This window comes from Meles meles, chromosome 7 (assembly GCF_922984935.1).
Source record: "Meles meles chromosome 7, mMelMel3.1 paternal haplotype, whole genome shotgun sequence".
Taxonomy (NCBI): domain Eukaryota; kingdom Metazoa; phylum Chordata; class Mammalia; order Carnivora; family Mustelidae; genus Meles; species Meles meles.
In genome coordinates, this window is record NC_060072.1 from 28,180,374 (window position 1) to 28,252,462 (window position 72,089).

A 72,089-nucleotide genomic window follows, 5' to 3' on the forward strand; every position below is an offset into this window, starting at 1 on the left:
GACATGCATGGAGTGGTGCGAAGGCTGGGGACACAAGCCCGGCCGTGCCAATCAGCCTGATTGTCTTTCCGGAGCCATGAGCATTCGTGTTCTGGCCAGACTGTTTCCAGCTTTTGACAGAAGGTGGTCAATGACCGGGATCTCTATTATATCATGTACTTTATTAGGAAGACTTAGATGGTAGAAGAACACTAGCTTCCGAATCATAGAGAACTGGCACACAGTAACTGCTCAACAAATATGTATTGAATCAATAGATGAATCAGCTCATAAATGTGGAAGTTTAGTTTAGGACCTATGTTGTGTTCTGGAATGGGTAGCTAGCTTATAGAAAAAAAAAAAAAGAGTGGGCTTGTGAGCTTGTTTGCAAGGGTCTATTTTGGAGGCCTCCAGATTCCTTCTGAACAATATCAGTTAGCATTTTGATAAGCCTACGCTTTCTTTGCCACAGAAGGAATCCCATATGAGCGCACCTGTGGCAAGCATTTATAATGCTTTTGACACACAAAAGCTTCAGGGGCTCTGCCTTAGAAAAGCTTGCCTAACAAAAGCAACGGCACCACCTCCCTCCCATTGCCTGGTTTTGGGATTGCTTTTCCTTCTCCTCTCAACCATACTGCCTCTACCACTACTCCGGGCCAGTCCCTGCCTCTTTAATATCCCCACAGATCAGATATTCCTTAACATCACACTTGGGCCTTTATACCAGCAAAAAGAAGGGATATGACAGTGTTTTCAGTGATCCTCTTCAACAAAGGGAGAAAGGAAAGAGTCTGTGATAATACCCGGTGCTTTGCTAGGTGTTTCTCATTCATATAATCCTTGTGAGGTAAATGGATTTGCGTATTTTTTGTGATGGTAATTTTAAAACAAGGATACTAAGATACAAAGAGGTTTGGGAATGTGTCCGAAGTCACATCTCCTGTAAGGGCCGGTGCTGGAACTCTAATGCACATCTAATTCCCACTCCTCTACGTCACTGGCTGTTCACTACCTCAGCGCATGATGCCACAAAGAAGTTGACAGCTTGGCAGGTCTGGAGAACCTTTGGAGTCAAGGGTCCTGGTTCTCCCACTGACCATGTCATTTACAAATTACGTGGACCTGGGCAGATTACTTATCATCTCTGAATCTCAAGTGCTTCATTACTAACAAGAAATACATTGCCCCTTTCAGGCAGTGACGGCGAGAAAACTAGAGATGGTTCCAACAGAATGAATGCCTGGCATAGAGGAGACGCTCAGTCGGTAAAAGTACTCACATTATTATTATTACCCTCAATAAACAGTCCCTGAATAGGATGATTAACTCCACAGAGCTGCACTGGGTAAGTGTCAGATGGATAATACAGACAGCACACAGACTTGGAAGGAGGCGCCGGGAGGACTGTTTCTTGAATAACTGGGACAAAATGGAAGCCCACACAGACGGTCACTGCAGAGTCCATGATGGTGGGGACTGGGCTCGTTTCTCTTTCTCTCAGCCTTATCTTTCTAAGACTGAGGACAGCGGGCTTGAGCACAAATCAGTGCTCAAGAAAGTGTGCTAAATGAACGCAAGTTGGTCTGTCAGGGGTGGGTTTGAAGAGGCATGACACACACCAGAGGGACTATGGAAGGTGACTGAAAAAGGTGGGATGGCCAGAGAACTTACGGGACTTGCTGGAGTGGAAGGAGTTGGACTGAACCGGAAGGAACTAACATGATAGGGCTGGAGAAGAAGTGGTTGGATACGTAACTTGGCAGGTCCCCACAAATGGGAGTTCCTAAGAAGGCACAGCACACGGTCTCTACCGCCTCAGAGTTTGGAGAAAGGGTGAAGGCAACAACCAGGCAATAAAGAGATCACTGGTTGTCCTTAGAAGACAATCCTGTGCTAACACCTCACATCTCATATCTGAGATACTATATGCAAAGAGCTTGGCACTCAGTCCATTAGGAATTGTTAGTGTCAAATTATTATTTATCGCTTTGTGGCATTTCGGTGACTGATGAAAGCAGAAGTCATGATGTAGAGGCAGGAACAGCAGACCAGAGAGACAGCGGACGCAAGATTCAGGGCGGACCTGTAAGGTCAGAGCACTGCCCAGTTCCTCCAGCAACAGAGATGACACTTCTTTCAGCTGCTCCCGGAACACTGATAAGTCCCTCAAGGACCTTATTACCAGGTGTGGAGTCAGCATTCACATCACAGTATAACATCACTGACCAATTTTTACAAACTGATCTTGGGGACCCTTTCCTGGCACGTCTCCCAAACCTAGTCAGTTCCCAAATGCCGTCCTGGGGAATCAAGGGGGAGCCCAGGTCTGGGCCCAGCTTCTGTCCAAACAGGACCAAGTTACCTACAGCGTCTATTTAAATTCTATGATCAATCTGAGATGGTAAGATTGGACTCAGATTTACTTTGGTTTTCTTCCTGCTCCCAGCAGCGTGGGGTCTTGTGAGGAGGAACAGAGAAGTTGGAGACTAAATAAAGAGCAGTTTTAGAACAAATGTTCTCTGCATAGCTGAGTATTGCGTTAGCAATTTTATGACCCACTATGCGAGCACTTAAATAACTGTAACACAAGGTAGATAGTGATAAACACCGAGTACATAAGTGCTGTGGGAATTTGGAGGAATTATTTCAGCTAGTTTGGGAAAGGCTTTATGAAAGAGATAGCTTTTTGTAAAAGAGCTGATTTTCTCTCCAACATCTGACTTTAAAAAGCTTCAAGCATACAGAAAAATGGAAAGAATCATAGAACGAACACCCATATACCCTTCAATGAGAGTCAACATTTAGCAATATCTTGGTGGATTTGTTTTCCCTCTACATAGGAGACTATATGCCTACATGTATATGCGTACACATAATATACATAGTATATGATTTTGAGAACCACTTGAGGCTAAGTTACAAATATCATGGGACTCCCTTCCTAAGTACTTCAGGGTGTGTCTCTTAGGAATAAAGACTTCCATAGACATAACCTCCTACCACTGAAGAAAATGAGGACTAGTGAGAGAGCTGGGGATTGGAGGAAAGGTGGGGTTTGGGTTTTTGACCACCCGTGCGTGACATGGCCTCTTAGAGGTCACCGGTGAGTCCAAGGCCAGATGCAGCGACATATTTTAATCCCTCCATTGGCGGGGGAAACTGCTTCTAGATCAGAGAGCTGCCACAAAGGCAGACTGGAAAGCGCTGGGGCCAGAAGCCACATTTTCTGATCCTTTTTGTACGGCTCCCCACCACACTCCTCTTCCTCGAAGGGCGCGAACCTGAGAACACGACACCCTTGGTTTCTGCACAGGGGTACCTTTAAATCAGTCTCAGGAAAGCTTCTTGGATGGCACCCTTCTGTGTGGGTTTCCAAGGTGTTGCCAATCTGAATCCTGCCAATTCTCCTGGAAGAGCGAGGTTTTAACAGGTGGAGAAACAGAAATAGGGATGACTAGCTACGCAGTAAGTCAGGGAAGGAGCAGGCGGGGTGGCGGGGGCGGTTCACATCCCGGATTCCCGGGGACCCCACCTTTATGGCCTGAGTGCTCATCCTTCCCCCTCCCTCCTAACCCCCCCCCCCCCAAGAGGAGCAGCAGCTACAGGAAGTTGCTGGGCTGTGGATCAGGACCCTGAGTACTATCTTGCTTCCCTTTCTGATTATCAGTGGGACTTTAGACGGGGGTTCTCAGTCTGGGCTGATTTTTGTCTCCCCAGGGAATGTTTGGCTATGTCTGGAGACATTTTTGGTTGTCACAGCTGTGAGGATGTTGGTGGAGTCTAGATCCAAGAGGCCAGGGATGCCCTTTAACATCCTTGATGCACAGGGGGTATTACTCAGTCCCAGACGTTGGTAGTGCTGAAGTCAAGACCCTCTGTTTTTGGTAATCACTCATTTTTTTTCAGGCCTTAATATCTTCACTTTGAAAAGGGGGCATTTGAGCTAGTTCAGTGGCTCTCCATCTTGAAAGTGCCTTTTTTTTTTTTTTAAAAGATTTTATTTATTTGATGCACAGCAGAAGAGAGAGAGCACAAGCAGGCAGAGAGGCAGAGGGGGCAGAGGGAGAGAGAGGGCAGACTCCTCTCTGAGCAGGGAGACAGATGTGGGGCTCAATCCCAGGACCACAAGATCATGACCTGAGCCAAAGTCAAACGCTCAAGCAACCGAGCCACCCAGGTGTCCCACGATCTTAAAAGTGTTTAAGAATTCCCTAAGATGCGGGGCACCTGGGTGGCTCAGTGGGTTAAAGCCTCTGCCTTCAGCTCAGGTCATGATTCCAGCGTCCTGGGATCGAGCCCCGCATCGGGCTCTCTGCTCAGCGGGGAGCCTGCTTCCTCCTTCCTCTCTGCCAACTTGTGATCTCTCTCTCTCTCTCTCTCTCTCTCTGTCAAATAACTAAATAAAATCTTAAAAAAAAAAAAAAAAAAAAAAGAATTCCCTAAGATGCTTATTCAATAAGGCAGTTGTCTGGCCCCATCTTTAGGGACACCATACTTGGTCCACAGGCCTTGTGGTCCACGTCTTGAGAAATGTTGCACTGGCCAGTTTCTAAGATCTTTCTCGGCCATCCCATTTTCCAGTTCTAAAAATGTGGGTGAGTGACAAATGTACTTAGCATTCCTGCCTGAGCATAGGATAAATATGGGAATGGGAAATGGGAATCTTCAAGATCTCCTCACACACACATATACCTCCACGCCCACAGGCCACATGGAATGGTCAGTGTGGCCGTGGAGAGACCTGAGGCCTTCTCCTTTCGTTCTGTCTCAGAAGACCGTGAGCCTGCCCATACCTGGTGTGGATAATATTGTAGACCTGTGGAGGGATGAGCTGTTCTGGAACAAGTGATGTGAAGGAACAACACAGACAACACACACACTTCTTCAAATATGAGCACTGGCTCTCCAAGCATCTTCGCTTCAACAGAGGCTCTTTGTAGCTTAGGCTACCCCTGGCATTTTCGGGTTCGTAGAAACCAGTTTAGAGGACCATGAGGAAAGACGTAGATGTGTTTGTTTGTTTATTGTGGGGTTTGAATCATAGGTTATTCTAGGGAAAGGGCAGGGTTGGGTGTGTTGCTACTGTTGGCAAAGCATGACTCCAAACAAACTCACAGCTGCCGATTACTGCCCTTCTATGTGTCAGAGGCTTCTGTGATGTCATTTCGTTCTCTTATTGCAAGGAAGAAATTACTGTTGTCCTTTCTCAGATGAGGAGACTAAGGTTCACTGGCATTTGGTAACTTGCCCCCCATCCCACCGTGAGTAAGTGGCAGAGTCCATTGATCAACCTAGGAGGGTTTGATTCCAAAGCTCACCCTCTGCCTCTATTGCTTACTACTTCCTGCGAGGACTAGAGGTGACCTGGAAGGGCAGAGATAGGGGAGGTAGGATGCTGGCAGAGGCAAACACCTGGCACTCGGCCTGTCCCCAGAGACCTCCATCTACATGTTCCTGGGATGGATTTTGCTTGGAATTCATGTCCTTACGCTGGAGTAAGATGTGGTGCTTGTTTATATCATCATTCCTTGACCCAGACTTCTCCCTCAACATTAGTATCTTCAAGGAAGATTTAAAAAAAATTTTTTATATAGATGCACTTATTTTTTAAGGCCTCACATCAAAACTACTGATATAGAACACCTGGGAGTAGGGTTTGGGTGTTTTGGTTTGGTCTACCACTATCAAGAATTTCACGAGTGGGATTACTATTCGTTGTGTTACTAAGTGCTTTCTCCAGAAGGCCTCCATTCCAGGGCAGCCATGGTAGCTGGATGCAGGGCCCCACTGAGCCATTATGGCTGCCGACACACTGATAGGGGTAGGTATCAGGTTAGGTCTTGGAAGAAGAGACCCACAATAGATAAGAATGGATGTGAAGATATGTTTGGGAGGAATCTCTCCATCCTACCCAAAGCATAGTGTTGAGACAGGGTCTGGGTAGGTTCTTCAGTGAGGGGTGCAAGATAATTCTTTTCGTGCCCCTGGGACTGAGAAAATAGGAAATGAATTTTGGAAAAATGAAGGTAAATTATTAAAGGGGTTCGTTAGAGGGAGGTGTCAAAGGTGAATTTCTGTTACCTGTTTTTCAAGATTTTATTTATTTATTTCAGAGAGAGAGGGAGGGAGACCACACAAGCAAGGGCAGAGAGAGAGGGAGAAGCAGACTCCCCTGCTGAGCAGGGCTCGATCCCAGGACCCCAGGATCATGACCTGAGCTGAAGGCAGACATTTAACCGGCTTAGCCACCCAGGTGCCCCAATTTCTGTTATTTTTATTAAGGCAAGTTGATGGTAAAGACACTACAATGTGTTTTCAAGGGATTTAAAGCGAAAATTATAATCATTATATTGACAGCTTATTAGATGCACTTAAAAAAAAGAATGGAAATTACAACCTGTAACATGGTTTTGCCACTAACAGGATAATGGCACGCTTTCCATGTTTTCTCATTGGAATGATGATCTTCTTTGCAAAGTCGCTGTAGCCCACTTTTCAGCTAAAATAGTAAGTGCTGGAGATTTGTTATTGGCCTTCTAATCATCTGGAATCTTTTCAGTGATAGTTTACCTCTGTCCTGAGAGATGGCACTTTGTTCCCATCTCTAGAATAGCATTTACCATGTTTTGTTGCAATTTATCTGCTATGCACTTGCCTCATTCTGCAGGAGGAAGTACCTAAGAAGCCAAAGCCAGGCACCATTCATTTTTGTAGACCAACTTGCAGGCATGAAGGAAGCATTCACTACATGTATCAAATGAAAAAAGAAAAAAAAAAAAAAGAATGTATTTTCTTTCCAGTACAATCCAAGTCTTGCTTTGGTAGGCTCTCGTTGACTTTAAACTTATTAGAAATAGAAATAAAAATGTTTTCTGTTTGCATAGGAAGGAGATACTATTGATCTGCTGTCACTTTGAAATCACAGCATGAAGTGGGTGATTTACTAGGATCAGTGATGGATCAGGAGAGGTCAAATCTCACATTTCACCCAGGTTTATTACAGTCAAACACATTTCAGACTGGTAACTTGGACTGTTTTTACTGTTGCTAGATCTTTAACTTTCATTTCCTCTTTATTCTTGAGTATAAAGACAAAATGTATTTATTATAGAAAACATACAGATATGTGTCAGTTAGGGTTCTTTGGTCATAAGTATCAGAGACCACCAAGAGCTAATTTAGCCAAGAAAAGGTAATTTATTGAAAGGATGTGAGGAAGCTTCCAGAATGGACAAGAGGCTGGAGAATCAGTTTAGAAATAGAACAAGAAGGGCAGCTCTAGGAATTAATGGAGGTAGAAATTGATTGCTTAGTTCTGGTGCCACTATAGGATTGAATGGGTTCTGACATTTTTCTCTCCCAATGTAACTCAGCTAAAATGTCTTATTGGCTCATCTTGGCCAATCTACAAGGCTTTGGGCTTATACTGGCTAGGTGAGCAAAAGGATCTGACTAAGGAAACTTCATTATTTTCCCATCAAAATATACACATCAAAAAAAAATAAATAAAAGCCCAACAAAAACAAATGACACACATGAAGAAGAGGTAATTTTCTAAAAAGAAATCAGAGGCACTAGTGCGGGGCCAGAATGAACGGGGATAGAGAAAAAAAGACAGTTATTTAAACCATAATCATGCCACCACATGAAGATCGCAGTGGACATTTTATGTTTCTTTTCCAGACTTTATTCTAATCATAATGATGAGATTAGGATCTTACTATACATAGTTTCATGTTTCACTTTCCCCCCTGCTATTAATCATATTTCTAAAGAATCTTTTTTAATCGTGGCATCAAATTTCATTCTTTTGGCCATTCCACAGTATACTGAACTACTCTCTCAAAAGACATTTTGGCTGTTTCCTGCTTTCTGCTGTTGTAACACAATGACAAAGTGATATGTAGGAATAATATGGGCTTTGATGTCTGGGAGAATTGAATTTAGATTCCAGTTTTACCCTTCCTTAGTCAGGTGCTTTTAGGCAAATGGCCAAATCTCTGAGTCCCCGTTTCCTTCTTACAGTACCTTACAAATCTGGACATGCTGAGTTTGAAAGAACTGTGGGCTACCCAAGTATACATAGTGGGTGGAAGAGCTGTAGACTGGAGGTGTAGATTTTTAAAAAATCTATTTTGGGGAAGTATTTGAAGTCTGAGGAGGATATGAAATCAGCCAGAAGGAGAGGGTAGAGAGTGAGAAAGGCGGGGAGCCAAGGATCCCAAGTGACCGGGCACACTCCAATTTAGTGGGAGGGGGAGGGAAAGGGCAAAAATCACGTGATAAAGAGCAGATGGTGGACGGATGAAAGAAGGAGTGTGAAAAGAGTGTAGAGGAGCCCAAGGAATTGTTTTAAGAAGAGAACAGAAAGGGAATGGTCAGAGAGCCCCACAGAAAGAAGAGATGTTTGGGGTCAAGAATAGAAGAAGGGGGAGCACTGGAGGTGGCAGCGAGGGTCACTAAGGCAAGGGCTGGTTTGGGACCAGGAGCTGGACCCATTTCCCCAGAGCAGAGAGTCAGAAGCTAGAGAATGTTATGCAATAACTGTAGAGTGTTTGTATAAAAAACAAACAAACAAAAAACCCCCATTCCTAGCAACAAAGAAGAGGAAAAGCTACAAGAGATCAAGGGAGGACTTTTCTTTTTCAATTGTCTAAGAGACTTCTAGGTTCTAGGCTGTTGGAAAGAAGACAGTCAAGAAGGAGAGGTTTCAGGCACAGGAAAGAAGGAGAAATCGCTCATTTATGTATTTCTCCATTCATGTATTTATTCACCAAATTAGAATAGAGTGCCTACTACGCACCATTCCATGCACTTGGAAACAGCGAGTATCAAGGCAGTAGAGGCCGCTGCTTTCAGTGGGGGTGGACACTTCTTGGAGAAAACATAGTTAACCCTATGACAGCATGACAGCAATACCACAGAAGTAACTCAGAAAGAAAATACTAGAGAGTCAATGTATGCAGAACATCAAAATAGATTTACTGTTTTGTAATAAGTGGCTGCTTTAGATCAGATATTCAGATGTGAGGCTAAGGAGGTGGTATTTAATCTAATAATTAATTTAAATGAATATTTAAAGAAGAGCTTTGCAGTCTAGGTAGCAAGGGCAATAGAAGGAAGAGATGGAAATGTGATCAGAAAGGAAGGCACAGCCTAAATATTGAAGGATGTTGTCGGCCATAGTTTTATTCCTTTTTTTTTTTTTTAATAGATTTACTTATTTGAGAGAGAGAAATTGAGCACTTGCACTTGTGGGTCAGGGGCAAAGGAAGAGGGAGTGGGAGATAATTCCAAGCAGACTCGCAGCTGAGCACAGAGCCTGACTCTGGGCTTGATCTCATGACCCTGAGATCACAATCTGAACTGAAACGTTGAAACCAAGAATCGGACACTTAAACTGACAGGGCCACTTGGGCACCCTGGCCACGGTTTTATTCTAAGTGGGACTAGAAGCCACTGGAAGGGACTAATATGACTATATTCATGTCTCAAAATGATCATTCTGTCTGTGGTGAGAATATAATTTAAGAGGAAAGAGCAGAGGATAGGAGCCTCTAAAGAAGTTATTGTTACAGTCAAAATTAAGAGATGGTGTGGCTTGGACTATGGTGGAGATGACAGGAAATGGTTGGAATCAGGCCATATATCAATGTAGAGTCAAGGGACATGCTGATGGATCAGACATGGAGAAGTAGTGTAACATGAAATAGAGGATTCGAGAGGGCTTATGGCTGGAGCACTTGAGGGGAGAGTGGATGATTTTATTGAGCTGGGGAAGACGGGAGCTACGTGAAAATCCTATCAGTTATATGTCAATAAAGCTGAAATTTAAAAAAAATGAGTTCCAGACTTGATAAGAAGATGATTGATAGGGGAATTACTTGGAGGACCATTTCTTGACTGCCTTCCCTCTGGCTCAGTGATTGTGGTTGTAGCTCCAATCTCCGGGTTACTGAAAGCATCTAAGAACAACTTGGATGATCCGCCTTTTGGTGGCACTCACTGTTCTCTGTGTTCCTTGGTCCAACCTTCTGCTCGCTGGCTCCATACTCTGACTTCTGACCCACCTGCCTGGTTCTGGAAAGTCATATATCCCTTTTCTGACTTATTATTCATCTCCCTGTCTGAATCTCTGCTCTGCATACTTCCATGGTCTTAGCATTAGTCTCAGCTTCAGGATACTCTGTCGGATATTATCACAATTTCCTCACTATGTTTTACCATTCCACAGAACTAGAGCAAAAGAACCTTTGCTCTCCTGCATCTCCTGCTCCCCAACCTGTGGGAAGAGAATTCAGCTATTTGTAATCTGTTAAACTACTAGGTAAATAAAGCCAGTAGTTTACATATTCTCCTCCTCCTCCTCTTCTTCTTCTTCCTTTTTGAGAGAGAGAGAGAGAGAGCAGGTGAGCACATGGGGAGAAGGGCAGAGGGACAGAGAGAATCTTAAGCAGGCTCCATGTCCAGCATGTGAACCATAGGCAGGGCTCAATCTCACACCCCTGAGATCATGACCTAAGCTGAAATCAAGAGTTGGAAGCTTAGGGGCACCTGGGTGGCTCAGTGGCTTAAAGCCTCTGCCTTTGGCTCAGGTCATGATCTCAGGGTCCTGGGATTGAGCCCCGCATTGGGCTCTCTGCTCAGCGGGGAGCCTGCTTCCTTCCTATCTCTCTCTCTCTGCCTGCCTCTCTGCCTACTTGTGATCTCTGTCTGTCAAATAAATAAATAAAATCTTTAAAAGAAAAAAAAGAGTTGGAAGCTTAATCGACTGAGTCCCCCAGGTACCCCTGTTATTATTACTCTTAAGAAAATTATTCTCTGTTACAAGTACCAGTTTAAATCAATTTCTTGTTAGGATTCTTACAAAAATGTCTGAATGTAGGTCTTTACTAAACAGGGAGGCTGACACCACTGTATTCTCACCCACCATCTTCTGTTACTTGAACTTCTGAAAAATCTCCTAACTGATCTTCCTTTGTCCATCTGTTTCATTCTCCACAGTATTGCTGGGGTCATTTCTACAATATAAACTTGATCCTAGCAGTCCCCCGCTTGCAAGGCTCTAGTGGTTCTCCATTATCTTTAGGATTAAGCCTGCTAATCCTTGACAGAGATACTGGGGGGGTGGGTCACCAAATGACCCATGTGTGTCCTACATTTTCCAGCGTTTCTCTTGTGGTTAGTTGGGTCTTTGTGACTAGTTCTGGACAGCAGTGGATGAATGTGTCTTTTTTGGGCCAAAGTATTTAGGAGTCACTGTCATACATGCTCTTCACCTCTTATAGCGACCCTAAGAGCCACATGCTGGGATGGTAACATCAAAAGATAGCGGGATCCCTGGTGTCTGAACTACCCCATGGAGAATTGCCCTGGAATGTCATCTGAACTGCATTGGAATTTACTTGACAGAGAGACAAATCTTTGTCAATTAAGGCACTGAGCATTAGGTTTCTATTTCTACAGCACAGGCTAGCCTATGGGTTGGTACACACAGTGAGCATAGCCCCGCAGGCTCTAACTCCAGCCGGTCCCTCCAGTTTGTTCAACTCTCCAAGCAGGCAGGGCACCTTTCACTTCCTCCAAGGTACCATGCTTCCTCCTGCCTTTGGTTATTTCCCAGTTGCACAGTAATTTCTGCCTTTCCCTCATCCTCCTTCCAACGCATGAACTTTGGTTAAGTCTTACTCATCCTTCAGGTCACAAGCTAACCACCACTTCCTTAGGGAAACCCCCATAGCTTCCCTTCATCTTGCTCCTTACACATCATCTCAATTACTTGTATTTAAATAAATCTGTCAGCACTGCTAGACTCTAAGCGTGGCCAGATTGCAGACCCTGTCTTTGTTAGGGACTCATCACTGGTCCCTACACGGTGTCTGGCATTCTAGCAAGGGCTCGACAAATACTTGTTGAATGATGGAATGATTGATTGAATGAATCAGCGGAAGATAAATAAAGGTGAATGGGATGAAAATTACAAATAAAAAAAGGGAGATGTGGTAACACATGGGATTCAGCTTGGGCAGAAACTAGACTTGGTGTTGGTTGGACTTTCTAAGAAGCCATGTAAAATACCTATTCTAACCAAAACTTCTCCTTCATCCTCTGTGATACCACCTGAATTATTTGAGTATGAAGGAAACCTTTCATTAGGAATCTCTAGCACCTTTCTGTTGCAGGTGGGATAAGGTTCAACTATTTCAGCACGGCCTATGAGTCAATTAAAGGCTGGCTCTTACTTTTCCTCATCTCCTCCCGCCTCCTCCATCCATCCGCATGCACACTCTGCTTGCCTCGAAGCAAATGCTTCATCCTCTCTGAAATATGTGTGAAGCTCCCCCCTTGCCACCTAGCCAACTCGTACTTGTATTTTAAGACTCAGCTTAAATGTCGCCTCCTCTGTAGAGACAGTTTTAAACCCCCTAGTCTTAGACACTCAGCATTTTGGACTTTAATAATGCTGTGTCTTGATGTAGCATTTAGAGTATTATTGTTTATTTCTGTGTGTGTCACTCTCACTAAGAGGGGAGATCCTCTGAGTAGGGACTGTGTAACTCACTCCTTTTTTATTTCCTATTACAGTGCGTAGCCAAAGGGGAAGCCCTGTGAGTACATAGCCAGTAAATGAACAAAAGAACAGAAACAATGTTGGAATATTGCAGTGGATGAGATTTCTAGTTTCACTCTATGTTTTAAAATATTTTTCTTGAGTGAGTACACAGGGATGGGAGTGGAGCCTGCACGGGGGAAAAGTAAATTCTTGGGCGCCTGGGTGGCTCGGTTGGTTATGCATTTGCCTTCAGCTCAGGTCATGATCCCAGGGTCCTGGGATTGGGTCCCATGTCAGGATACTGCTTAGTGAGGAGCCTGCTTCTCCCTCTTTCTTCTGTTTCCCCAGCTTGTGCTCTCTGTTAAATAGATACATAAACTCTTAAAAGAAAATAGGTTCTTTTTTTTTTTTTTTAAGATTTTATTTATTTGACAGAGATCACAAGTAGGCAGAGAGGCAGGCAGAGAGAGAGGGAGCAGGGTAGAAGCAGGCTCCCTGCTGAGCAGAGAGCCCGATGCGGGACTCGATCCCAGGACCCTGGGATCATGACCTGAGCCGAAGGCAGCGGCTTAACCCACTGAGCCACCCAGGCGCCCCAGAAAATAGGTTCTTTTAAAAATGATTTTCCACTTTTACAATTTCTCTTAGGACCCAGTAGGTTTCAAAGTACCACATAATATGGATGGCATGTTTCAGACACCATGGGTATTTATGAATTTATTAATTGGTAGCCAAATCTTTATCCAGAATGTACATACCTTTGATTTTTGATGAATAGAAAACAGCTTTTTCTAATTACCTTAAAATTAATGTTCTGCATACATTGAAAATTCTGAGATTTTCTTTGAAAAAATTTTTTTTCCTTTGTGGCACACGTAGGCTTAACATTTTTTCTATGGTGGGAGTGGGGGGAATTTGATTTGCTTTCTCTTTTGTTCTAATTCTAAGTGTTTTTTGAATTGCTATTTTAAAAAAAATTTTTTTTTTTTTTTTTTTACAATCATTCAGACTTCAGCCCTGGAAAATCCCATTTCCCCTTCCCCGTCGAGGATATTATTGCAAAAGTTTATTAGCTCTTGACAACTGTCCAAGATTGTGTCACTGGCCCAGAATACTAGACTGATAAAAAAAAAAAACAAAAAAAAAAAACAAACAAACAAAAAAAAAACCACATACCCGAGTGGACTGACTAGTTAAGAACCTATTGAAATTCTTGCCTAAACACCCAGCACTGGGTCGGGTTTGCTCGTATCTCAAACCCTAATCGACTGACCACTGAAGTACTTCCTCCACTCTCCCACCCCTTAGGAGCTGGAAGGGTTTGAAAAGTAGTACTTTGAAGCCTTGGAGCACCCTGTCTAAGAGTAAATAATGCTTCACGGCCAACCACGTATAGCTCAGGATCTCTAATTAAGGGAAGGGACCTGAGGATTTTTGAAGGAGAGAGATTCTTACTCCTTTCCGATTGGTCTAGGATTCAGCAAGATCACAATGAAATAAGATATAAAGGTGTCGGAGGCGTGGAGGGGCTGGTTTCCGTTATGCGTGGTCTGGAGCTGGCACATCTGCCATAGAGCACTTGAACCTGGCTAAAAAATTCCTAACAGCATCTCCAGGACTGTCAAGGGCAACGTTCTTGTGTGCGCGCGCCCGTCTGTCGGCACGTGCATGCGCACGCGGACACGTGGTTTTGTACCTATGCATTCTCAGCCTGAGGGGACGATTGTGTTTTGGCTCATAGGTATAAAGTCCTGTTTTCTCTGTCAGGTGACCATGAGTTTTGTCGTACTCAGCAGGCCTTTTGTCTAATGCATTGGCGCCCTAATGAAAAACAAAAGGTACATTCATCAAAAGAGACAAGATTACTCGAATCATAAATGGAGAACATCAGGGAGGCTAGCAACAATAATAATAATAAATTGCGGCTATTGTCCACAGAAACTTGCTTTTCTAAGGTACTTTTGATAATTACCTGTCAATGTTTCAGTTTCCACACCCGTTCCTTGAATTGATGGAGTCTATTTATATCACATAAAATTCTTGTATTTGCCTCTCGAAGTGCATTCCATTCCCAGGCATGACTAGGGCAGAGGTTATTTTATTTTTCCAGAAGGGGAAGGTGGCCTTGTTGAGTCTGACACATGGAAGCAGTGCTTTCTGGTTGAAGGCAAGCCAAACAAAGAGACAAATAAACATCAGCCTTAGTCAGGAGGCAAAAGGCGAGAACTATAGCTTGGATGGTCTGGGGGCAAGTAGTGTTCTGTCGCCAGCAGAGGGGTACGTAGGTCTCTCTGTGTGCGGCTCGGGTGATGTCTAATCCCAGGACCCTGGGATTGAGTCCCACTTCAGGCTCCTTGCTCAGCAAAGAACCCGCTTCTCCCTCTGCCCGCTGCTCTCCGTGTTTGTGTGCTCGCGCTCTCTCACTCTCTTTGACAAATACATGAATAAAATCTTAAAAAAAAAAACAAAACTATATGCATTTAAAGATCACGAATGTCCCATAGTTTCAGTTCTTCTTTGTAGTCTTTCTTCCTAGTCACAGAAGTGGGGGGATTGACTGCCCAGGAGGATGCAGCAGGGCACTCCCTTAGCTCCATCAGAGGAGAAAGCGATTGAGAGATCTGGTTGCTGGCAGTGCTTCTGTTCCTGTGGGACTTGGGACCACTAGTCTGTCTGCTCTAGAACCTCAGATTCCTAATTTGTTCAGTGAGAAAGTTGGGCCAGATCCTATCCAGTTTAAAGTTTATTATTTTTTTAAAATCTTAGTATCCTTCATTTTTCACACAGTGTCTGCAATAAAAGTGGGGATCGGCCAGTGTTTATTAAATGGATAAGCCAAGCATCGAGTATTTCCCATAGACGTAATTTACCTGTGCCGCTCTCCTGCTCAGTCCGTTAGATGATGGTCTTTCAGAACTACAAGGGTTATCCAATAAGGTTGGCACATTCCACAAACACTCATTTTCCTCTTTCTTACTGTGTGTGGGAGACAGCCTCTAAGGTGGGGCCCTGTGACCGTGAGTTCCTCCTATTCATGTCCTCGTGGGATCCCTTCCTCTAGAGTGTAGACTGGACATAACTGACTCACTTCTAACAGGCAGAAAATAGCAGAAGTGATGGGTCGTCACTTCTGAGATTAAGTTGTTTAAACCTGGGATTCTGTTTTGTTCTCTCCCTCTTTCAGAGCCCTTGCTGTGGGGGAAGCCAGCTGCCATGTTTTGAGCTCCCTGTGGGGAGACTGATGTCTCCAGACACCATCCAGCGGAGACCTGTGGCTGCGCGTAGTCACATGAGTGAGCTTGGGAGTGGCTCCTTCCCTCGCAGAACCTTCAGATAGATGTGTATTGCCCTGGGGGAAGCCTAGTCGTATACTCCTGGGAGACTCTTAGCCATCCCCAGATTCCTGACTCACAGAAACTGGGAGATAGAGGCGCCTGCATGGCTCAGTCACTAAAGCTTCTGCCTTCGGTTCAGGTCATGATCCCAGGGTCCTGGGATCAAGCCCCACATTGGACTCCCTGCTCAGCAGGGAGTCAGCTTCTCCCTCTCCCTCTGCCTGCTGCTCCTCTCCCTCTTTCTCGTGAGTGTGCGCTCTTTCTGTCAAATAAATGAATAAATAAAATCTTTGAAAAAAAGACCTGCAAGATAAAAAATGTTTGTTGTTTTAAACTGGTAAGTTTTGGGGTAGTTTCTCACACGGTATATTAGATGACCAATTATGTTACAAAAAGAACCTAAGTCTATCAGATAATTTGAAATGCATATAATCTAAATAAAAGATATGACAAATATACTAATAACTATTATGTATAGTTATAATACTACCAATAGCTAATTCCCACATAGGGCTTATAATGTGCTCCAAATTGACAGGTATGTGTATATATATATATATATATATATATATATATATATATATAAAACACATATATAATATATATACATATATATGCAAATATATATATCACATATATGCACATATATTACATCACGTCCATCCATATTAACCCATTCATTCCTCACAACCACATCATAAAGAACATGACATGATTGTCCCCATTTTACAGATGATGGAGTGGATTCACAGGAATGTTAAGGAAACTGTCCAGGGTCACACAGCTTATAAAGGCTGTAAATGAGAGACCAAAAGTATAAACTCAATTTTCCAGATGGCTCGCTTGTTACTGCTGTGCTATAGTGTACCCATAAATGATATTAGGGGAGTATGACAAAACGATGAGAGATTCAAAAGTGTGATTACAACCAGCGTAAAGGATAAGAATGGGCCTTGATGGAGGACGTGAATTGTGGCATGGGAGGGATTAAACACAGCGAGAGAGATGCATGATATAAACAGTTCCCTGTTGCTATGGATTGAATGTTTGTGTTCTCTCAAAACTCATTTCACATTTTGCTAATATTTTGCTAATTGTATGCAGTTATCACTAAAATTGCCGCTGGCATTCATTCGTCCCTTTGCTAATCGTTTCATTATTTACTTGTGCCAGCAAGGTGGACACATTGCATTCTACTGAGTTCAACTTGACTCAGTGGGGACTTGAAGTCAGGAGGCAGGGTGGGAATAGGCTGCAGCTTCCCATTTTCTAGCTGGGTGTGGGCTGCCTCCCAGAGAGGTTTCCAGGCTCCTATTCCACAGTCTGGAATCCCAGGAGTTCCACTCAGATGCAGAGGCTCATTTTCAGAGGTGTCACATTTGCATAATTATACAGCTGGGGGTATCAGTAGCTCAGGTGAGTCAAATACGTTTATGCCTCTGAACAAATACAAACTTGCTCCCTTTCCCCAGGCCCCCATCATCCTCTTATAACCATTCTATGGCTTCTAGCTCCTTCTCAAGCCTCCTCCCCCTATTGCATCTCATGCTCAGAAGTCACTGGCTCTGTAGCCGTTTCACTCTGTCCTACCTTGGAGTGGGCCTTCTGTGGGGACTATGGCAGTGGAAAAGTAGAGCTTTAGCCGCAGGTGACCTGTTCCTGTCCCATGGGAAGCCAAATGACTGCCCCTCCTGCGTAAATGTCCCTGCCCTCTTCCCTACCTCTGATTTTTCTCTCCATACAGTGGACAGAGTTTTTACTGGAAACAATTAACTTGGTATTTTTTAAATCTAAGAACAAGGTAAGAATAGGTTTAAAAAAAAAAAAAGATAAGGTCAACGTGCATGCTGTGAAAAGTCTCTGTATTTGGTCAGCTCTCTGGTTCCAAGGACTTCTTTCTATAAACAACCACGTATACCAGTGTCTTGTAGTTTTCAGACATAGTCTATGTATATACATGGATGTATCAGATATATACACATATTTCTTTCTTCTGTACAAGAATGTTTTTAATATGTAAGTTTGACCATCACAAAAAACCAGAAACTCTCCATTGACCTTTGGAACAGGTCATGAATATCCAACAAGGTCCTCAAGGCCTTGCCTGACCTGTACAGCTTTGTCTCCCTCATGCCTATCTCCTCTTCATTTTGTTTTTCATGTGGGACTTAGATCCTCCAACATCTGATCAAATCACCTAAGGTTCTCCATGCCTGTTTATTTGATTAGAATAGCTCTCAGTTTGGAGTTGAAACTGTGGTTGCCTCCTCCTTTGTATCCCACCTAAGTTTAGTGGCCATATGATTTGGATGGAATGAACTCACCCCACCCCTAAGGTCCAAGGTTACACAAATCTCCTTCTCCTTACCAAAATCACCAGTGCAGATAACCAAGACTTAAGTCAGATGGAGGCATCCAGTAGTTAGAAGGATTGATTTGGGGTTGCCTAATCAGCATAAAGAAGGGAACTCTTTCTTTCTGGGACTATGAGCAAATAAACTATCACTGGTAGACATTGTCATGATAGAAACTAAGTGACTGAAAGGAACATATAAAATTTGGTAGGACAGTTATACTCTTAGAGAAATGAAAACCAGATTCTTGATCAAACTGTGCCTGAAGCTATACCAATAAATACCTTTTAGTGTTTTAAGCAAATTTGAAGAGGGTTTTATTTGACTTGCAGACAACTTAAAGCATCCTGATTACTGCCCCCACCCTGCCTTTCTGGGCACCGATCTTCTTATATCTGGCTTACTCTTACCTAGTCTCCATGCCTCTGAACTGTTCCCTCTTCAGAGAGGCTTCTGACTTTCCTGGACTAGGCTTGGGTCTTCTTTTATTCTGTTTTCCTTGCATTGAGGCCTTGTCCTTCTGCATACTTGTCACAGTTGTAGTGAAAGATGATTTTTAAACATTACAGTCCTCCAGAGGACTGTAAATTAAATGAGGTTAGGCTTCTTTCTATCCGGTTCACTGCTCTAGCCTCAGATGCTGGCATGCACCTCACACTAATGACTCAATAACTATTTGTGGGATATAAAACTGAGTAAATGGTAGAATTTATTATGGATAAGTTGTTCATTCCCAGTGATTTTTAAATCAAAGTTAGTAGTATTCTCACAGACTGAACTACAGGATTTTATCTCTGGTCAAAACTGGGCCAAATACTCTAAGTCCCCAGAATATTTTACTAGCGGTCATCCAGTTCCATCCCTGCGTCTCTTGGAGAGGATGTGCTGGTGGTGTTAAGAGCCCCACTCCAATGCAGGTAGGATTAGAAACCCGGATCTTTCTACTACTACTACAACATACTGGGTTTCTGGTCTTGGACAAGTTACCGAACCTCTTTCAGCCGCAGTTTACCTGTATAAGGAGAATTATAATGGTATCCACCTGCCAGGGTCACTGCAGGGATTAAGCGATGTGACGTGTGCAACGCACCCATTTCAATAATACAGACTGGCCTACAGTATTTTCCATCACATAGTAAACTCATGTAAACATATTACATGGCACGTGGAGCTACTCGCTATTGTTGTTATTATTTAGAGGTGGACCTCAATTTCTAGGGCTGCACGTGGAGAGTTCTCTTTACTCCAGCGCTTTGAGGGGCTTTACTTAGGAATGATTTAACAGACGTCGGGTTGGTTAGATGCTGGATTTTTTATGATTGCTGCTTGATTCAGATTCTTGCTTAACCCCGTGATTTTGAACGGCTATTGTTTTTCGAGAAAGAAAATGGATTTGAAGGGGTATTTATATTGATTTATTGTTGGTTGTCCGTTGAAATGTAAATAGCCCTGAATGTGCCACTCACTGGGACAGGGCAGTGCTTTTCATAATGGACAAAATAGCCTTGTTTCACTTTAATAACCTGCTTGTGGCCACACCAGTCATGGGATTCCCTAAACACAGCAGAATGCCTGCTATTGTCATTTGCATATCAATGAGCAGACATCTCTCTGCCATTTCCTTAACTTGGGGACAGTATTGTCACAGGATCGCCTATCTCTCCTGTACAGACGTGTGCGTACTAAGCTGGGACTGACACGACTTATCTGTGGTGTATTTGTAGAAGTTGTAGGGTTAGAGTAGATCGCCCAACCCCAGTATATTAAAGACCTAGAGGTGTCTATTTCCCTTACAGAAGTTATGCTATGAATAATCATTTTGCATTTTCAAAGCTGGATGCACTAGATGAGGGACGCTTCTGTAAGAGTAAGAAAGGAGATAGTAACATTTTATGCAGGAAATTGACTCTAAAATTGAGAGAGAGAAAAAAAAAAACCACCCAAACTTGTTTCCTTTGCTAATCGCCCCCTTCCTGCTTCTGCAATTCCCCAGAGTAGGAAATACCCCATCGTGTCCATTTTACTGATTTGGAAATAAAATGTTAATCTCTTGCCTTCAAGGGCCACTGAGGGTGTTGAGGCTGGACGCAGTTCCTGTTTCTAGACCGGTGCCCAGTGCGGCCAGGGAAGGGAGCACGGCTAACTCAGGGGCTGTGCCTCACCCTCTGCTACGAGACCAAGGGTAAGGCTTTTCATAAGCTTTTTAGGTAACAGCATGAAACAGCGGCTTCACCATGCAGACATGGTTGGGGAAGGGATTTATCACTCAGACCTGTTCAGAGAACGCAGAGCCTGACATCCAGTGTCTGTCACCTTTCCAACTCGTCGTAGTTGTATTCCACACTGTGAAAGAATCAGGCACAGCAAAAATCCATGTATCAGTAGATTTTGTTTTTAATTGAAAATTGGTTATCAATGCTGTGTTCATCCCTAGAAAAATGTAAGGTGCACACACACATGAAATAACATACTTTTTATCTATGTAACGCTGTTCCAGACTCTATTGGGGATGAATTCATCTAACTCCTTTCCTCAGTAACATGAGACAAATAACCACTATTCTCCACTTCTTCCATTGAGCGACTGAGGCAGGAGAGGGCCAGGCCTTTGCCCATTTCATAAGGAATATAAATGAGAATGCGTGTCTCTTTCCCTTGCACACACACGGATGTACACTGACTGGAGGGAATGGGGCTCAGGCCATCTGCCAGCTCACGTGTCATCTGTTTGTAGAAGTTGTAATGGTACGAAGCAAATTGCCCACTCCCCATATCTTACTCTACACATAGTAGATTTTCGACATACTACTGAAAATCATAAGGACTACCATGAACGGAGGGCTTCCTAGGCCAGGCAGGCCATCCTTTTAAGGGCTTCATAGGTATTATCTTACTGCATCCTCCCAATAGCCCAAGGAGAGAGTTACTATGCTCATTTCAGTGCCACATAGGTTACATACTTGGTCCTAAGTTGTACATCTAGGAAGCAGGAGAGCAGGGGTTTGAACTCCTGAACTTGTGTGAGAATCACACATCCTGATGATAGTGCATCCTGATGATAGGCAAACTCTTCAGCCAGGTCCCCCAGGAGAATGGTGTGGGCTTCAGAGTGATGCTGGGTACCCAGACAGACCCTGAGCTTATCTACTGGGTTTACTCTCTCTCTACCAAAGCTCAGCATCCTTCCAGCCCTGGACTCCCACAGCCTACTGCCTTGACTGCTCGCTTTTCTCTCTGGTGTCCCATTTCATAAAGCACTAGCTGGGGCTGGTTAGCAGATGGCCAGTCTGAAGACAGATTTCGCAACCATGCACAGCGGGAGCAAACGAGTTAATACGTTCCAGATACTTTTATATTTTTGGCATAGACTCTAACCAATATAATCACAGCCTATTATCCTTCTTGGGTAACAATCATTCTTTTATTCATTCAATAAGCATTGAGTGGCTCTGATGGCTCGGGCACTGTGCTAGGCCTATGCTAGTATCCATGACAGGAGCATTTTTAGAAACGCAATGGTCCGTTCATTGGAGTGACGGTAATGGTGGAAGACTAAGGCACCTTGGCAGGCAGGCTTTTGGCTCCTCTGAAGTCACATTAACTCAATGGCCATTGACTCTGCTTATCTGAAGGGCTGGTCTCAGTGGCACCACATTTGAAAAAAAGTGACAGAGTTTGATTCCATTGTGGGGGAAAAAAAAGAAAGAAAGAAAGAAAGAAAGAAAGAAAGAAAGAAAGAAAGAAAGAAAGAGAATGGCTTGTCTGGGGTTAGACGAATTCTTTCAGATATGGAGGGTACTGTTTTCTGACCTGGGACATAAAATAATATGAAATGCAACTTAGCTGACATGACATTCAGCTTCAAAAGAGAAGTTTGCATTAGTTTCCATGGTGGGATTGGGATAATGTCTTCATAATTTTCTTTTTTGGTCAGTTTGTTTCAATAAGTGGGTTATCTTTTGCCTGTTTCTAGGCCATTCTAGAGACTGTTTCTTTGATGAGATCTTGCCAAGACTGCTGTACTGTCTTCTTATAATTATTCCTTTCCGTCTAATTAAAACCGTTTTTTTTTAAATTTCATACATGATGACCGTCATCTGTAAGCACCTTGTTGGGACCCCTTCCTGATTCTAGAATGGCCAATTTATGGTGACATGAGCAAGTCCAGGGACCCAGAGTTCCAAACAGGCAGGATTTTTAGATCTAATGAAAACTCTGTCAGGCCTAATTTGGCTCTAGATAATGAGGGTCTGATTGAATTTGCCATCTTCATAGCATCGCAAGGTCTTTGGGGCCAGTAAACGACTCCCTGTACTTTTCTGCACAGAACCGAGGGTGAGGTCGCCTTGTCAGAGCATTTGTGTGTCACACATTGACAGAAGTCACGCGCTTGGTGTATGACTTGCTAGGTCATCTTAGATAGGCTGTTTAATCTTTTTGTGTTTTTGTTTCTCCATCTGTGAAGGCGCGATAACACATGCTGGGCTTCTAAGAAAAGTGCTGTTAGGAAGGTTAGGGTAGGTATGCTGCTGGAAAAGCCTTTTGCAAAAAACTTTGCATCACTACTTGCTGGAGAGATTGCAATCTGTAGGCGGTCTAGCAACTTGATGGCAAGGGGTTTGAGCCAAAGTCCTCACTAGGGAAATATCAGACCTGAGGGAAGGGAGCGTCGTCCCTGGTATTTCATGCATTTGGAGGTGACTTCTGACATGGATAGCACTGGAGTTTCCCCGTGGGAAAAACTGAAATCATGAGAATATCATTTGAAAGCCCGTATTAAACTTACCCACAATTTCAAAAAAGGGCAAATTCTTATGAGCTAAATTACCAATAACACCTTGGTAGTTGCATTCTGCTGCTCTGGGGGGACTTTGATGCTGAACCCAGCCCTGTACCTGCTTTGCGCACAACTCTAACAACGGCAAGAGTATTGCAAGTCCTTGAAAATATGGAGGGTGAGTTTGTTGTCTTTTGCGATGATCTAGATTGTCCTACATCCCCCAGACCAGATACGCTTTTATAAACACACACAGACCCAATCAGTATTTATATTTGGATGATTAATCTGTTTTAGTAAACACCTTTAAAAGACCCTGGGATGACAATACATCTGAATTCAGAGAACAGCCTTGCTTCCCTAACTTCCAGTGCTTAGATGTTCAAACACTGGTTTGAATCTCTTCGGACGTCTGAGCCAAACTCAGTAGAACCTCTTATTTACTACCCCTTCCTTGCTTATTTACTTGTCCTTCCTGTCCCTCCTCCACCCTACCAAAACTGCTAGAAGGAGACCTGTGGCTTTCATCTGTGTGCATTTGCCATTGGCAGGCCCCCAAAGCTCAGATCATCCTAATTCCCCAAAGGGAATCACCAGACGCCCAGTGGGTGACCAAGGTGCAGTGTGCTGTGGGGCTCTGCCTGGGCAAGCCCGAGTTCTCGCAAAATACAGGAGTCTCTGGGCAGCTCTGCCCCAGAGTGACTGCAGGTCTTTGTTAGTCAGAACCCCAGACAAAGGCAGGAAGCTTTGCTCCTTCCCCACGCAGCTGGTGCCTCCAGGAGGTGGGCTGTGTCAGAGAACCGTTCAGGGCGTTAGGGCATTAAGCTGTGGTGTCTGAACAATGGGGGAAGGTTCTACTGGGCAAAAAGCCACCTTCCAAGGGCTTGGCAATTTGTCAGTCTGGGTTACTCCACACTTGAAAAATTCTCAGCAACTTCGTATCCTGCAGCATCATGGGGAAATAGTTATGTGGTTAAACTTTAAAGCGACAGTTACATTGACTAGGTATCATTTCTAACAGCCAAAACCTGGAATGGACTTATCTGTCTAATAAGATGGATTTGGTTAAATCAATCATGATGTCTATTTGTACCTCTTTCTCTGCCAAATACATCTATTCCCACCATTTAAAATGAGGGTATAAAACACTGTGTTTTTCATTTTAGATAGTAGATATCCTGGAGAGTTTGATGGAAGCTATCACCCATCTCCCCAGGAAAAAGTACTTACAGGCTCAACCTTTTCATATACTATCAGGGGATTTCAACATAAACTTGTCTCCCATTGAAAGGTGAAGGACACTTCGTATAATAAACAGTAGAAATAAATATTAACAGTTCCGATGGAGGGAATAGGGGAAGGAGCAAGTTTTAAAAGACTAAAACCTCATTTTTGTGAAACATTTTTTGGTGCTTTGTTTGTTTTGTTTTGTTTAGGAAGGACGAAGTTTTTCTTGACTCTCTTAAGATCCTTGGCTGGGTCTGAAAATTGAAGTGACATAGACAGATTACCAGGAAAAAAGCACACGCATCTATTTAATGTTAAGTTTTACGTGGCATGAGCGACTTCTAAAGGAAATGAAGATCCAAAGAAACAATTAGACTTGAGTATTTTATGCCAAGTTTGATGAACAGTGCACATTTGTGGAGTGATAAGGTAAGTTAAGAAGTATGAGGTAGGTGTAGTAAACTAGGGAAAATGTAGCAAGGCCCGTTTGTTTGGATTCTTCTTGGTGTCCCTTTGTCTCCTAAGATAAAGGTGATTCTTTCCTCCGGGTGTAGAGAGGGCACCTCTCACGTGAGGATTTTATGGCCTGTTTCACGGGGAAAAGGGTGCAGGGGAAAAAGTCAGAGCGACCTTCCTGCTTCTGCTGTTTTTTCAAACTTCTTCAGCTTGAAATATTCAATTTGCCAGTGTGCCATATTTTGGGGTAGTGCATTTGGATCCCCATCGTAGGTAACTGAGCCTGAGGAGGCTGACAACTGCTCCTGTGGGGGTGGGGGGATATTACAGTCTCTCTGTGTGCTCATTTGTATCTTCCCAACTTTTTCTGTAACTATATACACATTGCATTTATAAGAAGAAATATGTCATCCAAGATTGTTTAAATTAAAAAAAAAAAAAGCTGTAATTACTTTTAGCAAGTCTGTTAGGAACCTGAGGACATTTTGAGCACACCTCTTTATTTACTAAATGATGAAATACTAGGATGAGGGGATGCTTGGAGGAAGGGACACTATTTCTGAGTGAGATTTAATTAGGGCCAAATAAAAAGGTACCGTATTGACAAACTTCTTTTCAACATAAAGTACACAGATAAAACATTTTAAGACTCAAATGAATCAGAGCTGATTAAAAAATGCCAGGTCCACACATGGTGACCAAGACAAGCCAGTCCTTAGATAACCTTGTGCTTGACATCAACAGTGTTTCCACTCCTAGAATGGCCTTTAGGGTACTTCTAGCAACTCAGTGTCTTGAGAGATTATTGAGTCTGACATTCCTATTTCGTTGACTATAAGAGGCATCTGGGAGAATTCCTTCTACCTTTGCAGACCTTGCTGTCTCAATTTGAAGGTGAAGTTTGCATATCTTTTATTTTTCTAAGGATTTTATTTATTTGAGAGAGCAAGTGAGCACTGTCGAGGAGAGGGGCAGAGGGAGAGGGAGAAAAGCAGACTCCCTGCTGAGCAGGGACCCTGAGATGGGGCTCGATCCCAGGACCCTGAGACCATGACCTGAGCCAAAGGCTGGAAAGCAGACACTTAATGGACTGAGTAACCAGGTGCCCCAAAGTTTGCATATCTTCCCTGTATTGGCAAGTGTTTTTAAGGAAGGAGAAATTCATTAGGGGGCTGCAGAGACATCTACCCCGCACCCATGCCCCCTTTCTTGGGTTAGGGTCACCTTCATCTTATGTGGGGAAGCCCCTTCTCTCACTCCCGGTTGCCATGGCTTCTGTGAGACAGCATCACCCTACAGCTCCAGGAGGAACACGTGACTCAGGCCTGTTCAGTTTCGAGTGTTCCTTCTCTCCCTGAGGCCTCAGGGAGTGGTCCCATAATGCGCAGAAAGATCCCATCAACGAGGTGATGCAAAGGGGGAGTTCTTGATAGAGAGTCTCCAACCAAGATTTCTCAGCCGGAAGAGTATAACCCGGAATGGTTGTGGAATGAGCCTGCAGAAGAATGAAGGCAAACAGCGGAAGGGGAGGAGACAGAACGGGCTTGGGCTTGGGATCCTCAAGTCCCGAGGCTTCAGTTGAGTCCCCAGATTCACGTGTGCCGGAACCAAACTTGCCACTGGGGTTTTCAACTCTGTGTGGCAATCATTTGCCTTTTTTGGTTAAGCCAATTTGTGCTGGGTTTGTTTCACTTACAACCAATTGGGTCCTGATTAATACACTGGTTTAAGAATAAACTTACTGTGACCTTGTGAAGTCACAAACCCTGTATAAATCCTGTATGTGCATTCTCTTATTTAATTCCTACATTAGATTTTTGGACACCTGGGTGATTCAGTCAGTTAAGTGTCTGCCTTCCGCTCAGGTTGTGATCCCAGGATCCGGGGATCTAGTCCCACCTTGGGCTCCCAGCTCCCCTGGGAGCCTGCTTCTCCTTCTGCCCCTGCCTTTCTCTCTCTGTCTCTCTGTCTCTCTCTCTTTCGAATAAAATAAAAATAAAATCTTTTAAAAAATTTAAAAATAATAATTCTTACATTCGATCTTTTTAAGAAAGGAAACTGAAACCCAGAAAGGGTAACTGCCTAAGATCCCTCAGCAAGGATAATTAATCTATATTCAAACCCAGATTGTCTAAAACCCTATGCTCTTAATTAGCATACTACCAACTGACAGCTGGTGGATGGTTTATTTTTAATTACAACTTACAAATAAATGAGTATTTAGGAAGTGTGGCCAAATTCAGGGGTTAAACTTTCTTCACCTTCAGTTTCCTTGTCAGTGAGCCCTGTTATTATTTTGTTTTGTTTTCTGACGACCCAGCAGTGTTTAACAGAAGAAACTCAACCATGTTCGTTTTATAGTCAAAGAGACTGGGGAAGACAAGCCGACCAGATGCATATACCACAGCTTCTCTGGGGCTTGCTTCAGCAGCAAATGAGCAGATCTGAAGAAAAACCATGGGTCCTTTAAAGAATCAAGGAGGAGGGACACCTCGGTGGCTCAGTCGGCTAAGCAGTTAAGCATTTGTCTTAGTCTCAGGTCATGATCCAGGAGACCTGGGATAGAATCCCACTTTAGGCTCCTTGCTTAGTGGGGAGTCTGCTGCTCCCCCTGCTCATGCTCTCTCTCTCTCTCTTTCTCTCTCTCGACAAATAAATAAATAAAATCTTTTAAAAAAAAGAAAGAAAGAAAGAACCAAGGAGGAGCCATAGGACACTTTGGTGATATGTGTTATAAACCAGAGTGGGCTCTCTTCTCATGAATAAAATAAAAGCAAGATTTATTAGTCCTGTGTTGCTCCATTCTCAGGAGAGTTCTTTCTTAAAGTTTTTGGAAACAAGGTAAACACAGGCCTGGGAAGCCCCGAGCCTGGTTTGGACTCTAGTTCTGAGGTTCACGCTGTACTCATAACATCCTGTTCTTCTCTGCCGCCTGTGATGTGGTAGATAGCGGTCCCTCCACAGGCTGTTAACAGCTGAGTTCATTTTTCGTAAAGATGCTGCCCCGTGAGACTGAGGAAATGGGCCACTCCTGCTCCCCCTTCGTCAGTCTTACGGGTAAGGATGGGTACTCCCAGTTGCTCTGAGAATGCACTTTCCCTCGGCTCTAAAATTAGATCTTTAATTCCTTTGGGAGATTTGGCAAACTTAAATTTACTGGAAGCCCAGAGGGTATTAGTGAGTGGGGAATAAAAAAGTCTCACACACAAAAAAGTCATTTGTTTCGCATAGGAGCATTCATTCTGCTCTATTGAACCTTGCAGCAATGGTCAGGGAAGGCAGGGTAGCTGCTGGAGAAAGGTGTGATGATACTGAGGAAAAACAGTGTCAGTGAAGTCATTCACTGTGTTAGGGGCTGGGGTTTAGGATTTCTCATCCACCTCTTACATAGCAGGCTGGCGGGCGGAGAGATGACTTTTTTGTACATGTTTATCAGCTTCCAGTGAATTTGTGTCTAAAGATAGCACCTACTGCAAAGACCCACATGGAAAAAAAAAAAAAGTCACGTCTGTGGTCAGGGAGCTCACCTCAAATTTGTTCATTGCACTTGGAGATTCTGAAAGCTCAACTAAAATTCTTTGCAGGTCGACTGCAAAGAAAGGTGTTTCCCTTCTGTCTTCTCCACTGAGCTGCAGTCTCTGATCTGCCATCCAGGAGATGGACCACAGCAATGGGGGGTGTGTTTTGAATGGTTTTCCTTAGAGAGAATAATGTGTCTCGTGGATTGTGCTTCTCATTGGGCTGTTTCACGACGTGCCTGGCCACTGGAATCACCAAGGTGTTTTAAAAAGGCTAGACAGATCCTTTGTCAAAGCCAGACCTACTAACTAAAAACACAGAAGAACAAGCCCTGGCCATCTATAATTTTATCTAGGTGATTCTTATCGTCAACCAGGAACCACCCCTCTAGTCTTCCTTCACTGGGACAAATTCATCAGATTAGCAACTCACCATCTGAGATCTGTAGACATGACTGGCAGCACAGGTCAGCCTTCGATTAGGGGCAGAGAACAGGGACAAAAGGTGGAGATTAGCAAGACGTGGCAGAAGCAAGACTAGGATGGCAGGTAGCAAGGAGACTTCCTACAAGAAGACCCCACATGGGCTGAAGGGGATTCTTGGTTCTCCTAGTGCTTTTGAAGACTTGGTTGAACAGAGAGTGGCAAAGCCCCCTTGGCCTCTTCCAAGTGAAAACAAAATTCTTGCCCTTGTCTATAGTGTCCACCAAAGTCAAAATCAGAGAAACCCCATTCCTTTCCAACAGAGACATGAAAGAGAGGAAATCTAAACACAGACATGTGAATGTAGCACTCATATAGGTGGTAGGGCGGGACCTTGCCCACCTAGGAGAGTAAATCCCATGCTCATTTACTCATTCAATCATTTAATTAAGCATCATTCACTGAGCAAAAGCAATAGGTTGAACAAAGGTGAAATGGCCTGGTGGGTCCTTAGAAGTCTATGTAATTTGCTATTAAGATATGCGAGGGGAAAGGGAACATGACACGGTGCTGGGAGCTTCCAAATCATACATGCTCTTAAATGTCTCTACATGTGTTCTAAGGAAGAGAACCTGGCACAAGCCCAACACCTCAATTTAGAAGCATCCTGCAGAATAGAACAGAGACTGCTCACTAGAATACGTGGATGAGTCTGCATGAATTCTTGCTTTCTTATCTATGTACGTTGGGATTGGGGTGGTAGGAATCTACCTCTCAGATAAGCTGGGTATATTGACATGGCAACTCACAACTTTTCGAGAATTGCTCTATTTTTTTTTCCACAGCTGCAGATTTTTTTTTTTTTTTAATGAAAACCACTTCTAGCTTCAATTTTAAAATGCCTTAATTTGAGAGACCATTAGTCATGAAGGTGTTTCCATAGCAAATGCGTGTGGGATGTCCTAGCTTTGCTGGCGATAGTTCAAGGGAACTTATATCATTAAATTGGGACAAGGCCTGGCATGACGGCAAGGAAATTCGTGGCTCGGTTCCCATAGCACGAGGCCTCCATTTAAGGGCAAGATAGACCAAAGGCAAAGAGCATGAAGAGAAGTGCTGGAATGAAAACAAGTAACAAAGGAAAGATAAAAATGCAAATCCCAGTTCAGAGTGAATAATAGGAATGCAAATGGTGCTGCTAAAATAGGAAGGAACATTACTTTTCAAAAAGGCAAAGCAAAAGAAAATTGTAGTAGCTAAAGCATTTTGCAGGGTAAAATTGTACACTGTGTATGCCTCTCAGAAGCAAAGACACCTACTCTAATTTTTCTCAGCACGATGCTGTGAATTTGGTGAGTCATTTTATAAAGGTTTACTACAAAGCGCCAATCTGCATTTTTTTTTAATAATACATTAGGATTAAATCTTTCTTTGCCACCAGCTGCTTACTAAAATTCCCATTTTATAGCCAAATTTCTCACCTGGGCTACAAAAACACACTTTTCAAAAAAATTAATAGGTTTATGGAATCATCTCCAGAATTTGTTAATTCAAAAGAAATCATGGAGGAAAAAAGTGTTTATTTATCTAAGAAGGTCATCTGAATATAAATTTGCTTATATGAAAAAAAATAAAACCTTTAAGGAAAAAGTTATTTATGGGGAAGGGGGAAATGAAGTAGAGGAGACAGAATTCCAAGTTAGATATCTTTGAATATATTCTACTTTTGTTTTAGATTCAAAAACATGTGAATATTTAATGTGATTATAAAACAAAATTAATCTGGAGACAAAGCAATCTCTAAAAATTGAGAGCAAAATGACGCAAATGAACCTGAGCCTCAGATTAGAGGCCTAATTACAGAGAGGAATTATTTCAAGTGACAAAGGAATTTATCTATAGATATATGCTAAGAAATTGTTAAAAAAATTGTCAAGTCTTTTCTTAATTTTACTGTTGGTGATAGTATTTTACTGTTTGGACTTATTTTCCTTCTTTCCTTCCTTCCTTCCTTCCTTCCTTAACTCCTTCCCTCCTTCCCTCCTTCTACTCATTTTTTTGAGACTGTTGTACATACAATGGATAAAACAAGTGAAAAATTATGTTTGTGTTAGGAATTAGGATTGGGGGAATGGAAGAAGGCAATTCAAATGTAAGATCAAGGATGTTAAACCCTGTAGTCTGGAATTTATAATTGTCAACTGAAATTGTGATGTGTTTTAATATAAAAAAAATATAGATTTCCTAGCTCTACTCACTGCAAAGATCTGGAAACAATGACAAGCTCAATAAAAATGAACATGTTCATTAACCAGGCTCAAACCCCAGATTATGGTCTCTCAATACTATTCTCTCCTCTAAAAAGAACCAAAGTTCCTTGGGAAAGAACTGATTCTAGATCTGGGGCAGGAAATGTTTAACAGTGAGCCTAGAATAATTTATACTACCAAAGAGCAGGGACACTATCAATCACTTTTGGGGTTATGTCTAAAATACTCCAGAGCCAACTGGGCAAGGGTTTTTGTCGCCAAAGATAGGACAATTTGAGCATCAATAAAATAATAACTGCAATGACTTAAAACACATCCATTATGCTTAAATCTACAGTGATTCTAAAACACACGCATGGCCAAAAGAAAATCCCTCCAAACCCCAAAACCATTGGTTTTGGAGGACACTAGGTAACAAACTCAAAAATTTGAAAGCTAATACATTGAAGAGAAAGACTCAAACATTTATCCTGTCTTTTCTGTACATACCATACCATGGGGTAACCAAAGGGAAAATAATTTCTGATTCAAAGGGAGAAAATGAAAATGAAACTAATTAGACAATTGGGGAAATGTGAGCACTGATTTGGTTAGTATTATGGATTACTGTTAATTATATGCAGTTGTGATAAAGAATTGTCATTATGCTTATGACAAAGTTTTTCTTTCTGAAATACATATGTATGTATATTTCACATTTATGCGTATCTAATTACATATTATGTATTCATATATAATATGTATTTACAGATGAAATATTGTGATGTCTCAGTTTTGTTTTGAATAATCCACTGGGTCTGAGGGTGGGGAGAATTGAATGGGGGTATAAATAAGATTGATCATGAGTTGAAAATTGTTGAAGCTGTGTACGTGGGGAATTATTATAGTATTCTTTTTGCTTTTGCAAACATTTGAAATTTTCCATGTAATAAGTTTTAAACAAAATCAATTATTTTGCTCACCTCTCGTTCTCTGTAACTTGGTAATTCTGCTTATGATGTGGTTTTATGTGAGCACTCAAGGGAAGTTTGGTAAGAATCATGCTGTTCTTGGTGAAGATGTCCCTCTAGCCTTGTTCAAGATTTTCATTCTGGATGAAAATTGGATAGTTAGAGAAACAGATTCTAGGCATTATTCAGGCTGGTTCCTGGGTAATTGTTTTGGGGAAGTCATGAGTTTTCAGACTTAAATGTTTGATGTTTGGAGTTTTAAAATTGATTCGGTCTTAAAGTAAAAGATAATAGGCCCTGTTATCTAGAAGCAATATTTCCCTGAACCACAAGAAGACAGTTTTTCCAACTCAATTGCTCATGAAAAATTGACATGATGTGGTCTCTTGATTAAATCCTCAATGCAGGAAGACTCATCGTTAATTACTTTATTGTAAAGCACCTGAGCTCATGACTATTTCTGTTCAGTAAGGATCACTAGTTCTTTAAACCCAAAACCCATGTTTAAACAGACTGCCATGTTACTCGGGGGCCTTTGTTGTTGTTCTGAGGGTTTTCACCTGTATAATTTTTCAATTTTGACACATTTTCTTGTATTAATTTATTGATATTTTTCCGTTTCAGTTTATTTTCTTTTTCTCCTGAAACATTAGTTCAGATCTCTGACCTCCTGGATTGATTCTGTAATTGCCTCTCCTCTACCCCTCCATTCTGTTCTATTTTCCATCTCTATTATTTTGATCTAATTTCTACTCTATGTTCTTAATCTTTCTATTTACAATTTTTCTTTCCATCAAGAAAAAATGCTTTCTTATATTTCAGATGTTTCCTTTTTTTAAAAAAAATAGCATCCTCCTCTTGTTTCAATCATAGCTACAAAAATCTTTTTGTATTTCTCTGGAAGTGTAACTTTTTTGAAGTTTTCTTCTGCTCCCTGAATTCCCTTAGCTTCCTCCAAGTTCTTTTTATTTATTATTATCTTATCTTATTATTGCTATTCATGTTGGGGTCTTCCTTCCAATACCTGATGACCCATGGCTGGCTGTTCACATTTAAGAAAAAGGCTCTAACTAGTTCAGTGAACATTCTGTGCAAGAGGCTGGGTCTTACTGACCGTGAGACTTCCTGATCACTTGGAGTAGAACCAATTATTTACTGGGGGATTCCAAGGTTAATATTAAAAGTATTCAACAATTGATGTGGTATGGGCATCATTCAACTAGAGAAGGTTCCTAGACGCTCAAAATGCACTGGCCAAGAATACTGTGTGTACCCAGCTGGATTCAACCGCATGAGTGGGTCTTTCTCTTGGATGGGATGGTTTCCTCAGAGAGGACTTCTCCAGTGTCTTATTTGGAGTGAGATAAGGATGGTAACCCTCCTTCTAGAGTTGGAGGGGTCCCAGAATTCTTTTTGGGCTTTTAATCTAGCAGTTGGGCTTCATGTCCTGGGAATACAGTTTCTCAGATTTAATTTCTTCAAAATCTGTTACTTCCCTATCTTCTTTGGGTGGGCTAGAAGTACTCACCTAGCGATCACAATAGGACACTTGCGGGTCTGAACTCCACTGATCCAGACTATTCTGTGAGATTCCTTTCCTCAGTTCCACCCTCCATTCTTACTTTCAGAGATACTAGGAACCTCAAATTCCTAACTCCAGGCTGGGTTTCTTCTGCACACATTGGCTTGTTTTCTGAAAACATTCCCTCTCTTCAGGCATAAAATTCAGTTTTCTTTGATCTACTGAGTCAGTTACCATGTACCCAATTGTTTTCTTTCCTCTCCTTTTTATACGTCTCATTTGCTATCATTTTCTTCTCTAATTCTCTTTGCTGTGATTGGTTTAAAGTGTGTGTGTATGTGTGCTTAATTTCCTTTGCAAATTTTAGTAGCCTTTCGAATGAAAATAAAATAAATACGTGTATTTCATCCACTATGTTTAGCCAGAAGTTTTATATTTATTAAGATGAATCTTTAAGCACAATTAGTTTCTGACGATAATTAGAGCTCAGCAGCATTTATGAACTCCCAGAAAACAAAATGAGAATCTTCATGTTTTTTTTCATTTCCTCGTGCCTCACCACCTTCCCACACGGGATCATCTATAATTTTTGGTCTAAATTACAATCAATAAAAAAACAACATTTTATATTATTGATATTTGATACATCAAAATGATTGAAACTTAATACATGATTTATCTATCACCTATCTTCCTCCCTGAACCCCCTTCTTACATCACAATTTTTTCCTTATCTTTGCTTCTTAGTTTTTTTGGTGGGGTTGGTTCAGATTGCAGGAGTTTCTCTCCAGTGGAATATGAGGGCAGAAGAAGACCTCCTTTAAGGAGGTCTGAAACTCTAGCTGTCTCAGAGGTGTCTCTAGCTACCTGTGACAATGAATGGCCCCATCTCTTTGGTCTCTGAGCCCACACTCACCTGTCTGAGCCTGTGGGCACTGGCTGGCCTCTCTGTCTCAGTATATCAGGAGTTGGCACACCTAGTCTCTCTACATGCATTTTCCCCTTAATCAAGATGACACTTGTTTCTTGACCTTCTCCATCTGAAGTTCTCCATAATCACTCTTATCTCTGCTCTGCTTCTGTCCAGTATGGTGTTCTCCGGCTTTGTTTCACCAAGAATTTATCCCATCTGCGTTCTATCTTTTGTTTTTAATTCTTTAATTTTTTTTTTTTTTTTTTTTTAGGAACCCATTGTCCAGTTTTCTACAGCAGCTGTACCATTTTACATTTCCCACCAGCAAAGCACAGAAGTTCCAGTTTTTCCACATCCTCATTACCACTTATTTTTGTTTTGGGGGATGACGTGGCATCTTGTGGTTTTGATTTGCATTATGGTAACAGTTACTGCTCTTCATGGTTTTGTTGGCTGTTTGTGTATCTTCTTTGGAGAAATACAGTGTATCTTTTATGATTATCTCACATCTTTGGTATTGACATCACTCTTGTTTTCCAGTGCTGTTATATACGTGTGTGTGTATACATATGCTGTGTATATGTTTGTGTGTGTGTGTGTGGGTATGATTGGTTTTATCTATGAATATATTATCACACATACTTATTTACTTGTTTAACTTATTATCACGCTAACCAGCTCCTCTACCCTTGCTATGCTGTTTCAAAAATAATTTTTGATTTGGTCTTCCTCCCCTTGGTTTTTGTCCTTTTTTGTTTGTTTGTTTTAGATCTGTTTATCCTTTTTTGTTGTTACTTAGTATAATCCGACCTGAAGGTAAACGTCTATCTTTTTAGTCCCCTACAGATAAAAACTAACACTGAAATCTTAACTCTGATATTTATTTACTATGTATACTCTGCCGAGTGGCAAAGAATGCATTTCCAGTATTGACATCCCACTGGTACTAAGGGCATCGGTAAAGACATTAATATGAAAGAGCCAGAAGCTTACAATGGAAACAGTGTAGTCCAAAACAGTTTTCTGTAAGTGTACTTGTCTTGAAAGGACTCTGTATGTTCCTTCAGGGAAATGGATGCTTTCCTTTCACACACTTCAAATTGGCAATTGCCCCGTTTTCTAGAACTGCATTGTCAATTTTTATTTCATATTTGAATCAATGCAAGGAATAATTAGTATTCTACAAGGAAGTTATATTTTTTTATTAAAAAATGTGATTTCTAAACATATATGTCTGTGTGCTTTAGGGTAAATTGTTCTCATTTATTGGAGCCAATTATTGCTTTCGCCATGGAATTCCATCTTTGAAATTATAGTGCAAAATCTTGGAATAAAAGTTAATTCATAAAATTTCACTTTAGGCATTTTCAGCATCAGAGTTAAGGCTGGGGTTAATGTCCTTGTGTTACATGTCATATCGGCATGTTACCAAGTGTGGCAGACCTAAACGCAATGCTCTTCCAGTTCATCTGTAACACACTCACAATTCCAAAACGATCATTCATGGGAATTCAGGAAAACTGATCAGTGTATAAACAACAGTAGTTTGTTTAAAAAGACAAGAATACAGAAAGGTCTATTTAATGCTTTTCACAACTCAAGGTCTGTATTTTGAGAGTATGGTTGTACCAACCTCTCAAGAGACATCAGGCATCTGGGCTGTCACCTGGGCTTTTTTTCTCATAATGTATATGATCTGTGTACTACAGCCCATGTGTGATTCACGTGCACTTTTTGATTTTTCCTGGAGCTTCCTTTGCTATGTGTATTCTCTTTTTGCCAGATCTCTTTGTCTCTGGGACATGTGTTGTCTTGTTTAGATTTGGGGGCAAATAATAAAAATGAGAACCCAAAGGAAAAGGCATTTTGCTGCTGCAAGGGACTAACAGGGTAATTTCTTCCAGATTTTTCATTGTTTACGTGAGAAAATTTAGACCTAGAAAAACAAGTGCCTGGTTGAATTTTCACAACTGGCTAGCGCTAACGAGAAGAGATGTACAGTGGTAGGTGGAGTAGGTTTTCTGGCGTCTCATCCCTGTCCTTGCTTCAAGCTAGATGATTCAAGTTATGATGATGCCAAATTTCAGATCTAAAAATGTCTCTAGCTCTAGAATGTAGATAATACATATCAAATTTGTACCTTGCTTTTGAAGAAATTTACACGGAAAATTTGTGTTTTTTCCATTAGCTTTTTTTCTTAATCACCTGAGGTTACGCTATTTGAGTAAATGAAATACAGTTAAGTTGCTAAGGTAAATTCCAAATAACCACACTATGGAATGTGACATGAATGTCACCTTGGAAAAAAGTGTTTCTTGCCAAAGCCTAAGTATAATAATATAATATTTATTTTGAGTCCTTGAAAGAGTTCCGGTCTGTTCAATTTAGGCTTTTATGTTTCAGCACCACAGGGTTTTCTGTATAAAATCAAACAAACCCACAAGCAGAAGGAGCATCTGGAGTCATAGACTGGGCTTTGTCTAAAAGCCTCTTTTAGGGGCTGAGTTAACAACGAATGCGTATTTTGCCTGTTTGCTATGTAACATTAGTAGTGGAAAGCCAGGTTACTATTTATTTCATAGCTTTTGCCTTAAGCTTATCATTTTATTGGTGTGTGTGTGTGTGTGTGTGAAAGAGAGAGAGAGACAGAGAGGAATCGGGGAAAGGGAGAAAGAGTGAGTGAGTGAGACAGGGAAGGAGGGAGAGGGAGAGAATGAGAGAGACTAAGAAAATGTTTAGAAGCAAACTCTGACCCCTCTTTAGTAATTGGCACCCTTACACAAAGAGTAAAGGGCTTATTGCAACTTGGTGTGGGGTCAAGAACACTGAAATGAGGAAACCTGAATTTCACTTCCAGCTTTGATGTGCCTACTTGTGTGATGTTGAGCAAGTCACTTGCTTTTTCTGGGTCTTGATTTCTTCATCTGTGAAATAACGGAGAATAAAATTTAATTTCAAACCCTACCCAACTCAAACGTTTTGTAATTCTCTGAAATAAAATGAGTAGTGAATGCAGTCTTACTTCACCCGTCCTCACAAAGTAAATAGTATGTAGTAGCCGTACGTGTCCGAATGATTTGCTTCTTGGAAAGAATTGCATGAGAAAGTTGACTGCCTTAGAGGGCACTGTCTACATTTACAAATTTTTTTTTCTTCATTAACCTAGCAGGCTTTTTTTTTTTTTTTTTTTTTCTTGGAACCTATTGGCAACTTTGTGTTTATTATAGACAACATTTCAATTAGATCTTGTTCTTAAAAATGTGCTCATTATATAATAAAAAATTATTTTCTCTGATAGAAATGTTAGAATTTAGGCTTACCTGTATTTTACTTTTCTTTCTTTCTTTATTTCTTTCTTTCTCTTTCTTTTAAAGATTTTATTTATTAGAGAGAGAGCCCACAAGAGCAGAAGGAGTGGCAGAGGGAGAGGAAGAAGCAGATTCCCCACTAGGCAGGGAGCCAGATGAGGGACTCGATCCCAGGACCCTGGGGTCATGATGTGAGCAGAGGGCAGATGCTTAACCGACTGAGCAACCCAGGTACCCCTATATTCACCTATATTTTCTGTGACTATTTGATGATCTGTTCTTACCCCAGACTATACAATCCATGAGGGCAGAGAGATTATTACCAAACGTTTGGTTCACAATTTAATCCTAAAGTTTAGTGTAGTGCCTGGCACCTAGTATCTATTCTTGAGGAAAGAAATAATGTTTCAGTAGTCTGGCCAGGATGGTTTTGTATCAGATGCCATATATCCCTTTCGACCCATCCAAGGAAGCTTCTATAAAGAAAACCTGAGACTCAACGTATGGTCTTTCTGAGTTCTCTGGATTATATCACTGATGGGGAAGCATTTTCTTAGTTACTGGTTTCCTTTTTTTGGAGAGTAGAGATGGTGTTGATCTGGCTTGATAAATTTTCCATTATAATTTCCAGTGTTTTCCACTACAATTTCCAGTGTTAGAGAGTATGTGGATGCTATCTACTTTTTCTTATTGTCTGTAGAGAAAGGCTGTTTGTAAATCAAGGTTAAGCAGCTCATTGACGATGCCTCCTTCCCTACCTCCATGCAAACTTCTAGGACTCTTTATATAGGTCCGTAACTTCTATTTGCTAAAATACTTGATGAAGCATTCTGTCTCACCGTCTTCTGCAGGGGTGGTGTGACTCACTCCAGCAAGCCCAAGCAAGGCCAGAGTCAGGAGGAAGCCAACAGCTGCTGGATCTCCTACCGAACACACTGGCAAGAGGGGCCAGTGGGCAGGGCTTCAGTCTCCACATGCTTGTTATGTCCTAGCAATGTCCCGGCTCAGATCAGAGATATGGGTCATTTTTGTAATTTTCCTTCATCAGTCATACCTATACCAGTTGGAGCTTGGATATTCTGTGAAAAGCAACGCAATAATACTCATTTGAAGACTTGTGCAAAGATTAAGGTTATGGAGGGGTAAAAGAAAAAATATCTCAAGCCCCCTTCCTTTTTTCCTTTTTAATTTCTCCTTACCTGCTTCCACACCTCCTTTCCTTTGCCCCCGCCTGCCTTTCCTTCCTTCCTTCCTTCCATTTCAGAGAGGTGATAGGCTATAGCAAAAAGACGAAAAGACATACTACTTGGCATCTTGACTTTACCATTTTCTGCCAAGTCACTTTAACCTCTCTGAAGCTCCGTTCCCTCAGGTGTTCTTACAGCACGAGATTGTACTGAGGCTTAAGTTATATAATACCATCAGCTACTATTTATTAAACATCAAATATGTGCTTTATCCAATTTAATCTTCACAATAACGTGGCAAGCAAAATGCCTGGTCCCTGGTGGGAGACTTAGAAATAATGACCTGATGGAAATATTGGATGCTCTCCATAACACGTTTCTGGAGTAAGTGCTTACTTATTTAATTCTCAGGTGCTATTATTCATGTCATTATCCCCCACAGTCCCCGCCACCAAAGTGAAACTAGTCATTCATTCAATCAAGATATGCTCTTTGAGTATCTGCTATGGTCGCGGGGAGGGGGGAAAGGAAGCAAAGAGCAAGACAGTTCTTAACATCAAATGGGTTATAATTAGTAGAGGTTATAGATACGTAAACAGTTATAACCAAGTGGGGTGAGCGCACTGACAGTGGGAAACACAGTGGATGTTTAAGAAGGACCCCTGAATTCCAATTTGGGGGTTCAGGGAGGGTTCCTTGGAGGAAAGCATGTCTGTGCAGAGACCAGATTAGAGTTTAGAGTAGATGTAAAGGCATTGAGAGGAGGGGAACTCTGACGCCTTCTGGAAACAGAGCAGTTTGTTCTGGAATGCGAAAGGATCGCTGGAAGAGGAGGCTGGGGTGAGCAAGGCTGTTATTCACGGAAGGGCTCAGTGCCCATCCCGCAGAAACTGTCTGATCTCTCAGGCAGTCAGCTGTTGCTGCGTTCTCATTCCCCTCCTCCTCAGCTTGGCTCTGCAACCAGGGCCTGCTGTACGGCTGACTCCTGGGACTCTGGATCTGATGCGCAGGTGCTTAAGTCGCTGGACACTGAGTCACTGAAGCTGAGTTCTTGGTCCTGAGAAAGAAAGTCTTATCTTATTAGCAGCAAGGTAGGACATTCTTGGCCAGTTGGCTATGTCTAGCTACCACGGCTACCCTCATCTGAGGGGTGCCGGGCTATGGGGCAAGGAGGGTCTTGTCAAGGGTTTCTTTCTGGCCAGCATTTGACAGTCCGGGGCCCTTTTAGCAGGCCTGGGAATCTGAGGCCAGGCTGACAGAGAGTTGTCAACTCTCTTTCCACTGGGTCTCTCTGAATCTAAATTTGCCTTCTGGAACACCTGAGCAAGCCAGAGTCTGTGACATGATCACCTAATTACCATTTCACTTTTCCTGGGAACTGAGAGATAAACGAAATGTAGATCAGTGAGCTAGGTGGATGACCAGTTTATTTATTGACTCACAGATTGTTTATCTTTCGGCTACAGAAAGTACCATCCCGGCAACCAGGCCCGCCAGAGGGCAGAGAGAAGTCTGAGGGGTGCTCAGGGTGCACAGATAGGCAAGCAGGCAGCCAGTTCTCAGTCTTTGCCTTTCCCTTGTGGAACCGGTCAGATGTTACTTCACTCTGAGTAAGACGACCACGTACTTCATTGTCCAGTCCTGGACGTTTTGGAAAATGAAAGAGGCTGCCCGTAACTGCTGTCCATGGACAGCAGGCATAAGCTGGGATGTTCGAGCAAAGCCAGACGTAGGGTTGCCCTAACCATGAGCTCTCTCTGTTCGTCTGACAGCTTCCCCCTAGTTCACAGTGTCAGGGCTTTGGTGGAGAACCTGGGGCCCGGTCGTTTCTGGGTCTTGTCACAGCATTACTTTTCATGTTCCCAAAAGCAATTTTCGAAACAGTTCCCACTTTCTGAAATCCTCATGTTTCTGAAAGGTCGTATTAGGCATTTTAATACAAGACCATTGATTTCTAGTCCAAGCAAAGAAATGGGGTGGTAAAAAAAAAAAAAAAAAAAAAGGGAAACCGAAGAGAAGATAATCCTGAACAGGAAAAACTACAGCTGTATCTTCTGCTTTTTTATAATCTTTTCTTAATTAGAATGTGGAGGTGGAAACATCATTTTCTTTAAAGTGGCAGCCCTCCCAAGTCTGTATGTCCTACATTATTAGCTTTGATGCGACCAGACTCGATGGGAAGGGGTCAGTATCTGAGTTATTATTGTTTGTCCAGAGAGGCGACAAGGAAGAAAATATTTCACGTACAACTCACAGACGAGAGAGACTCGGGAGGCTCCGTCTTGACTTACGACTGTTTTCTTGTAAACACGTCTCTTGGCAAAATCATAGGGAAAATGTCAGTGTGCTGTGAAGCCGACAGCACCTCCGTTGCCGTAATTTTCTCCACCTCAAACTAAGCAGGTTGTGGTAGAGTTTGGTGACCACGTGTTACTTTCATTTTCAATTTCTTCCTCCCTTATAATAAATGTTAATAAAAGCAACATTTTTTAGCTCTTGCCCCCTAAGCGGAAGTTCTCGACCTAGGGAGATTTTGCCTCTCAGGGGTATGTGGTAAGGTTTGGACATACTTTTGCTGGTCGCACCTGGGGGTGGGGTGCCGTTGGCATCTCGTGGGGAGAGAAGGAGATGCTGTTAAACATCCTACAAAGCACAAGCTCCCTCCTCAAACAAATCAATGACCTGCCTCCAAATACCAATAGTGTCAAAGATGAGGAATTGCTCGGCAACATCCTCTTCATCCATTCGTTTCCTCACTCAACACTTAATTATTGAGTACCTACTGTGTGTCAGTCACGACACTGTTGAGGATGTGATATTGAACAAAACAGGAAAAATCCCTACGCTTCTCTAGTTTGCATTTTCATAGGAGGGATAGGTCCTAAATGAGAGACATAGAAAGTTACAAATGGGAAGGAGGAAAATAAAGTTGGGGAGAGGATAGGCAATGTCAGTAGGGAGCAGCAAGACTGAACCCTTGCCTTGCTCGTGGAGGTGGGTATGTTTGTCATGATTATGGATGGGGACACTGAGTCTAGAGAGGGGGAGTACTGTTCAAGGGAGACACTGCTCCAAAGAGACAGAGCCGGGATTTGATGTTGGAGCTGTCTGGTGCTTAAGGAGAAATTTCCACTTGTGCTATGCTATCTATTGTCACCAGAAACTAGGGTTGTCCTTGCTTCATTTTGATAGAATTCTCTTTCTCTAATTTGCTGATAACCACTGCTTACCCTGTTCAAACCATTCACTCTTAGTATCTGAATTTCTGTTAGACTATTCCCTGATTATATCCTTTGCCCAGACTCATTATCCTCATCACTTAAACACATTCAAAGCAACCTGTCCACTGTTTGAGAAATAAAGTGACAAAAAGTCCCTTCCTTTATTCTGCATGCCTCTTCACCTAGCCTATCCCTCTCCTCCTTTCATAGTTAATCTCTCCTCAAAAAGGGGCTCCACTCATGCTCTCTCTATGCTTCCCCAATTTACTGGTAATAGGGCTTTTCTACTCACTCTGTACAAACTGGTTTTCAAGGTCCACCAATGACTCTATAATTTGTTTTTATAAACTCTTTCTCCTTGCCCTTTCTTACTTGACCTCCTCCCAACATCTGGTGACCATGACCTTCTTTTTCCTGTGTCTGCCATACTTCTCTTGACTTCCATCTCTTAGATTTCCTTCTTCTTCTTTGACTTCTAAGTAGCCTTCATGGGTTTCTCTTCTCCTCATCCTTTTATAAACTTGTGTCCTTTAAGATCTTGACCTCAGTTTTATTTTCCTTTTAACCACTGTTTCTATGGATTTGTCATGTAGAGTAATTCCCAAGGTATATAACAAACTCTGCAATATGCTGAGATGTGAATGTGATTGGAATGCAGTGACAGTGTGATGTGCAAGTGTGAGGGACATCTCTGGTCTGTGAGCCTGGCCAGCCACCCAGAATCCACATTGCTGCACTCAACCGAGTGAGTTTTACAATATGGACTCCCTTCCCCCACAACCCCTGATGACTATAAGAGCTCCCTAACTGGTCTCTCTAGTCTCAGCTTCAGCTCCATCCTTTACTCTCACCATATTCATCCTTCCAAGGCAAACTTGATCAGGATCTAGCGTCTACCCCCTTGTAGCAGTCCATTTGGGCAACGGTGACAAAATAACTCAGACTGGCTGGCTTATAAACAACAGAAATTTCCTTCCCCCAGTCCTGGAGGCTGTGAAGTCTAAGATCAAAGCACAAGCATGATTGGGTGAGGTCCTCTTCCTGGTTCATAGATAGCTGGTTGTCTTCTTGCTGGATGCTCACATGGTGGAAGAGGTGAGGGAGCCCTCGGGGTCTTTTTTATTAGGGCACTAAGGACCTAATCACCCCCAAATTCCCCATGTCCAGATATCATCATAATGGAGATGAAGTTTCAACATATGAATCTGGAGACAGAAACATCCAGTCTTCACCACCCCTTCATCTTCACAAAATAATTAATCTCCAGGCATGTTTTGGAGCTGCTGCACAGCCATCACATTGGCCTGGAGTGCCCTCTTGCTCCACTCTGACTCCACAGTGTTGACCTTGGGAAGTCCTACTCATTCTGCAAGGCTCACCTTAAGTACTGCTTCCCAGATTTCTGGGCAGAGTACTATCTTATATTTGCCTCAGTTCCCACCACTTAGATTGTGTATTCCTTTAGGGTCAGGAGAAGAAAACTCAACAGCAAAGTTCCTGTCCTCAACCAAGCTGTTCTACTTATTACCTACTGAAAGCTCATTGTAAAGTTTTCCTACTATCTCCATTACAAATTACTGAATTTCTGTCACTAATTTGCTCGGTGATCCTGTGTATTTCACTCAACTCCTCTGATTTGTCATTTTATCAACTTAAATTCTGTCAAATAATGTTATTATTATAACTCAAAGAAATTATCAAATTCTCTGAGCTCTCCAGGAGAAAAGATGTCATAAACCAATGAGGAGATAAATTCTCATTCATTAAAACAATATTTTTGTTATCATTGTATTCAAACTTCAACAAGGTGAAACTATGTCCAAAGAAAAATAATCCCTCCTTGTATATCTTTAAAGCATAATACCACTTGTAATATAATAAAGCTTTATCATGTAATTTTTTTCTTACGCACACCATCATTTCTTCCCACCTTCATTTCTCCTAGCATTTTTGAAAAATTTAAGATTCTTCCTTGCTTTTTACAGGGCTTCTACTCCCCCCAGTGAAAGGAAAGTTTCATGTCAGAGAAGTGAAGAGATAAAATTTTACAATTATAAGTCCTTGATCATGATCCAAACTTTTTTCATGCCGTCAACAGCACTTACTGTCCCTACCTGGGGAGAAGCGAAGCATTGAAGAAGGAGGGGTAAGAGGAAAAGAGATGTAGATATGAATGCCCATTACCTTTATTTACTTCATTACTTCAAGTTTTAGAATTAAAATCATCTTTGAAAAACTTATCTCGGTGAAATGGGTAAATGTGAGTCAATGAATACTTGTAAGAGAAATAATGCAAGAGGAAGATTTCAGTCGGGGTATCTTTCCCTCTCAACACTTGTGTGTCCCATTGACATTTCCATGGAATATCTCCATGCATGGAAAACTGATGTTTAGATATTAAGGGTGGGGTGAATATGGAGAGAGAGAGAACAAAATTTATTGATTACAATCCCTGCCCTCTGTATTTATATAATTCATTTCACTTAAGCTCCCCAACAACTCTGTGTAGTATATTTACCTACTTTTGAGTTAAACACTATAGTTAGCAGTAAGTAGAGCCAAAATTGAAACCTAGGATTTTCTTTCTTTCTTTCTCTCTTTTAGATTATTATTTATTTATTTGACACAGAAAGAGAGAGAGTGAACAAGCCCAAGCAGGGGGAGCAGCAGGCACCCTGCTGAGCCAGAAGCCCAATGCAGGGCTTGATCCCAGAACCTTGGGATCATGACCTGGGCTGAAGGCAGCCGCTTAACTGACTGAGCCACCCAGGCACCCCAAAACCTAGGGTTTTCTAACTCAACATCATATCACAGTGATGCTCTAATATGTAGAAAATAAATGTCCTGGCCTCAAGAAGTTTATAATCCAGAAAAGAAATGCAAATGTCTCCGTAAGAAGCAGAACTGATAGACCATATATGTGTCCTATTTTAAGTACTGTAAAAATAACGCCATCTACATGATTATAAAGTTTCAGCCTCCTTACTAATAGAGCACCTACTTTTGAGTTGTTTTTTCCCTTAACAGTAATGCAGAAACATAGAGATACTCTTTGCAGACACTTTTTTTTAGCAGATGATGTAACATATCACACAGATTTTGAAGTCCTTCAGATTTCATGCCTTCACTTGCTATGCAAATTTGTTAAGTTATTTAATCTCAATCAGACTCAGTTTCCACTTTTTAATTTAGAAGGTGATACCTATTCTATAAAGTTGCTATAAATATCAAATAGATGTTTGATTCATGCGTAGTTCTCAAAAACGATGGTTGTGATGATTTGTGGCAGCCAATATTGTTGGCTTGTGTTTTGTTTTGTTTTGTTTTGTTTGAGAGAGCAGGAGAGCACAAGTGTCCTCACGTGAGGAGGGGGGAGGTGCAGAGAAGACGGGGAGGGACAGAGGGAGAAGTAGGCTCCCTGCTGATCAGGGAGCCCAACACAGGGCTACACCCCAGGACTCTGAGATCATGAGCTGAGCCAAAGGCAGATGCTTAATCGATTGAGCCACTCAGGCACCCCTGGCTTGTGTTTTGATACATTTCGATGCATTCTGGAGTTTTTTGGTGGTAGGTGGGGCCATGGCCCCAGACAGAGCCTCTGGACTTCCTGACCAACAGTGCTGGTCAACCTGAAATGTGCATCAAAGTAAGTATTGGGGAGACAGAGCGGAGATGCTAGGGTCAGGGAGATCCTGGAAAGAAGGAAACAAGGGTTTTGTTAAAAGTACTTTCAAAGTCAAGTCAAGGAAATGGCAGGGATATATGGGAAGAAAGTGGGAAAGGTAGGGATGGGGGACAAACATTTGTTTCTCCCACACTGAAAGTCTCCAAGAAGACCCTTCTTGGACCAAGGGTCACAGAATTTTCCTCTTAGTAAGGAAATCCTTTAGAAGGACTCACCTTTCAAAACAAAAATTATAAAGCAGTGGCACATGTTTTCATCCCCCTTATTTCATCTTCTAATGTAATACATTTAAAAAAGAAGTTGTTTCCCATAAACCTGATTAACTCTGAAGAGAGTCATAATCCATCTAAACCAATCCAAATGAAGGTAAAAGGAATAATCAGGCTCCCATTATGCAAAATGGTTCTCAGTTAATTTATTGCACTGAACTGAATAATCAGCTGTTAGGCTCTACATTACTTTCTTCACATTAGATCGAATAGCTTATTGCTGCTGGAGCTTATTTCATATCGCATAAAATTTGGATATATTACAATGGAGTAGATATTAGTCCATTATAAGAGACAGCCTTAAGTAGTTCATTTATAGGATCTCTCCATTTGGAAAATGGCAAGGAAGAAGAAGAAATGCAAACAAGGTAATGGACAGAGGGGGATTTATGTGCCTTGCCCACTGACCAGCTCTGTGGTGGGTGCCTGCCGTTGCCGCTCGGGGGCCTTGGAGACAAGCAGCATTTCCAGTGGGAAGAAAATCCAAAGAGAGTTTATGTTCCTTTTCAGGGAAGTGTTGACATTTTAATTACTTTCTGTTTTCTTTGGAGCTACATTTAAGAATTGGGAGCAAGTTAGAAAAATAAGAATTGGCTTTATTAGAAATCAGATGAATTGACACGCAGCCAGGAGCTGGAGAAAGTCCAGTCAGCTCTTGACAAACTCAAGTCTCCAGTAGGACCCAGAAAGCCAAAAAAAACTCAAGCCATTGGAAAAGTAACCAGAAGAATTCCTCCCCGGGTCTTACTGTCTCTGGGAGCAGACCAGGCCTCCAGGCAATCTAATCTTTTCCAGCCACGGGGCCCTTGTGCTTCACTTTGCTGGTTTTTTTCCTTTAAACTTTGGTCTCATGGGGTTTGCGAGGATCTGTAGAACGAGGATGCAAAGCAAAAAGAGAATGATCACGGAGAACTGGAATGAGTTGGGGATATTGGTGGGTTTAGAACGATTTAGTTTTGAAGTTAATCTGATACTTTGGGTATTTCGTAAAAGAAAACGGCCTGAGGAAACAAGGGTGGGACCAGAGTCAACAGCTTAGGGAGATATGATAGATTTGCACCCTCTCTCCTTGCACCTGGAGTTGCCTTGAATTGAATAAATATTTAGCAAACCCGGGGTACCTACATGTGTTCAAGGATCAGCAAATTTAAAAATAGTAACCTGGTACAAGAGTGAAAACACACACACACAAAAAAAACCAAACAACAAAAAACACAGCTCCAGCCAGCATGTTTGTGGTGCCCCAAAGGGTGGCGCCTGAGGACAGAAGCTCTCTGTGTCCTTTCCCCACCCTCCTTAGCCTCCCTCTGCTCCAGGGATGGTGTGGAAACACCATTAAGCTTAGACCTATCAATTCAGTCATAAATGGATCAAACGAAATTCCTAAAAATGATCTACTATTTACTCTGTGCCAGGTACTTTAAAAACACTGTTCGAATTTTCTTAAATTTGTTTTTTATTTTTTTAAATTTTATTTTACTTATTTAAGATTTTTACTTATTTATTTGAGAACTAGACAGTAAGAGAGAGCATGAGAAGGGAGAAGTTCAGAGAGAGAAGCAGACTCCCCGTGGAACTGGGAGCCCAATATGGGACTCAGGAACTCTGGGATCATGACCTGAGCCCAAGGCAGTTGCTTAACCAACTGAGCCACCCAGGCACCCAACACTATTTGAATTAACAAACAAACAAAAAAACCTATAAAGAGATATTATCCATACTATAGATATTGTTATTTTTGTTTCACACCTGACAACCGAAGCTTGAGCAGGTTCAGCAAATTCATAAACTATACACACTTTTACCATAAAACATTTCAAATATAAGCACAAAAGCCTCTAGGCTTATTTCACTTCACCCACTCAGGGTCAGTCTTTTTTGTCAACATCTACTGCACCCCATTACCTTGAAGCAAATCCCAGACATCATGTCCTCTCCCCTGTGTATCTTTCAGTATGCGTCTCTAAGAGGTAGGGATTCTTTAAAACAAAATAACTGCAATACCTTTATCACTCACACCCTGAAAACATTAACGAGAATCCCCAACAGCAAGCAATACACGATGTTCACTGATCCCCAGCCACCTTGAAATACAATTTTTTAAGGATTTTAAAAAACATTTTATGTACTTATTTGACAGAGACACAGTGAGAGAGGGAACACAAGCAGGGGGAGTGGAGAGGTAGAAGCAGGCTTCCCACTGAGCAAGGAGCCTGATGCGGGGCTGGATTCCAGGACCCTGGGATCATGACCCAAGCAGAAGGCAGCCACTGAATGACTTAGCCACCCAGGCACCCCTAATTTTTTTTTAAGTTTATTTGATTCTAAATCCAAACACCATCCCTCCACTGTGATTGCTTAATGAATCTCTCATGCCTCTTTAAATCTGTAGGTTCCCTCTTCGCTCATTTTTTTTCTTGGAATTCTTGATTAAAGAAACAGAGTTGTTTTTCCTGAAGATTTTCTAACAGTCTGAATGTTCTCGATTCCATTCTCTGAGGTGATCTCAAATATATTTATCATCTTGTATTTTGTACTTCCTATAAATTGACAGAGCTAGACATTTTTATCCGATTCTGGTTCCATATTTTTAGCCGGACTCGTGCATAAGGAGTGGCATAATTTCCCAAAGTGGAATGTACGTGTGTGCAATAGTTATCAACTACTGAGGGTTTTTTTGCTTAGATTCAGTATTTTGTTAGCTATTGCAAACTTCAGATATTCTAATTTTGCAGTTTAAAAAAACAGAAATTGTTTTTTAGAGCAGCTTTAAATTCACTGCAAAAACAAGGGAAAGGACGCGGAGTTCCCAAATCTACCCACTCTTCCACCTTCAGCCTCGTCCACTACTGACATCTAGCATCATAGAGTTGCTTTTTCGTGATGAACGAACCTACACTGACTCATCCTTCTCACCCACGATCCATAGTTTACATCAGGGCTCACACGTGGTGTTGACCATTCTGTGGCTTTCAACAAATACGGATTATTTCTTTCATTTCCTAACCAGAATATTTCTCCAAGGAGAGACTTCCCCCTCATTCCATAGCTGGTTATATGAAGTGAAGTTTATATGGGAAACCAAGGACAAATGTTTTATCTTTCCCTTTATCTACCAGTTTGCAGACTAATGAGCTGGTTCTCTCTGGTATCCTCTGAGGTGAACATAAACTTCCATACGGTTTTTACTGTTAGTATACTAAGAGCTCATGTATTTAAACACACTGGATGTGTTTCAGCGTTCTACTATATATGCAGGTATACGCGTGTATGTACATGTGTGGATACACATGCGTATGTTAATAACTCAGTGGTAAAGTTCTATGTCACTGATGTCTATAAATCTACCTTATTTTGCTGCCTCGATTTAAAAAAAGTAGTTCTTAAAGTAGTTTAAAATTTTATCTTAAAAGACTCTGTTCCAGGGCACCTGGGTGGCTCAGTGGGTTAAAGCCTCTGCCTTCGGCTCAGGTCATGATCCCAGGGTGCTGGGATCGAACCCCACATCGGGCTCTCTGCTCAGCAGGGAGCCTGCTTTCTCCTCTCTCTCTGCCTGCTTCTCTGTGATTTCCGTCTGTCAAATAAATAAATAAAATCTTAAAAAAAAAAAAAGACTCTGCTCCATTTACTGGCTGTTATAAGGATTCCCCTGAGTCTCCAAGGATGGCAGAAAACCTTGCTTTGTTGCTAGAAAAACATAAGCAGCTATTTATAGAGACATAAAAGCAGGAAAGAAGGGAGGAGGGAGAAGAAAAGGAGGAAGAGGGGTGCCCGGGTAGGTCAGTCGGTTAAGTGTCTGCTTTAGGCTCAGATCATGATCCTGGGGTCCTGGGATTGAGCCCCAGGGATTGAGCATCCAGCTCCTGCTCAACGGGGAGCCTGCTTCTTCTCCCTTTCCCTCTGCTTGCCCTCTTTGTGCCCTCTCTCTCTCTGTCAAATAAATGGATAAAATCTTAAAAAAAAAAAAGAGGAAGGAAAGAAAAACAGAGCAAACAAATGAGCATAAAAGATAAGCCAAGTAATTCATGGGCTATTGCGTAGTCTTGGAAAATGATCGTAGCAAATTTATTTATATAGTGGCATGTGATGTTATTGTGAAATAGTTAAGCAAGAGGCCTTGAGATTTGGGCTGCTTGGGTCAAATCTCCAGTTTGAATACCTTCTAGTTGGGTCAAATCTCCAGTTTGGATACCTTCTAGTTGTGCCTCAGCTCCCTCATCCATGCACTTGGGCCAAATCAGCAGAGGTCTATAAGGATAAGATAAACAGGTACATGTAGAGTGCTTAGATTGCTCCTAGTAAATGCTCAAAAAATGCTAGTTGATTTTGTCCTCCTTACAATGATGATGATGAGGATGGTGATGATGGTGACGGTGACGATAATGGTACGTAAATAGGTGGGTGGCAAAGTAGTGCCTGAGAAGAGCAAAACAGATTTGCTGAGTAACTACCAGGGGCAGGTGCTGAACTAGCATCTGTATTATATCTAATATATAACAATTACATATAGTATCTATGATTTGTTATCAACTTCAATACATTTTAAAATCTATCATCATTATTTATTATTTATTCAAGCACAGTAACAGGCATGGGGAAGGCACACACTCTACTGGGCAATCCTGTGACGTTTTGCTAACACCTGCTGAGAACTTTTATAAGACCAACGAGGTTACGGTGCTAGCAAGGAGCCGAACTTTAAATATCCTGTAAATAGAGCTTCACGGGCAAATCCCAGTAAACATGGCCAAGCACCGAAGTGGGCAGGGAGGCACTAGTGAACCGCATAATTCTGGTATGGCCCATGGCAAATCAGTATCAGTATTCACCGAAGTTTTGTCCCTACACAGGAAAAGAAAGAAAAGAAGAACAATTTTCGAATCACTCCTCCAACCATGGAAATGATTTTAATTACCAGTTCATCTGTTGGCAGACTCTTCTGGCAGATGTACCTGCGACTTGGAGGGATGACAAATGAACTGATTCCTTACTCCAGAGTGGACACTGATAGCACTTGCTGGATGTGCTCTCAGAAAAGAATCCCGGGCAACAATGCATCTGGCACTCGGCTCGAGGAATTTGTCATGTCATTGACATGTGCAGCCTCCATTGTCCACACCACCCCGACAGCAGGTCCTTTCTGTTTCAAAGAAATTGCAGTCTGAATTAATATAATTAGAATGTAACTGCTATTCACTGCACAAACTCCTCATTTCCAGGAGTACAGATCTGATAGCCTGTCTGGGCGCAAAATCTTCCCAGTGATGACTGGAGGGGAGCGAGCCGATGACACAGTGACAGAATAGACACTGTTTCATCAGCCCTTTTAAGTACCAACTATGGAAATATAGGAGGAGAAGCACACTGTCCTATCTGGCATGTGTAAATAGAAACAGCCTTCAAGATTACCAGGCTGTATAGATTTTCAAAGAATATGTAGAATAGCGTGTCTGAAGTAAGAGAAAAAATGAAATAGGAAAGATGGTGTTCTCTTCCGAAAAACAGCTACATGAAGTAGAGTAGAGAATTCATGGATAGAGCTACCGAATGAAAAGGTGGTTGGAGGACTTCGTTTATTCTTTACTGTATCACTGTAAAGAGCCAGAGTCATTACCTAAGCAATTAACACCAAGTAAACAATTTGGGTACTAGATTCTTGAATTTCATTTCTTGCCATTGTTATGTTACTACAAACACCTGATAATAGATATGGTGGAAGCCTACATCAGCATCTTTTTTTGGGCGGGGGGGGGGGGGGGTGGTGGGGGTGGGATAAGATTGGCTTACATTCTTTTAGATATCTTGGCATTCTTACCTTGAAGGTAAGAATTTTAGGGGATTTTCATTTTAGGGGAATAATGACCTGACATGTGTAGGCTGGTGCTCATGAAGAATATAAAGTGTATCCTTGTACATATTTGTGTTCCTCCAGAATGTATATATGTTGAACCCTTAGCCCTCAGTGTCATGGTATTTGGAAGTCGAGTCTTTGGGAGGTGATTAGTTTAGAGGAGATCATGACATTGAGGTCTCATGGTGGGATTAGTGTCCACATAAGAAGGAGACATAAAGAGCATGCACTAACTTTCTCTCTTCCATGTAAGGACAGAGCAAGAAGTTTGCCATTTGCAAGCCAGGAAGAGAGCTCTTACCAAGAACTGAATGAACCAGCACCTTGACCTTGGGCTTCCCAGCCTCTAGAACTGGGACAAATAAATTACTGTCGTCTAAGCACCCAGGCTGTGGTATTTTGTTATGGCAGACTGAGCTGACTCACAGTGCATAGAGGCCCATTGGGTTAATGAACAGTGAGGAGGGAAAATGGTTTCAGTTTTTTTTGTTTTTCTTAGAAGCACATATGGATCTTCATCTGAACTTCTGTGTCAGAAATTTCAATAATGGAAATACGGAGAATGGGTAATACATTATAAAAATTAGGCCAAGGTTTGTGAATGACAGATTTCCAGAGATGAATACCTGTGCCCCTTTTAATTTTCAACCAAATACACTTTATAAACCAAATACATTACAGTAACGAGCTTTGTATACTTTAGGTTTCCTTTATAAAGTCTGGACACACCTTTCTAATCAGTATCTTGGAAAAATCAGGAGTAATGATTTCTTGCCTCCAGATTCTCCATGGAGTGTCTTCCTTGCTTCCCCAACCTGGAGGGATTGCCTATTATCTTCCATTAGCTAGCAAATTTTCAGAATTAGGTGAGCTTCAGAATGATGGATATGCATGTGGTGGGGGGCAGTATGCCGATGCTCAGATCCCCCAAATCCATTGAGTCAGAATTGCCAGAATTGTGGTGCCCAAATTGTTTAAGTTGAAAACCACTCCAGTGCTTATGGACCAAACTTCACACCCAGAGACAAATATTCTTTTGCCCTGATACAAATATTCAAGTTTAGGGGCACCTGGGTGGCTCAGTTGGTTAAGCAACTGCCTTCGGCTCAGGTCATGATTCTGGAGTCCCGGGATCAAGTCCACGTCGGGCTCCCTGCTCTGCAGAGAATCTGTTTCTTCCTCTGACCTCTCATGCTCTCTCTCTCTCATTCTCCCTCTTTCTCAAATAAACAAAAAAAAAAAAAAATATATATATATATATATATAAAAAATTCAAGTTTACTACTTAGGTGGATCTTTCTATAGGTGATATGTGTGACTTTTTTAAATGGATAATTTAATCATATAAATGGAAATCCATTTAAGATATTTTGGGTCAGTGGTTTTTAGAGGGGTTTATCTGAACACCTGACAGTTTCCCCATTTATGGGTTCCCTTTCCCCTCTACCATAGTCCCTCATGTTTAGTTTTTCAGTCTGTCTTATTTGGGTTAGAAAAGAAAATGGCATTTCACAGTGTTAGGCAATTTCTTTGCAAACAAGTACAATAGGAATTTATATTTTACTGAGAAAAGTCCTTTATTAGAGTAAATAAATGCCCCTCACTCCAATGCATTAGTCCTATTGTTTTTGATGTTTAATAATAGGATTGTGGGGGCACCTGGGTGGCTCAGTGGGTTAAGCCTCTGCCTTCGCTCAGGTCACTATCTCAGGGTCCTGGGATTGAGCCCTGCATAGGGCTCTCTGCTCCGCGGGGAGCCTGCTTCCTCCTCTCTCTCTCTGCCTGCCTCTCTGCCTACTTGTGATCTCTGCCAAATAAATAAATAAAATCTTTAAAAAAAATAATAGGATTGTGTGTTATAAATACATGTTTAGACATCTAAGTACATGCACAGATGGAGAATATCAAGCTTTCAGGAAAGGGTCATCCTCCAAACACGGACACTCAGGGAAAGTGGCCTCTGTTTTCTCTATGTCAGACTTGAGTGTGGGAGGTTTAGGGAATTCTTGTCTCAAGCCTTCTAGTTTCTACTAGCCACTGGTTCTGACATTATCATTTTGATTTTTAGTGGCCTTACAAGAAGTCTATGGAGGGTGGGTGGGAGGTGGATTGGAGAGAGGGGGCTTCCTATCCCTTGTTTGACTAGTGGATTGTGGGATAGACTTGTCATGTGGGAAACAGCTCGATTTATCCAAGGGTGGTGATAGTGACTCCTGGGACCCAGTCTGCTCCGTAACACCCCCGAGGACTTTATTCTGATGTTTACAGAGTAAACTGACTGGTGACCAGCTGTATGAGTGAATATATAACAACTATTTATCGAAAACAAAACTTGTTTTTAATTGTGAGTGAAGTCCGCGGAGGACACTGTTGGGGGGTGTGTGGAAGAAGAACATGGGAAAACGTTTGAGCTAGAGTGCTAATTTTAGAATCACAGATTTGGACTAGAATCCACCCTTACTGTCCTGTGCCCTTCATGGAGTTACTTCATGCCTCTGGTCCAGTCTTCTCGTACATTCCACAAGACTAATTCTCATACATTCTGTGGGAATAATACCTCTCTCACGTGGTTGTCATAGGGATTTGCTAAAGCACGTTCCATAAAAGACTTAGTGAAATTCTGGGAATAGAGGAATTTTTTAACAGAGTATATATGAGCTAACAACACTATTTCTGCTGGTAGCAGAGTGTGCTGGTTACTAGCACATGCTTGCCAGGCAAGCAGACTTTGAGTCCCTTTTGATTTTAGGCAGAATTACTGATATTGGCATTCCCAGCATTATGGCTAACTAGCATTTAAAAGAATTTGTTGAGATCTCATAAATTAATGCTATTATTATCAAAAAAGAGATTCCAGTTATATCTCTTTTCCTGACTTATGAACTGAAATTCCCTAATTCTTTCCTCAAGCTTATAAGCATTCTTCCTAGTTCACAAGATTTATTTTTTAAAAAACCTCAGAAAAAATTAATGTTCATAAGAAAGTAAGGAGTCTTTGCAGCAATGTTTTATTTTGTTATTATATTTTCTCTTTCCTGGAAAACCAATGAAGAATGGCAGTTTTATATGTAAAACAGTAGTTAGCCTTTATATGGATGACATTTTCCTAAAAGCCTAGAAGTATTTCACATTTTGCAGAAAAACACTCTGTTCCAAAGTTGGATCTGATTAAAATTCAAATCTGTATCAACATCTCATTACTTTCAGAAAAAGTGAATGCCACACTTAATGGAAAATGCTCAGTGTCTGCCAGCTCTGTTTGTGGGTTCCTTAGCAAGGCCCTCTTAGGACCCAGAAGGGCTGGGTCACAAGTGACATCCTTGTTAAAACAGTCACCTGGCATGAATGCTGGCCCTCAGTTTTCCTTCCTTTCCCCTCTCCCATCCCTACATTGTTTCAGCTGCCAGCCCCCTAATATTCTCTCTAAAGCAAGGGAAAGGGAAGGGCAAAAAGGACTTTGAAAGAATAACAGTTCTTTCTATGGACTTAAATAGAGCACTCAACACAAAACATCCTGCGTTTTCTTTTTTTTTCTTTTAATTGATGGCAGTCCAACTGTAGTGATGGGTGAACTAAAACCAGGACTTGCTTTTCAAACAGGCATTATATTGGTCATACACTATCCTTTCGAAGGAAAGTTGTTGGACTATATAAAGTTACAACCTGACCCCTTCTACATGCTCCAGGTCTCCTTATCTTGCTGCACCTCCCCCTCTCCACCACCTTGTCCTTATTGCCTGCCTTCTAGCTTGTGCTTATTGTGTCTTTTGGTTTATTCTCGGACTCCCCTGGCCATCATGGAAACCAAGACAGCAAGCATCTTTGTCTATTTTGCTCATTGTTTTTTTCTCTGTTCTAAAACCAGTGCCTGGCACAAAGTAGGTACTCAACAAACATTTGCAGCATGAATGAATGGACTAGTTTTCATACGTGTTCTTTCCCATACAATTATGGGGAAAAAAACTGGTAAAAACAGGATCCCAATGTCCTATAAATATGTTTATACCAGGTAGATATATTTGAGAGTACAGCTCTGTTTGGAGTTTACATATCTTAGCTGGCAAAGAAAAGATACAAGAGTTGGATAAGAAAGAAAAACCTCCTTGCCACCCCCTACCCTCATGCAATGCTTTATTTTTCTTTAAACCCTGACTCCCCTACCCTACTGCCTTCCAACAAGATATAGATTTCTTTGTTTATTGTCTACCTCCTCTCACTAGACATAAGCTTTCTAAGGCAGGAACTTACTTATTTGCTCACTGTTATAGCCCCATTCCTTAGCATAGCGTCTGGCACAGAGTAAGTGCTCAACACATATTTGTTGAGTAAGTAAATGTTTGGATGAATTTGTTTGTCATAGACTCTCCCTACCTGGTCCTGATTCCTGTGGATCCCACAGCACACCAAACGTGAGGACCTTGGTGCTGCTGAGGTGGATGATGGATAGAGAGATGAGAAAGGGAGAAAGATGACCAGGATGACCCTAATTTTATAAGTTTTCCATTCATAGTGAAAAAGAGGTTCCATTCCTCTTATATATGTGGTATAATATGAGCCTGGAGACTATGGTTTGGATCCTGGACCATCTATCTACTTTCAGAATAAATCATTTCTTGCTTTCTTGATGTCATATTTTCCTTGTCTGTAAAATTAAAAAAAAAAGTCACCTACTCTATGGGACAGTGGAGGATAGAAAGGGCTTGACATCAGAGCTGGTCAGTAAATGTTAGCTATCTTCATCATCATCATCATCATCATCATCATCGTCATCATCATCATCATCTTTCTCCTTATCCTGGGACTGACAGCCTGTAGCTTGTGGGCCAAATCTAGCCCACAGCCTGCTTTTGTAAACATAATTTTACTGGAACACGGCCATGTCCATTCATTTTCTTATTGTCATGGTTGCTCTCTCTCACAACAACAGCAGAATTCAGTAGTCACAGGAGACTATTTCCTGCAATGCCTAAAATTTTACCCTCTGCCCCTTTGCTGAAAAAGTTTGTGTACCCTGATCTAGAATATAGTGTATCAGTAGGAAAGCAGCCCACGGTCCAGCCAAGTGTGGCCCATGGGCCAGTGTGATCCATGAACTGTTCCTGACCCAAGACACAGTAAGTGCAGAAAGCAAGAGTTCAGTGTCTAGAAATGTTTATAAAATTTTGATGTGCTGTTAACATTCAGGTACATGATTTTGGTTTATCTAAAAGTGTTGGTTTGGGACAGATGGAAAAAAAAGAAACCTCTGGTCCCTCCCATTGGAAAAAAATCTGGTCTTTTGTAATGGGATTTTGCTGTCTTAGTAACTTAGTAAGATACACTTGGTGTGTTTTCAGATGGGAACATCTGGGGGCTCATCAGGTGGGAGTGACAGGCAGGTCCTGAGATGGCAAGTGACCTGGGAAGGTTGATGTTGAACCCATTAATAACATCATGCAAATGGATTTTATATGCAGATGGATGGGCCAGCCACAGCTCACTTATCAGCTAATACAGTTGTAATGTGTTGCTTCATATCTAAGAGAAGGCGGCCACCTCAGGATATTGTGTATGTCTCATGTACATATATAAATGAATTCCTTAAGTATATTTTAAGTTGATAATTCATCTTCTCTGAATAGTAAGCCAACAACTTTCCTGGAAATCTAGCAAAACAACAGTTCTATGACCAGCCTTATGTTTTGTTGCATGTGCGCTTAAAAAAAGCAGACTGACTCTTTCCTTTTCTGTTTTAGAATCAGTTCCAAACAGTAAGTCCTGCCAGAAAAAACAGACAAACTCTCAAGAACAACAATGCCCATTATGCGTGGGGTAGGAGCTGCCAGGCTTTGATTACTGGCCAGACGTTAACCCCTTTGGTGTCTTATGGGGGGAATGCCAAGTCTGAACCCAGACACTTCCAGGATTTTGCAGTCACTCATGGTGTGAGTACAGGCAATTTATAATGACTTGCACCAAAAAAGGCCTGTCCTAAGGAGGAAGTGCAAGTTCAAGGCCACATCTCTTTATTTCATGGATTCTGCCATGACTCATGCTGACCAGTGGACATAGACCTGGTTACCTCTCTTTCTCCCTTTGCAGGCTTGCTGGTTGTGGGTGAGATACACACTGCTTTTACTGCTGGCCCTACCTGACTCTGCAGCTGGCTGTCCCCAGGACAGGGTCAAGTTCAGCACTCACTGGAGGCAAACCAGAGGGTTCCTTGGTTCCTTGAGGCCACCACCTAGGGTAAAGCTGCCAGAAAGAACTCCTGAAAACTCTTTTAGGATCAGTTTTTTCCTCTCAGGACCCATCCTGTAGGGCAGACTGAATGCCATTTTGAGAGCTATGGGAAGCAGAGAGCAATGCAATTTATAGTGCGAGGGTAACAGCATGTGTTATGTACTCTGTGTGTGTGTGTGTGTTTGTGTGTTTGTATTTCATTTTTTCTTTCACTTTACTTTTTTATTTTTTAAAAATATTTTATTTATTTATGTATTTGAGAGAGCAAGCCTATGCATGAGGGGAGGAGGGGCAAAGGGAGAGGAAGAAGCAGACTCCCTGCTGAGCAGGGAGCTGGATGCCAGAAGCAGGGCTCAATCTCAGGACTGTGGGATCATGACCTGAGCCGAAGGCAGATGCTTAACCAACTGAGCCATCCAGATGCCCCTCACTCTATTCCTTAATATATATTTACTGCTAGTCTACTGTGGGGTGGCTGAGGATACCAAGTTAATTACAATCATAATAATTTCTACCAATTTTTTTGTGCATCAGTATTATGTTAAACATTTTACACTTGCATACTTTAATTCACTTTATCCTTAAAAAAAATTTATGAAATAGTCCCATTTTATATCCTGGTAAATTGAGTTCCAGAAAACTCAAGGGCACAGGGCCAGTGAGTGTCAGAGCTAGGATTTACATCCAGATCTGTCTGATACAAAACCTGTTCCCTTGTGCATTTTGCTGAATTGCTTTCCCTGAAGATGAATTTAAAAAATAAAAGACATTTACTCAGTTTCTTGGAATTCACAATCTGGTTGGCAAGAGAGGCATGTGTATAGAATGAGAAAGGCTGGACAGCAGCTATGTACAGAATACCAAGACTGACTAAATCTGTTGGAGTTGGGAGGACGTGGGAGAGGGTAGAGGAAGGCCCTACAGAGAAAGCAATACTTGATCTATGCCTCTGTGGAATGGGATATTCATGGGGTGAGGGTGGGGGGTGAGAGATAGAGAGAGAGAGAGAGAGAGAGAGAGAGAGAGAGAGATTCAGTTGGGTATACTTTGTGTAGGAAGAAACCTGGACTTATTTAGAGGCACAGAGACCTCTGGCTTACACAGTAATTCTATGATACAAGACAGAGGACTTGGCAGTGGGAAATTCTTTTAAGGTTGCTCCTCCACTTACCATGTCCATACTTTTTTCTTCTTTATTCTCCATGGAAATACCATGCCTTCCTAGAAGGGGACACAGGGAGAAAGTGAGTTCAGCCTGAGTAAATTAGAGATGATGATGACTGTTATGGAAACCACAGGAAAGAGACAAAGTTAACCCTGTCCCTTGCTTGCTGCAATGGTGGGACACTTACAGAACAACTATTTTCAGGATGATGTTATCTATCAGCCTTGGAAGTGAAGATGCGGGCCTTGACCTTGTTTTAGTACCACATGGAGGGAAAAAGGAACCAATACACTTGATTCTCTTTATTTTTTAATTATTAAATTTTCTTTAAAGATTTTATTTGAGAGGGAAAGAGACAGGGTTGGGAGAAAGAGAGAGAGAGAGAGAGGGAGCACAAGCACTCACAAACAGAGGGAGAGGCAGAGGGAGAGAGAAAAATAGACTCATGTCTGGGTTTGATTCCAGGACCCTGGGTCACGAGCTGAGCCCAAGGCAGGCGCTTAACAGACGGAGGCACCCAGGTGGCTTAGTTCTCTTTAGATGTACTGTTTCGCCCTGAAGAGCATGGATGCCTAATTCTTTCACCAGAGATGGAGGACAGACAAAGAAAGGAAGGTAGAATCCAGATAAAGAAAGGAAGACAACCCTATGTGAGGATGACTGTGTTAAAGGGCATTCCCTGTCTGAACATTTGGGGAGAAAGCCATCGCCTATTCAGTCAGTGAGGGGAGCAGTCCTGCTCAAAATGAAGGAGGACAATGATATTATAGCCAGGATGTTTCTGAACCTTACGCTGTTCCATTTGGAACAAATGAAAGGCAGTCAACATAGATGCAACCGGCATGGCTGGTAGCCGCCAATCACAACTCTGGGGTTTCACTTTGAGAAACTGAGACTTATTTTTGAAATTTGGGAGGTTTAGACTTCAGAAAGGAATGATTGCTGGAATGTTCACTTGCAATAATTCTGAGTTTTGTGCATATTTTAAGAAAGGGATACTGGGCTTTCCTATATTCATTACAAAGTCCTCTCAGCCTCCAAATCTTCCTATAAAATGCCTCTGCCTCATCTTTAAATACATTCTGTGACTGAAAATGATTATGGGATATTGCATGCATCCTTGTCTATTCAAAAGATCATGAAAAAAAAATGCCCATCATTAAAGACCCAAAGTGATTGGATTGGCATCAGGAATGGGGATGGGGCTGGCATGGGAGAGAGGATCTGACTCTGGGATTTCATGAAATCCAAAACAATAGGACAGCTGCTTTTCTATAAACAGATTATTATTATTATTTCTACCTAGACAGCTTGATAGCAGCCATTATCTTCTTTCTGGGTGTCTTATCAAGTTCCGGCTGTGTGCAGCATGGGTGATAAGGAATGAGAAATGTCACCCATGGGATTGCCAAAGATTATTTCCATGCACTGCTGTTCAGCAACAGCCAGTCCCTTAGAACTGAAAAGTAGTCCTATTGTTCACGCTGGGCAGTTGCTATTCTGACTACACCAAGAGAGCAGAAAGAGGATGTCGTTGCCATTGTGTCAAAGACTGAAATTTCATTATTCTCAGCTAAAGTTCAAGCAGTCTTGATTTTGAAAAGCAGAATCATCATGCAGTATCTTTGAAGAGGGAGAAGACAAGGCAGGGAAAGAATGAAATGAGTTCAGAGCTTTTCAGGACTATGAGGGAGTACACAAAGAGGGAGAGAGAGAGTGAGAAAGGTGTAATACTTTCAATCACTGGAACTTAGAATTCCAGGTATCTAAACCTTGAACAAACTGAGTATCATTGCATAATCATAACTTGTGATCTGATTGTTTAATGTAAAGACTCCATTCTACCTATTACTCATCAGAAAATAGTTAATTTGCTGAATTTCTGTTTGTCTCTGGTTCATATTAAGTTCTTGAATTAAAGTAATCTGTTGATACTGAAAAGTATTCCTTTGTTTCTCAATGAAAAAAATAAATGTTTTATTATAGGTATAGATGTGGTGCTGGCTCTAAATATTTGAGGGAAAAAAATACAATCTTACTTTATTTTTATTCCAGTATTATAGCATCTCAACCTTTTCTCTTCCTAGAGAAAAGCCTGGTTAGGAAATAAAACAAAAGCAAAAACTGAAGCATATGATTAATTTGTACTATATTCATATAGAATTTCTTCCCAAAGTATCCGGAGCTCTTTAGTCTCCTTTAGACTCACAGTTTTAGAGTCATGCTGATATTATAATATAAGCTACTTGGAAGGGAGCCAAATACAATTTTCCAACATCTTAAATCACTATTCTGAAATTGGAATTTCAGATGAATAAAATACTTTGCTTTTAAACCAACAACTTCTGAAATTAGATTTCAATCATGAAGTCATAAAAATGAGGAATAGGAAGAGGTTGGGAAAGTAAAGAACAAAGATAGGGCACAGAGAAAGGAAGGAGAAAATGGGAAAAGAGGAAAGGACCTTGATTTCCTTTTGGAGTGTGGGCTCTGGGGGGTAAGACCTGTTCTTGATGTTTCTACAACACCTTGAACACAGTAAGTACTCAGGAGGTATTTGTTAAGTGAATTAATGCAAGATGTGTAGAAAACATGTTTTTAGCTTTAATATATCCAAAGGAATATTCTCATAACTAAATAAGCTTTTTTAAAACTTTTTTTTTTCCCTGCTGTTAGAAGCCTAGAGCTTCTCCAACTTTAATACGTATATGAATTATCTGGGGATCTTGTTAAAATCCTGATTCTAATTCAGTAGACCTGGGATAAGGATCTGAGATTCTGCATTTCTACCAAGCCCCTATGGGATGCTGATGCTACTGGTCCATAGAACATACTCTTAAGTAGCAATGCGCTACAACTAAGATATGCGGTGCTGGGCTAGCAGTCATGAGATCTGAGTTCTCATCTCTGACATTAACCATGGCTTGGTTTTCAAGTCAAGTGATTTGTTTTCTTAGCTTCAGTCTCCCCATCTATATAATGAGTAGGTTGGATCTACATAATTCCAAGGGCTCTTACAGTCTTAATATTTTAAGATGAAAGAGAAAGAAAGAAAGAAAGAAAGAAAGAAAGAAAGAAAGAAAAGAAAGAAAGAGAAAAAGAGGAGAAGGAGAAGAAGGAGCAGGAGAAGAAGAAGGAAGAGGAGGAGGAAGAGGAAGAAGGAGGAGGAGGAGATGGAGGAGGAGGGAAGGAAGGAAATATGCCCAGTTTGTCTCTAGAAATCCTAGGGAGGCTGAATTACTCCTTTCCAAAGTTGCACAAGTAATTTGGCATAGATGAATTGTGATACAGTTGATTTCTGATTTCTAATAGAGTAATTTTTCCACTATCATTTCTTTTATCATTATTAATTATTTTTGTGGGTTGCGTACACTTTGCCTGATGCAATGCTAAGTGTTGGGAATACAAAGATGAGTAAATTATCATATTTTATTATCAAATTTCTTGCCTGATTAATTGAGAGTTTTCCATGCTTCAAGGTGACAACCAACTAATCAATGCAAATGTCTAATATGTGTGTTAATATGCTAGTCCTTTCTGCTCAGTGATAGAAAATACTAATGATTACAATAGAAGGTTGGCAAAGATGGCCCCAGTTCTCTAACTCTCTCCTATCCATTTCCTTTGCTATGTGACTTTCTAGTTTATCATATCAAAAGGTGAGATTTTTCCCCCCACTTCCTGATTTGAGGCTGGCTTGGAACTTGCTTTAAATAATAGAATGCAGTGGAAAGAATAAAATGCCAGTTCTAAGTCCTGGCTGCAAGAGCTCTTGTGCATTTATGTTTCCTTTTTTGGACTACTGTCACTAGCATTAGACAAGCCTGGGACAGACTCCTGGAGGATGAAGGATCACAAGGAGTGACCAGTTGTCCCAGCTGAGGACAATCCAGACCAGTCTCAGCAAGCCCTCACACAGATATGTGTGAAAGCCCAAGCAAGAGCAACAGAGTTGCCTACCCAGTCCACTCTTGACAACAGACACATGAGTGATCTCAGCTGAAACCTGAAGAATTGCCAGTTTATGTCCATCCATAAACTTCTGAACAATAATAAATGCTTATTAAGGCCAATTAGTGGGCGCCTGGGTGGCTCAGCTGGCTGGGAGACTACCTTCAGCTTACATCATGATCCTGGAGTCCTGGGATCGAGTTCCACATCGGGCTCCGTGCTCAGCAGGGGGTCTGCTTCTCCCTCTGACCTTCTTCCTCTCATGCTTGCTCTCTCTCATTCTTTCTCTTTCTCAAATAAATAAATAAAATCTTTAAAAAAATAAAGCCAATTAGTTTTGGGGTGCTCTGATATGTAGCATAGTTAAATGGGTATGATGGCTTTCTGAACATGAAGCTTTTATTTAGATGAACAGTTTTAGTTTGGGTTCTCCCTAGAAGATAATAGGTGAGAATTTAAGGGGGAGGCATGGGCTTTATTAACTCTTCCATATTCTTCAGCTGCTTCTCCTTATAAAAGGGGGAGCTTGTACTGTGTTTCATTTTACTGATAACAGAAAGATATGCTCAAGAATGACAAGAAGCACTGTTGAGAGATTAAAGCTGAAGGTAACATGCATGTATATTCCTGTTCCAAAGGAAGCATAAAACAGAGCCAAGATCTGAAATCACAAAAAGAAATACATGTTTGAGTCCTCGTTTTGCCATGTATGTATGTTATCTTGAGCTTTGGTTTTCTTCTTGGTAATCAGGTATAACTATATCTGCCCATCTTCCTTCAAATGTTGTCATAAGTATGGACAGATGTAGTAATTACCAAAATGCTCTGTCAAAGATATTTGCAAATGACATGTCTGATAAAGGGCTAGTATGCAAAATCTATAAAGAACTTATCAAACTCAATACCCCCAAAACCAAATAATCCAGTTAAGAAATGGGCAGAAGACATGAACAGACTTTCTCCACAGAAGACATCCAGGTGGCTAGCAGTCATATGAAAAGATGCTCAACGTCACTCACCATCAGGGAAATAAAAATCAAAACTATGATGAGGTATCATCTCACAACTGTCAGGATGGCTAAAATTAGCAACAGGTGATGAGGAGAAGGGGACCCCTCTTGTCCCGTTGGTGGGAATGCAACCTGTGTAGCCACTCTGGAAAACAGTATGGAGTTTCCTCAAAAAATTAAAAATAGAACTACCTTATGATCTAGCAATTGCACTACTAGGTATTTACCCAAAGGATACAAAAATACTGATTTGAAAGGACACATGCACCCTGATGTTTATAGAGCATTATCAACAATAGCCAAATTACGGAAAGAACCCAAAAGACTGATGACTAGATAAAGAAGTTGTGTGTGTGTGTGTGTGTGTGTGTGTGTGTGTGTGTGTGTGCATGTGCGTGTGTGTGCACTGGAATATTACTCGGCCATCCACAAGAATGAAATCTTGCCATTTGCAATGATGTGGATGGAACTAGAGTGTCTTATGCTAAGTGAAATAGAGAAAGACAAATACCATATGATTTCACTCATATGTGGAATTTAAGAAACAAAACATGAACATAGGGAAAAAAGAATAGAGAGGCAAACCATAAAACACTTTTGACTATAGATAACAAACTGAGAGTTGTTGGAGGGGAGGTTGGGTGGGAGATGGGCTAGATGGGTGACAGGGATTAAGGAGAGCTTTTGTTGTGGTGAGCTGTGGATGTTGTATGTAAGTGATGAATCACTAAATTCTACTCCTGAAACTAATATTACACTATATGTTAAATAACTGGAATTTAAATAAAAACTTGAAGTAAGCAAACAAAAACAAACAGACGAAAAACAACCAGTCTCATTTTAGGGCAAAATTACTTTCTTTTCCCTCCACAAAATTGTATTCCCATTTCTCATACCTTTCCTATGAAAACACATCTTTTACTTTCCTTGCATACAGAATTATTTCCCTTAGGATTTCCAGAAGTTTTAATTATATTTATTAGAATTCTTAATGCTTAGAAACCTTGATTTCTAGTAAAAACTAAGTAGTACAGTCTGTCATATCAGCATTTTTTAAATTTGCAAATTCATTATTAAATCCAAAAATTTTTAGAAATTTGCTTTTTTGTAGTATGATATTTAAAAAAGCATAAAATATGTTTACTAACAGACCCAAATTTATCCTTAGTTTCTCTATAATAAGACACAATGTTTTAACCTATGTTTAATAATAAAACCTATGTTTAATAATAAAAAATGTTCTGTCAAACAGTAATATACAAATGTTACTTGTTCTGAACATTATACTCAATTTATTTTCACAAAATAGTATCTAGTAATTACTGAGAAGTCATTACTCCCTTTATAAGCATAATAACAACTACCTTATGGTTTTCAAATTCCTTTTATTTAATCTATCATATTTTGATTCTCCAATGATGCCTGAAAATACATACTGCTATTTTCTCATTTTGAAGATGGGAAGACTCTGCTGTTTTCTGAACGATGGCATTTCTAAAGCTAAGATCATGGACAGGTTTGCTAAGAAAGGAACACCTCCATTTGGAGGTTTTGTTTTTTTTTTTTTTTTAAAGATTTATTTATTTATTTGAGGGAGGGAAACAATGAGAGAGTGCGTGTGAGCGGAGGAAGGGGCAGAGGGAGAGAGAGAATCTGAAACAGACTGCACACTGAGCATGGAGCCCATCGCAGGGCTTGATGTCATGACCCTGAGATCAGGACCTGAGCTGAAACCAAGAGTCAGACACTTAACTGACTGAGCCACCAAGTGCGTCACAGAGGCTTTTTTTTTTTTTAGAGTCAAACCTGGTGAATAAATCAGATCTTTGGCTTCTATTACCTGGCAGAAGACTTACCTAGCATTACAATTTTTTCATAAAAGCTATGGTCTATGAGGTGTCATTCTTTTTTTCCCCAAGACATTTTTAAAATGACAAAAAGATAATGGTTCCTCTGAAATTGCATCCTGGCCTAGTATTTATATTCTTAAGTCATTAGATTATCTATTTGATGATGTTAATGGGCTAAACATACAATTAAATTATTATCCTCACAGCTCAAGCCGTGAATTTTAATTTTTCATTATGTAGTTGTTTTGTCTGATAATGTGGGCACTGGTCTCGGGAGATCTCTATCTGAAATATGTACAATGGCCTAAGGATAATCCTATACTTATTTTGACCATATCTTATCATTATTCTACTTGTACAGTATTTTGATAGAGTGACAGACAGTTGCTATTGTGACATTATAATAGCTGCCATTTGTTAGAGCTGACTGTGTCAGCACTCATTTCATTCTCACAAGAGCCCATTGGAGGAGATCTGTTATTACTCCCATTTCATAGACAAGGGAACTGAAGCACAGGCAGATTGAGTAAATTGCCTGAAGTCACACAGCTGATAAGTGACAGGATTGGATTTTTAGCTTAGGCCATGGGAGTAGAAAATTCCTATACTATACACCTCTCTATCTTTTGTAGTATAAGCTTTTCTTTAAGTCAGACACCAAGAAAAATGATATGTGTTCACAAGCAGTATAAAAACTCCGCCACAGAAATCTGGCAGTCAATTCTCAGTAGGATGTTTCCCTGTGTTGAAGATGCAGAACTAAAAGAAATGCTCCCTCCTAATGAACCTGAGTGTTTATGGTGGAGAAGATCCTTCTGGAGAGTGTGGAGGGTAGAGCTGCTATCATAAATTCTGAAGGTTATAGTGGGAAGGCAATTGATAGTAGTCCATGAAATCACTTCATTTTAAGGCACTGCTGTCCAGATTTCACTTGGGTCTATTAGTCCTGGAAACATGGGCAGGCTCACTTCTAACCTCAATTCTTCAAACTAAGAAAGCACTAGGCTGCTCCAGAATTTCCTCTCACAGTCCTTTTGTCCACATCACGTGGTTTCTACTTACTTCCATGTCAACCCAGACATAGATGTCAAACCCTTCACAAAAATCCACAGGAAAGCCAATCCATACCAGTTATGGATTCAATAACAGAGTTATTGAAAATGCAATTAAATTAAGATGAGGTTATACAGGGATGGGGTGGGCCCCTAACTTATGGAGGAAATTTGAACATAAATACAGAGTCAGAGATCAGGGTGATGCTTCTATATGTCAAGAAACAACAAAGATTACCAGCAAAGCCACCAGGAGTAGCAAAGAAGCATGGGATGAAAGGATCCTCAGAAGTACCTTCAGAAGGACCCTGCTGACACCTGGATCTCAGACATGTAGCCTCCAGAACTGTGATGATAAATTTCTATTTCTTAGCCACTTGGTTTGTGATACTTTGTTATGGCCCCTCTAGTAAATGAAGACACCACCAAACATTTCCACAGTTGAAAAGATTTTACTGAAGATACTTGGGGAAGGAGGAGGTGCATCATAGGGAGAGGTCATATCACACAGCCCACAGTGTCTGCCTCCCCCCCCCCAGTTAAATGGCCCCATCTTTCCCCCCACTCTCTCTCCTTCTCATCTCCCCAATCTTGGTTTAATCTCTAAATATCCAGTTTCAAATCTGTCTCTCTTTTTTTTAAAAGTATTTTCCCTTCCTTTGAAGTTGAGGCTATAATCAACATCTAGTCTTGGGGCTCAGCTGCTATTCATCAAAGTACATGTCAAACACAAACAGTTCATTCACCTAGAGAAACTCCTGTGTCAAATGTTACAGTAAGAATATTTTCTAGATGGCCTGGTTTCAAATCTTGACTTGGCTACTTATCAGCTATGTGAACCTGAGCAAGTTACTTCACCTCTCTGAAATGAGGAAAATAATACTAATAGTAATACCACTGCATAGAGTCTGCCTCAGGTTTGATGCCTCCTACCCCCAAAAGAGACTCTGAAGGATAAATCTGTGTACAGATGGTGCACTGGGCAAGGCTCTCAGTAATAGTACTGTAAAGGAATAAAAAGAGCAAGAGAGAGAGAGGATTGACTTGGGATGCAGGTACAACTAGGTCCTCAGCTTTTCCCATGGGGAGCTCTGCCATCAGAGTGGTCTCATATCAAGGCAAGAGGGCCATGCCTCTGTCCAATTTCGCTTACAACAACTAGTCATTGGAAGCAGGCCACACCCTGTGAGGGTTCATAACCTTTGGCAAGGCAGTTCCCTTTAGCTGAAAGCAATTTTTTGAGAGCAACACGGCTCTGAGCAGTCAGTCACAAACACTGTCTTGATAGCTGGGGAATGCATGCTTTGGCTGTCTATCAAGTTTCCAGGCAGGCAGGAAAGTTTCCAGGTGACACCTCACAGCATTTACTACAGGGTGATTGTGAACATGAAACAAGTTACTATGTAAAATATGCTTGGAGCAGTAGCTGGTGTGTGATAAGCACTGCATACATGAGAATCATCCCGTACTCAAGATCCACATGAGCTAGTGGTAGCTTTATGAGTTAAATATAGTGTACAAAATAATTTCACATGGATTTTGAGTCTTACAGAGGCCCTGGAGGTGAGTGAAGTACTAGATATCTCAACTCAAATGCTTTCTGTGAGGAAACAGTCTCAGAGCAGTTCAATGACTTGCCAATCCCACTCAGGAGGTAGGGACCTTGTCCTCTCTATTTCTAATTTCTTCCTCTTGATATGTAACCATACTAATTTGGGACACCACAAGTACCCATGTGTAGGCTCAGTCTCGCCAACCCTAATCTAAGGACAGATGGTTTTAAGGATTTATAATGCTCTAGTCCAACACTAGGATTCGCCTTCATGGTCTTGTGGCTGGCTCGGCCCTCCCTTGAGCCATGCTGAAGTCACAAAGATAACTGATGGGGATGCAGGCATTTCACCAGGGAAGGTTGACCAGCTGGCTATAAGAGCCCTTGTGAGGTACCCTTTATTTTAATGGGTTCTCTGTGTTGTTTCATATGTCTGGCCTGTCCCTTCAAAGACCTGATTTTGTGTTGTCTGAGAGTAGAGAAGATTTTCATGAGAAGAGTACACTAAATAAATACAGAAGAGGCTGGTGTTTAAATCTTCTTAAGATAGACTGGGAGACTTCTGTTTTTTAAAGTTATCCAAAATATTTGAATCCCCAGAGCAATACAATTTTTTTTTTTCTCTGCAGACAAACTAATCAAACATTTGCTTGGTGAACATAACAACGGGGTAAATGGAGTTGACTGGTCTTAAGAAATATATCTCAACTAAGAGCCTGGGATCCTACAAGAGAGGAGTGCTGGCCTAGCCTGCCTTAATGCTTTTGTCTGGAGATTGGAAGCTCCACAACTCTGGTTAGGGTTGTACATGCACTGTGGGTCTTCGTCTCTGGTACCCTCATTTTATTGTGTTCCATGGTTGACCAACTTGCCTTTCGAGACCATCACATTAATAACTCTAATGAGTTTATGGGAAGGCCTACTCTACCCAGATTTCCATTCTGCATCCTTAGAGAGATTTTACACATCTCTGTGCTGACTTCATAGCTTACCTCTCAGAGGGCAATGTTATGCTCTTTATTTAGAGAGACAGCAGAGTAAGCAGAGTGTTTCGAGCTCATGCTCTGAAATTAGATTTCATAGGCTTACATCAGCTTACCTTTTGCTAACAGTGTGACCTGGGACTAGTTGTTTTCATTTGATATGACTCAGTTCCTTTAGCCACACAATGGAGGTTTTAGGAGTACAGAGTTTATAGTGTTGTTTAAAGATTTAATAAAGCAATTGGTTTAAAACACTTGGACGAGTGGCTGGAAAAAACTAATGCCTAATGAATCTTAACTAATATATGTCTTACAGGCTGTTGCTTATAAACTAATAAAAAGAATATTTACTGAGTGTTACTATAATCCAGGCAGTCTTATAAGACTTTTACCTGAATATCAGTTAAATCCTCCAAAACTCAGTAGATTGGAAAAATGTTCAGTCTATTTTATTGGTAAGGAAATGAAGACAGAGAGGTTAGAAACCATAGCCAAGAGGCAGAGCTGGAAATCTAGGGAATCAAGATTTCATCTCTATGTGTCACTTGCATGTTCCAATTCTGTAAATGAACTTGAACACTGCTGTCTGTCCTGGGGTCCTTTCCTTGGTAACGATGTGCCTCAAACTTGTGTCCTACATTGCTTTTTTCCAATCGCAGAAAGACAAGAACTAGATCTTTCATGTCACCAGGAAGCTGGAGTTCTATTACCTACTGTTTCATATCCCTGTTTCTCCAGTTTGCTTGTTCCCCCATCTAAGCAGTACTGTGTCCCAAGTTCCCCTTATCCCAGGCTACCCAAACTGCTAGGGCTCTTCTGACTCTGTGTTGAAGTCTTTCAATAGCAACTGCTACGTAAATCTTCACCTGCTCCCTGATGTACTTCCTCAGGGTAACATCTTCCACCAGTCCAACTGCACTTCCTTCAAATACAGGCAATTAAGGCCCACCCTCTTAGGCCTCATTGCCTGCCCTGCCATACTCCAAGTGGGGGATGGTCATAGATCTTGGAGTCCTTTGCATTGCTTGATGGGTAGTTCTTAACCAGGAAGTCCATACCAGTCTTAAGATATAATTATAAAAGGAGTAATTGGAATTGAACCCTTGTCTTTTGACTCTACATTTGTCATTGCAGGTGAGGTTGAAAAATGGTGGCTGGAGTTGGTTGTTTGGGGGTAGACTACATGGATGGGGGTAGGACCTGGAGTCTAAGACCCAAGGCTCCAGCAAGATGCTTTTACCAATGTAGTAAAGGATCCTGGGAGCTAAAAGACTAAACCAAAATCCTCTTAAAACAGAGGAGGCCCAAACCCCATTGGAAACTGCATGGTCAGAGAATTAAGAGGTAAGGTTTGAGACTGAATCATGTAGAAAGAACTCAGTGTTAGCTGAAGACAGTTCAGAGGAGAAGCAGGTCAAGAATGAGCAAGAGGAAATTCCAGATGACTCTCAATTATCATTGCTCTTTGTAACCTACGTCTTTCAGATGTGCATGCATGGGGTGGGGACATTCCAAGGAACTGAAAGGACCTGTGATTAGTGGGACAGGCTCAGATCCTTTCTCTCAGATTCTTTCCTGCCACCTCATTATCTTGAGTCTTAACAGCAGGTATGGTGTTTAGCTATAGAAAAGACTTTTCAAGAGTTTCCAATCTGTTAAATATTGCTGAGTCTTATTGTTGGAGACAGAAAGTAGAATTTTCTTTTTGTGACTGATGAAAGTGTGTTATGAGACTCTGATACTGTCAGGATTTTGATATCGCTCTTGGGCAGCTTTAGATGATTGGGCACCGTATTGCTGCTTCAAGCTCTGCAATCGCCCTTTAAAAGCATTGGATTGTTTCATGTCCATGTACTTTTGTCTGTGCCATCCCTTCTACTGGTTGTACCCCTTCCTCTCTTTCTGACGCAGCTGAAAGATTCTCTGATTTGTTGCTTCCTAGTGTTGTGTGCATGCTTCTGTTGTAATAATACCTAGTATTTATTGTACACTATGCATCACACACAACCAATTTATGAACCAAATGTTACCGTTATCTTCATATAACAGATAAAAACTGAGACTTTAGGGGAGTTCCTAATTCTCCCAAGGTAATCTATCTCAACAAAATTCAAACCCAGATGCCTGACTGCAGAACCCAAGTTTTAACCACCATGAAAGCCATCTGCAGGCCACACATGCCTTCATTCATTCATCTTGCAAATATTTGTTGAGGGGTTCCTATATACAAGGAACCTCATGGCCCTGGGAATACAACAGTGAACAAAACGGATAGAATTTCTATCTTCATGGAGTTTGCATTTCACTGGGGAGGCTGACAGTAAACAGATGTGTACATATGTGATATAATTCTAGGAAGCTGTAAGTACAGTGAAGAAAAAAAAATAACACAGGAGACAAGAATAGACGACACCAGGGAGTCGCACTTTTAAGTAGCAGAGTGATGGAAGGCTGCTCTGAGGAGGGGATGTATTGGCAAAAACCTGACTAAATGGCATTATTTT

At 41.4% G+C, this 72,089-nt stretch overlaps 2 long non-coding RNA genes across 2 annotated transcripts; both read left to right on the forward strand.

Annotated features, from left to right (window-relative positions):
* Positions 1-20,310: 20,310 nt before the first annotated feature.
* Positions 20,311-34,766, forward strand: LOC123945927. Its single transcript, XR_006819535.1, has 3 exons — positions 20,311-20,406; positions 24,437-24,656; positions 34,551-34,766. It is a non-coding gene; the product is annotated as an uncharacterized LOC123945927 (long non-coding RNA).
* A 4,638-nt stretch (positions 34,767-39,404) lies between these two features.
* LOC123947247 lies at positions 39,405-52,183 on the forward strand. Its single transcript, XR_006819728.1, has 3 exons — positions 39,405-39,865; positions 50,800-51,082; positions 52,059-52,183. It is a non-coding gene; the product is annotated as an uncharacterized LOC123947247 (long non-coding RNA).
* Positions 52,184-72,089: the final 19,906 nt, after the last annotated feature.